Source organism: Lagenorhynchus albirostris, chromosome 5, assembly GCF_949774975.1.
Source record: "Lagenorhynchus albirostris chromosome 5, mLagAlb1.1, whole genome shotgun sequence".
NCBI lineage: Eukaryota > Metazoa > Chordata > Mammalia > Artiodactyla > Delphinidae > Lagenorhynchus > Lagenorhynchus albirostris.
This window is the reverse complement of record NC_083099.1, coordinates 91522322-91594410: the sequence shown is the minus strand read 5'-3', so window position 1 is coordinate 91594410 and position 72089 is coordinate 91522322. Positions and strand designations below refer to the sequence as shown.

General features: G+C 39.2%; 1 protein-coding gene and 1 long non-coding RNA gene across 2 annotated transcripts; one reads left to right on the top strand and one right to left on the bottom strand.

Annotated features, from left to right (window-relative positions):
- Positions 1 to 19823: 19823 nt before the first annotated feature.
- On the bottom strand, positions 19824 to 51451 carry LOC132520624 (uncharacterized). The gene is made up of 3 exons (XR_009540586.1): positions 51373 to 51451; positions 39241 to 39372; positions 19824 to 19883 (listed from the first exon to the last, which is right to left on the bottom strand). It is a non-coding gene; the product is annotated as an uncharacterized LOC132520624 (long non-coding RNA).
- A 5549-nt stretch (positions 51452 to 57000) lies between these two features.
- CCDC54 (coiled-coil domain containing 54) lies at positions 57001 to 57979 on the top strand (the record flags this gene model as incomplete). The annotated part of the gene is given in 2 exon segments (XM_060149052.1): positions 57001 to 57474; positions 57476 to 57979. Coding segments are annotated over 2 exon segments (978 nt in total), but the record flags the coding sequence as incomplete, so codon positions are not given.
- Between the last annotated feature and the right edge of the window lie 14110 nt (positions 57980 to 72089).

Below are 72089 nucleotides of genomic sequence, written 5' to 3'. Positions count from 1 at the left end.
GGACAGTTTTTGACCTTTGTTCTGGCCCCAGGAGGGCTCTTCTTAACTGTCTTTTGCTGGTTCTCTCTGCTGAACCAGATGGCTTCTGGTTTAGGTCTCTTACAGACATGCGAACGTCCTTTTAATTGCTTATCACCAAAATCTCCATTGTTCTTGAGCACATTGCTTTTGAGCCTTGAAATTCCCCATACTCTGTTTCAAATAAAATCAATTCCTCTGGGGAAAGCTTTGTAGATGTCTGTTCTTACAGACTGCCTATCCCCTGGGGAAAAAAATCTGAGTCAATACTCTGGGCACTGGACAGGAGTGGTAGCCTCTGGTCCTCTCAATTTGCCCCTCCTGGCATGGAATTTCCACCCCAGTAGTGAGTTGGAGTGAAAGTGATCAGGGCCCCTGGACACTCAGCCTGCCGTGCTTGGGTAGAGTCTCCTCCCTCTGAGTGGAGTCTGGGTGAAGGAATGGCACTCCTGACCTCTCAGCCACTCACCAGGAATTTAGCCTTTGCAGCTCAGAGTGGGAGGGTATGAGAAATACTGGCAGCCTGTTCCTCCATGTGAGGTACGGTATTCCTCGACTAAGAGTTTAGGAAAGAGGAAGTCCCATTTTCTTGCCCATACTCACTTGAAGCAGAGTTTCAATCAAGCTGTGCTGGGGGTGAGAATGAGGGAAAGGGTCATGGATCAAGTGCCGCAGAGTCTTACTGTTAATGAGCTTTAGTAGATTTTCTTTAATAACTGTTTCTTCATTTGCTGTATATCCTTAGCACAAGTTCCAAAGATTTTAAATTGTTTTAAAAATAATTATCACCACTTATGCTTCTTTTGTTGGGCAACAGGTCCACAGAACTCCTTGTTGCTGCTATTCTTGATATTTGCTCTTCATAATTAGGTGTTCATTTGTTTTCAATTGTAAACCTGAACCCACACATGGTAGTTGTCAAAATGGGGAAAAGTAAATGTTTTATTAATGTTGAGTTTTTGTGACATTTTGCATTAGAAATATTTAAAGAGTGGACAAGATGACATTTCAGTCTTACTTTTTTTCTCACTCCATATGGGACAGTGCCAAAATTTAATACAATATGGTTAGGAAAAAAGTTTCAGAAGATTCTATATGTTTATAGTATCATAAAAATGTTTGGAAAAATCTACGTTTAAAGTCAAAACAGACATCTGTTGGAAGGCAGTTGAAAGTGAATATTAAGGAGATCTAGGTGCAAAACCAAATTTGCCTTTGTGAGTCAATCCAACTACAAGAGCTGATCCAATTATAATCTCTCTCTCAATACTCTTTTAACACCAGTCAGTTCATTAAGAATCCACATCAGAGTAAAAGGTCATGGCTGAAAATGAGTATATTGCCCATGCCATTCATCAATGCATTTAATGCATTAAAAGTGGTTTCAATTTCAGAATACTAAAAAATCTCATGTTGGAGATTTGTACTGGAATGTGAGAGTAGAAATGTACTTTGGGATGCTTTCCTATTTAAATTTTCATTTATTTGTATCCCCTGTTATATGCCAAGTGATTGTCATTTTACAAAATGTGGCACCTATAAATATGCTTTAATTACTCATTTAGTTCAATCATTTAGTCAACAAATACTTATTGAGTAAATACTAAGCCAGGCTGTTCTAATTCTGGGTATACAGCAATTTATGAGACAGACAAGGTCCCTGTTCTCTTGCAGTTTATATTCTAATTATTGTCTTAAAATAAACCGATAAATGCAGGTATGTGTTACGTATTATACTAGAGTGCTGTTTGGATACCCTTATCAGGACCAAGGTGCTTATTTGTGAGTTGCTGGAAGTGTTAGCTGCTGATATCTCATAACCACATCTCTCCCCTCGAATTGCCCTCTATCAAATGGACCCACCTCATCCAAGGTTACAATCACTGCCCTAGGGCAGACTACATCAAATGCCTGGTTAATGCAAAGTATAAAAACCTGTTCCCCCTGCATCAATGTGTGGATAACTCTATAGATGTGTCTCAGGTCCAGAGATTCCCTGAAGGATCATCTGAAACTTCTGTTATAATTTCATCACCGTGGAATTTCTACCTCTATCGAGTTCTGCTTCCTGTACTTCCTTAAAGGTGTTGTTCCTGAGGGAACGCCCCACACAAATCTTCATCTCAGATATGCTTCCATGAAACTCACTCTAAGATGGTGGGTACCAAAAATAGTCCTAAGGAAGTAGACTCTTTGATCTGAATTACCTGCTAAAAGGTGGAAAAAAGCTAAGGTCAGTCTAATAACGTTGTAAGGGTAATGAAGCTTCAGAGATGGTTGAACTCCAACACCAGCAGCTCTGCTACACCAAATAGAAGGCTTTAATTAAAAAGAAGTAGGACTCTAGGACTAGGGATAGGGACATCTGGGGCAATACACTTTAGAACCTGGACACCAAAATCTAGATGAAACCTATGGGCCAGTAAATGTTTTTACCTCTTCATGTTAAAGGCTAACCTGCCCCCTTGTTTGCAGATGAGATCTATTTTCAAAAGATAGCACATTCTCTCTCAGGATCTATCCCTACCTACCTCTTAGCCACAAAACCCTAGTTAGGGTCAATCTCAGCATAACTCCCACCTGAGAAACTGTTGGGCCTGCTAAGAGAGGGAAAGGGACTATACACATTGAAAGAGTACAGGGCAACACAACATGAGCTCGTAGGATCCAGGAGAGCACACATGGGACAGAAAAGTGAGGCTGCTGGATTAAGGGACGTAAAATATAAAGATGGATAAGAGGGGGTTTATCAACAGGAGAGTACTCTCTTATAATACTGAATTTAACACCTTAGCAAAGACCAGAGCAGGTGTTACTAATATCTGCTAAGATAGCTCTTGGCAACTGTAAGGAACTTACGGCACACGCTACGTAAAGTATACATACTAGATCTGCTGGAGCAGACAGTGGAGGAAGAAGAAAAGCTCAGAAGACAAAGCATGCAAAAGTGAATATACTGTACTTTTCAAGGCCTAACAATCCATGAGCCAACTGTGTCCCATGGGAGGTCCTAAAGAGCATTCCATTTACCAAAGAACGAGAAATGTGCTGGTGAGAAGGGCACCAGCACCACTGAAAAGCTCAGTTGTGGCTGCTCTCTTTGGGCTGTGACTAACACCAGGAGATGTTATTACAGAACCAAGCCCTTAGTGCCAAAGAAGATGATAGGATCATGAAATAGCGGGGGCCAGATGGTAGCACCTTACTGACAAAAGCAAGGTGGGAAATTGCCATAACGATCAGCAATGTTGGAAGGGCAGTCAGGAGGACCAGACTTGTAGGGTTCTATGAAAATGGCTTATAAAATATTTTATTTACAGGTATAAGTGGGAAACCAACAAAAACTTTGCTAAATATATATAATCAAAAGTAATCAGAAGTGGATAAACAGAAGGATGGAGTCAATCATCCCAATGAAAATTCATAACCCTTTACCTAGTTTCTAAACCTGAGCCAATTCTCAGGCCTAAAAACCATTGATTGAAAGATGAGCTGGATCCCTATGAAGAAGAATCCTGCAACAGCACCACAAATGTTTATGACAGTGATCTTTCCACATCAGTGAAGATTTTAAGGGGCAAGTGGTCTGAGACCTAAATGAACATCCATTTGAAAGTAAAGGACAGATTACTGCCTCTTGATTCTCCCAGCAACAAAAAGGAAGCATAAAACTTGCTAGGCCTCTGAGTTAGAGAGACAGCATACTCCATACCTTAAGCTGAATTCTGTCAGATCCATCAAGTCATATGGTCAGGCAGCCCAGCTACAATCACTTGTAAGATGAAAGTCGAATCAGTTATGATCAGTTACAAGGAGGGCCAGAGGGCACTAAAAATATACCAACAGGTGGCCCAGAACTACACAATTTACCACAATAGTAAGGGCAACTCTTTCTCAGCTCATACCTATGTCACATTGTAGGTAGTGGGGGTCTTTTATGATCAACACTATAGGAGAAAAACAGCTGAGCTTGGTTGACGGATGGATGCAAGCTGAAAATGGACTGTAACCACACCACAGTGCCATTCAGGAGTGATCTGTGTATTAGTTTGCTAGGGCTGCCATAACAAAGTACCACAAACTGGGTAGCTTAAAACAACAGAAATATATTCTCTCACAGTTCTAGAAGCTAGAAGTCCAAAATCAATGTGTGCTCAGGGCCATCCACCCTCCTAAGAATATAGGAAAGAAACCTTCCTTGCCTCCTCTAGCTTCTGGTGGTTGCTGGCAATTCCAGGCATTCCTTAACTTGTGGCATCATAACTCCAGTCTCTGCCTGTGTCTTCACATGGCTTTCCTCCCTGTGTGTCTGCCTCCAAATCTCCCTCTCCTTGAAAGAACACTTGTCACTGGAATTGGGGTCTACCCTAGTCCAGTATGAGCTCATCTGAATTATTATATCTGCAAAGACCCTATTTCAAAATAAGGTCACATTCACAGGTACCAGGGGTTAGGACTTCAATATACCATTTGGTAGACACAACTCAATTCCACTCACAGAACCCTGAAAGATAGAAACAAGAATAAATCTTCCCATTGGGCATAGCTTCAGACAGTGCACTTCATCACGGTATTACTCAGGGTTCTCCAGAGAAACAGAACCAATAAGATATACATATAAGAAGAGATTTATTATTATAGGAATTGGCTCATATGGTTATGGAGCTGAGAAGTCCCACAATCTGCCATTTACAAGCTGAAGAACCAGAAAAACTGGTGGCATAATTCAGTCCAAGTCCTAAGGCCTGAGAATTTGCAAGGTGTGGGGGGGCAGGTGGTGTGATAGTGAAAGTCCCAGTCTAAGTCCAAAGGTCCATGAATCAGGAGTACCAAACATCCAAGGGTCAGTGGAGATGAATGTCTTAGCTAAAATCGAGAGGCAAATTGGCACTTCCTCCACCTCTTTGTTTTATTCAGGCCCTCAGTGGATTGGATGATGCCTTCCCACACTGGCGAGGGTGACCTTCTTTACTCAGTATACAGATTCAAATGCTAATCTCTTCCAGAAACACCCTCACAGACAAACTCGGAAACTGTGTTTTACCAGATATCTGGGCACCCCTTAGCCCAGTCAAGCTGACACATAAAATTAACCATGGCAATCATCTACTTAGGGTGCAGAGAGAGAAGCGGCTGAAACTAGGAATGTACATAGACTCATGTGGAGAGAGAAGTGGCCAAGACTAGGAATATATGTAGACTCATGTGCAGCAGTGAATTATTTGGCTGGCTGGACAGGTATATGGAAAAAGCAAAATTGGAAAATCAGGAACAAAAATGTGGGGAGGAAGGCATGGGAATGGACTGTGGTAGTGGCACAATAAAGGGCTACAAAGATTCAGCACTTTGTCTCAATTTGGCAATAATTTTAAATGGCCACCATGCTCCATATTACTGATAGAGAAATGGATTTGGAAAGAAGAGGACTGCTTTGCGATGTTTCTGGAGTAGAACATGTAGGATGTGCTAGCACTCAGCACCTGGATGAGTACCAGGCACAGGGTAAGTGCTCGATAAATGTTATAGTTGAGTAAATGACTCTAAGTTCTGGCTCTTCCAATTGAACTAAGGAACTTTTGTGAGGTGAAAAAGGAATTAGGACAGTTTTCTGCATTTTGAAGCCCTCTTTCTGAAGGTTTTCTCTGGTACCTCAAGAGCTATCTGAACTGTAAGCAGGTACAAACTAAAATATTAAACATACAACCCTCAATCAATGGGGAGTGTGAGACCCGGTGGATAAATGCCTTAGTTTTCCTGGCCCCTGGTGGAACAGTTCTGAAGCATGTTCCATACATTTTCTCAGAGAATCCCCAATGGACTGAGCTCCATTTGACTACAGTGGTAACAGGCTCATTAACATACTCCTTACTGGCTCTCCTCATTACCCTATCTCACTTTCGCCCACTTCCTCACTGTGCTTCGTGGAATCAAATCCAAAATAAGTGGTTGCCTCAGGCTTTGGTTTTAGAGGATACACAAACTAAGACAAATAATAATGATGGTAGTAGAATTTAAATTTACAGATCACCTTTGCCTAAAATTCTCTCCATCTTCTCTCCATCAATCAAAGTTCTTCATTCTTTAAAACCCAGTTCAAATTTCATCTCCATCAAAAAACTTTCTCTGATCACATCACCCAAAGGGATCATCCCTTCTCTGATATTTTCCTCTAGAAATGTTATTTGTTGAGCAATTTGGAGTTAATTTTCCACATTCTAATGTCATCATGGGCTCAGGACTTATCCTGCCCCCAGAATTCTTGCATTTTGCACCCCTAGGCCTCAAAACAAACACATCCTTTCTCTGGATTTATTTCCCTTAGGACTGGCACGTGTGGCTTTTTATTTCTTTGGAGTAATGAATCTGGAGATTTGGGTTTGAATGAATGTGGGGAAGGAGGCCATTTAGGCCTGTAATTTGTACAAGAAAGCTACATAGCTCAGCATACTTGAACTTTTCCAAAAGGAGCCAAAAACTACAAATGATGATGACATACTACATGGTGGCTTTTATCCTATGTATATATCTTCAAGGTTTTGAGGGCAGAAATATTTGTTTAATATTCCTCTTCTCCCTGTGAAGCCCTAAGGGACGTATACAGCAAGAGACAGAGCCAAACAAAAAAAGCACCCATTTCTCGTTAGATGGACCTGTTCCTAAAATCCCAGCGTAGAGAGTTCTGGGCTTGCCTCCCTGTGCCCTAACCTCCAAACCCAAATTTCATGATATAACTAACCACTGTCTTAAAAGCCACATGGAACACAGACTGAATGAAAAAGTGAAATCTATAAAGTGTATACAAAAGAAAAAGAAAGAGAGCTCAGGTGAACAGATCTTGTTGTGTAGGAGTCACCCTGTGGAAAAAGGAAGTTGATGCCAGTTGTGCGAGCAGGGCTCACCCCAATACAATAGTCCACTTACTACTTCTGAAGCAGGGGCAGAATAGGGAGAGTACATGTGTGGGACACATGCATGGGACCTTGTAATGCACACTGACCACAGTTTACCAATAAACATGACCCAATCAGAGTCCTCTAATCTATCTATCCAGATTAATAACTTCTCCATTTGGGAGAAATTAAGTAAGAGAGGTGGAAAAAAACAGAGAAATTGAGTATCTTCCCTCTCCCAGAGGACTACACATCTCACCTTATATCCACTGCCCCTATAAATGTAATCCAATCTATTACATCTTTTTCTTTTATTTTTGATTCAGGAAATAAATCTCCATACATTTGTCTTCTCTTCCCAAGCACATTACAAAAGTCTAAAGAGAAAGAACTGTCAATGCAAATCAAAACTACAATGAGGTATATCTCCTCACACTGGTTAGAATAGCCATCATTAAAACGCCTACAAATAATAAATGCTGGAGAGGGGTGGAGAAAGAGAACTCTCCTACACTGTTGGTGGGAATGTAAACTAGTGTAGCGGCTGTGGAAAACAGTATGGAAGTTCCTTAAAAAACTAAAAATAGAGTTACCATATGATCCAGCAATCCCACTCCTGAACATATATCCAGAAAAAATGAAAACTCTAATTCGAAAAGATACATGCCCCGAAGTGTTCATAGCAGCACTATTTACAACACATGAAAGCAACCTAAGTGTCCATCAACAGATGAATGGATAAAGAATAGGATATTACAATGGAATATTACTCAGCCATAAAAAACAATGAACTATTGACATTTGCAGCAACATGGATGGACCTAGAGATTATCATACTAAGTAAGTAATGCAGAGAAAGATAAATATTATATATCACTTACATGTGGAATCTAAAAAGTAATACACATTAGTTTATTTACAAAACAGAAACAGACTCACAGACATAAAAACAAACGTATGCTTACCATAAAGGAAAGGCTGAGGAATAAATTAGGAGTATGGGATTAACAGATACACACTACTATATATAAAATAGATAAACAACAAGGATTTACTATGTAGCACAGGAAACTATGTTCAATATCTTGTAATAACCTATAATGGAAAAGAACTATCTTCAGCTTCCCCTATGTTCTCCACAGTACTGGGGATGTGAAAGGAATAAATAAAATTCTTTAGATAATAATAATTTTAGCAATTATATTTATTGATGGTTTCAATATGCTAGCTATTGTTTTAAGTGCTTTACACACATTAACCAATTTAATCCTCACAACAATTCTATAAGGTATGTACTAGTAACATTCTCATTTTATAGATGAAGGAATTAAGTTCAAGTAACTTCCCTAAACTTGTACATCTAGAAAATGAAAGAGTCAGGATTTGAATATTTATCCTACACTGTAGGAAAAAGGTGAAATATTTACAGAGGAAGAGAAGATGATAGGGAGGGGCAACCTGCAACATGGGAAGTATATCAATCAGGGTCCAACCAGAGGAGTAAAACCAGTAGCAGATATATACATATATATTAAGAGTTTTTTTTTTTTTAAACAAGAAATTGACTCATGCAATTATGGAGGCTGGCTAAGCAAGTCTGAAGTCAGTAGAACAGACAGGCAGAAAAGGAAGAGCCCAAGCAGTTAGAGCTCATGGGCACAGTGTGAAGCTTGTTGTCTATAGGTAGAAACCAGAAAGGAAGATCCAGGAGAAAGGGAGGACAATTACAGACTTAGTAGTTGTTCCGGATCTCTCCCTCAGGGAAGACCTAGGCCCTCTTCTGAAGGCCTTCCAACTGATTAAGTCAGGTATACCTAGGATAATCTTCATTTTGATTAACTGAAAGTCAACTGATTAAAGACTTTAATCACATCTGCACAATCCCTTCACAGCAGAACCTAGATTAGTGTTTGAATGAATAACTGGGACAACGTGTGTAAGCTACAAAGTTGTACTCCTTCAACTCTCCTATGAGAATACTTCCTGTAGCCCATGCTAACCAGAAACATACTAGAAAGGGAATTCTGGATACTATTGTTCATCTTAGACAAGTTGACATATCCCAAAGCCACTAAGGGAGACAAGTGGATTCTACAAGTCACAGGGCAGGGATAGGAGAAGGGACAGCCAAGACAAGCCCAAGGGCAAGAACATAGAAGAGACAAAACACTCAAGGCTTCTTTTAAAAAGGTAATTAAGAAGAGAGTACAGTCATAAAACCCCTATGGGGACTCCAGTACTAGATGGCAGTGCAAATATTCAATGTTTATGGGAGAAGGAAGAAACCTACTGAGGTAGGAAGGTACCTACAAGACTGGGCACATAGGAAAGCTACAAGGATAAAGGACAGGGAGAAGGTGAGTGAGTCCCATGGGGAAAATGAGATAGACCAAGAGCTCAGTATTTCTGAAAATTTTAATATGATTAACTGAATGACCTAGCAGATACAACTCATTCTCATTGTTCTTGGTAGTTACGTGTTATAAAATCAAAATACAAAAGCACACTGCATTAGCAAATATTGAACCATTGCTCCTAGGAGAAATACAGTGTTAAGTTCCTGTAAGACTCTGGTCATAACATTTTCACCAACTGATCAATACTTAACGATGTTTTATGTGTGTTTCTGTTTAAAGCCACCTTATTTAACATTATTGATTCATTAGCATTGAATTCTTGGCCAACAGTGTTATAACTCATACCTAAACAAAGTTTATGCAACAGACGTATTTTCCCTATAAGGCACATACCAGCCTTCTGTATTTAGGAACACTACCATACTTGTGGGCCACATTAAATAGTGAAATCACCAACAAAAAGCACAAATATGCAAAAAACATGGCACTAAATAGACCAACGAAAGGTCTATTTAATTAATTCACAGTATGAGAGTTGAAAAAAGAAGGCAGTGTGTCACTCTGTTTGACCTCAGCTGGGAATGCGCATGTCAGAGGACTCAAATTTTTTACCATTCTGTGCATGTGTACAAATGATTGTGAAAACACCACAAGTATTAATTTGGGGGTCACAAATAAATTCTAGTGAGCAGGTAAATTCACAAATATGAAATCTGTGAATAATGAGGATTGACTACACATATGAAGATTCACTCTTGGATTAATGTTAATGGTTAGAAAGTCCCAGTACCTGACAATGACTCCATCCTAGACATATTTCTGATTAAGTCTACAATATGCCAAACAGGAGATAAAAAATGAGCAAGCAATCCATTATCCATGCTCTTCTGGATTCAGGGCATCCCCACATTGAAACTCCTTGGCTTAAAGTCAGCTGATCTAGTTTGTTTGCGGTTTTCAATCAACCACAGACACTGCTCTGCTACTGAGTATGGGGCTACGGTTCGCTGCTTCTTATGTTTATCTACCTCTATGTTTCCACTGTGCCTGGACATGTAAGAGCTGCTTAGTTGTCTTACTCTCATCAACCCTTACTATGTGAGCAATAAAAGATAATTATCTGTGACTCTACAGCTACACAGAGAAAGTAAGTGGTGAAAAACACTCTCAGGATGGCAGATCTCACTGTGTATCAATTCCAATCTCAAGTGGGCCCTCAGTGCTAACTAGCAATTCTAATTTCTCTAATCCATTCCTTTTGCCCTCTCCTATGCAACTATTTCATACATTTACCTCTGTCTTAGTTTTCTTGGACTGACATAACAAATACCATAGACTGGGTTGTTTAAACAACAGAAACTTATTTTTCACAGTTCTGGAGGCTGGGAAATCCAAGATCAGGGTGACAGCATGGTCAGGTTCTGGTGAGGGCTCTCTTCATGGCTTGCAGATGGCCACCTTCTCCCTGTGTCCTCACTTGGTGGAGAGAGTTAGAGAACAAGTTCTTTGGTGCATCTTCTTGTAAGGGCACTAATCCCATCATGAGGGCCCCACCCTCACTTCCTCATCTAAATCAAATTACCTCCCAAAATACTATACGTCAAATACTATGACATTGGGTGTTAGGGCTTCATTTGTTTTGTTTTTTAGGTTCTACATATCAGTGAGATCACATAGTATTTGTCTTTCTCTGACTTATTTCATTTAGCATAATACCCTCAAGGTCCATCCATGTTGTTGCAAATGTCAAGATTTCCTTTTTCTTATAGCTGAGTAGTGTGTTGTGTGTGTGTGTGTGTGTGTGTGTGTGTGTGTATAAAACAGAATACTACTATTATATATACTGTATAATATATATTTATATATCTGTATATTATATGTGTGTGTGTGTGTGTGTGTGTGTATATATATATATATATATATATATATATCTCACATCTTTATCCATTCATCCACCAATGGACACTTAGGTTGTTATCCTGTTTTACTTTATTTATTTATTTTATTAATTAATTTATTTTTATTTTTGGCTGTGTTGGGTCTTCATTGCTGCATGTGGGCTTTCTCTAGTTGCAGCAAGCGGGGGCTACTCTTAGTTGCAGTGCGCGGCCTTCTCATTGAGATGGCTTCTCTTGTTGCAGAGCACGGGCTCTAGGCAGACAGGCTTCAGTAGTTGTGGCACGTGGGCTCCGTAGTTGTGGCTCGCGGGCTCTAGAGTGCAGGCTGAGTAGTTGTGGCACATGAGCTTAGTTGCTCCGCAGCATGTGGGATCTTCCCAGACCAGGGCTCAAACCCGTGTCCCCTGCATTGGCAGGCAGATTCTTAACCACTGGGCCACCAGGGAAGCCCTATTTTATTTTTTACCATAGAACTTATCACAAACTGACATCCATGTTTACTTAATTATTAATAATATAGTCTGTCTGCTTCCCCGTGACAAAGACTTTCTTCTTGACCTAACTTTAATCAGACTCCTCTGAGCTTTCTGCTCAACTAGGTCCAAATTTGGACTTCCCTCTCAGTCCTTGGAGAATACAGTTTAAGCAATCAAATACAAGTTCATTTGGCTCACTAACTGTTCCAGAAGAGTGACCACATTCTTTTATTATTTTTTTGGGGACCACATTCTTTTGTATTACTACTATTCATTAATACCTATAGGAAACAATGGTCTTTAAATGGTGTTAAGCTTTTTCATTGGCTTCTTATATTCCTAACATTTTAAGGTCAAAGTCCTTTGCTCTGGGCTTATCCTATAATATTTGTAATGAGTGAAAAAGCACATAAGCAGGTCAAGGGGGAATGGGTTTAGAAAAATCACTCATGGTTCCAGGTAGCTTGTCTCTCAGGAAAAGAAAAATCACCAAACAAAACTATATGCTATAGAAATCATTCCTGAATTCCTACACAAATAAATTCTGACTCTTTTTTCTTAGAGACAAAAATAACAAGGATAACAATATTTTAAATGAAATATCATTTTAGCTTTGTGCATTCTATGTTGTCTTTTGTTTAAATATTAATTTGTCCAAACAACTTTTATCATTTCCTCTTAAAATTATTTAATTCTAGGTTCACCAATTAGGGAATACAATACTGTATTTTCATAATTGGGATCATAATTTTGTATAGTGTGATTCAAGTTTACCGATACATTTAGAGATTTTTGTACATATTCTTAGGGATAATGTGATAGGAAGGCTGAGCTACATGTCTTGATTCTATAATTTTAAAAAATTTGTTTGGCACGGCATAGTAATATTCACAGTAATGATACCTTAGTTCCGCAGTGCCTTTCATCTGAAAACCCAAAACATTCAACATTTAGAGTACATTATTAGGCTGTACTATATTTTAGAAATTTTTAATTTTTCCATTATTTGTCTTACTTCTTAGATTTGTTGGTGCCTTTGGAATTTTCAAAGAAAGTCTTGTTAACTCTTGATAGACAGCTCAAAGAATTTTTACAAACAATGTAATTTAGTTTCTACAGTAGCATAAAAAGAGTATAAAGGTTATTCGTAGCCCAGACGAATAAACTGATTAAAAGTATTTTTAATACTTTGAACATCTACTATGCATTAAGCCCTGTGCCAGTCACACTACATTTGATATCTTATTTAAACCTCACAAGAATTCTCCAAGACAGATATAATTATTTTTAACATACACGGAAGAAACCATATGTAGCATGGTTTAAACTACCTAAGAGTTCTCAGTTAAAAATCTGGATTGGAATCCAGATTTCTCCAGCTACATTTTTTAACACTCTGGTTGCTTCACAATTAGAATGATGTAGAGAAGAGAGTGGAAGATGTTTCTATTATCTAAATTTTTCTTTGCCTCTTTCATCTATTAACAATCTCAACTGTTCATTAAAAAGTTAGATTCAGAAGCAGGAATCAAAAATACTGACAGATATTCTTCATATGAGTTTATATCTTTGAATGGCACAGTGTGGATGGTCAGATGACTTAAAGTTAGTGGGTTTGTTTACGTGACTTGAGATCCTGATGTTACAGGATAAGGCAATGTTTCCCAAAGCATGCCACATATACCACCACTGACCCACAAGATAATATTGTTAACATTCGAATATTTTACTAGTTGTATATTTTTAACATCAGGAAAGAAATTAACTAGCAGAACAAACCCTTACTCTTATGGATGTTATTACTTACAACAAAGCCAAAATAGGTAGTCTACTTTGCATAGAGTTTGTTTACTCAAGCAGATCCATGAATGGGTCAAACCTTCAATAATTAAAACTTCTGCTTTGGATGTAAGGGTAGTATGAATGAACAGATAGCTGGTACAGATTCTTGTATATCAAATTTCCATTCCCATCATCATGTATTTCTTACTAATGTATCAATCTATCACATCAGGAAGTCAATCATAGTTTACTATCTGAGTATATACCGTTGTGAATTATAATCTGGGTTGAGTTCTTCGTGTTTTAATTGAAACTATCATAGGTTTAAAGAGATTTTTAGGCCTAATAAAAGAAATTTATAACAAATATGAACACTAATGGTGAAAACAATAAAGTCACAATAACGACTGAATCACTTGTTAGTGTTAAAAGACATACCAGCTTCAACAAAAAACAAAATATTGCACAAATATGACAAATACTGTTTGAAATTTGGAATTTGATTGCCAGCTGAGAGCTAACCTATTTTATTACATGTTGTGTTTGGAAACACTAGTGTCATTTTGACACATACAAAGAACACTATGAGAAACTTACCAAAATTACTGAAGCAAAACAGAAGGACATTCAAGCACCCTAGAAACTAACATGCTGTATAATAAGGATAAGAGTACAAAAGCTTTATGGTGGTGTGAGGTAACTGGTGAAACACATAGAATCCTCATAGCAAAAATGTCAAAGCAATGATTGGGGACAAAACAAGAAAAGTGATTGATAAGGTGCCTCTGTCAAATAACAGGGTTCATTTTAGAATTACAGTTATGAACAGAAAGTAAAGCATCAATTATTATTCAGAGAATGACAAAGTCAATACAATTTTCTGCAGACTGATGAATCCACTAACAATGTATAGTCAGAAAATCTTTGACTAAATCTGGAAAAATGCGAATAAAAGTAGTCTATAAAAACTTCTTCACTGTCAAATTGTACAACTGAAGAAGTGATTTAATATTTATTGATGAATTCAGATAATCAATTACAATGACAATAAGCGATACTGGGCTAAACACAGGTGTCAAAGACAATTCGTTCAACAAGAAGACTTGATTAACACAGCTGAGCTATTGCACATATACCTACAGTTGTATTCAAAGAGAAATCCTAGTCAATAGAGATACACATAAAGATTTAAGAAAAGTATTTATTAGAACTGTCAATCATACGCAGGCCTCTGAGTTCTCAAATTTTTCTCAGGCTCTGCAAAAATATAGCATAAGTTAAAAATCAGAAATTACTGTCATATGTCATTTGTTAGATTCCCTGCTGCTGACAGGAGCCCTTACATATTCATTCAAGTTGATATATCTACAAAATATTGCATAACCAGTCGTAATATGGTTGTATCACAGATTTAACCTTTCTTCCAGAATGATATGAAGTTCTACTGCAACATGAATAGCTAAAATAACTTTGAAAAAGAACAAAATTGGAGGTCTTACACCTACCTAATTTCAAAACTTACTATAAAGTTACAGTAATCAAGACAGTGTGGTATTAGCATAAATGGAGGCATACAGATAAATGCAACAGAACTGAGAATCCAAAAAGAACCCTTACTTTTATATTCAATCGTTTTTTTGACAAAGTGCCAGGACAGTTCAATGGGAAAAAAGGTATTCTCTTCAACAAATGGTGCTGGGACAATTGAATATATTTACAAATATGAACCTTTTACTAATGCCATTAATTGAGTCAATTAGCTAGCCTACATATAAAAACTCAATAATGGATCACAGACATAAAGAGCTAAAACCATAAATCTTCTAGGAAAAAATTTTCTGTGACACATTAGGCAAAAAGTTCTTAAATATGTTACAACAATCACAAATTACAACTGAAAAAAAAACTGATTAATTGATATTCAGTAAAAAATATTCAGTAAAACCTTTTGTGCTTAAAACACACCATTAAGAAAATGGGTTGCCCCACAGACCAAGAGAAAATATCTGCAAATAATATATCTGATAAAGGATTGTACCGAGAATATATTAAAAATTCTTACAATTCAATAAGAATATATACAACCAAATATAAAAATAAGCTTGAAGAGACATTTCATCAAAGAAAACATATAAATGGGTATAATCAAATAAAAAAAGCTCAAGATCCTTAGTTATTAGTGAAGTACAAATTAAAAACATAGTAAGATACCACTACACATTCACTAGAAGAGATATAATCAAAAATACAGGCAATACCAAGTACCGGTGAGGATGTAGGAAAATTCAAACCCTCATACACTGCTGGTGGGAATGTAAAATAGTACAGCCACTTTGGAAATAAGTTGGGTTATGTAATTAAAAATTTAAATATAATCTTATCATATGAACAAGCAATTCCAGTCCTAAGTACATACCCACAAGAAATGAAAATATGCCTCCAACAATAGATGAATGGGTAAAGAAGATGTGGTATATATATACAATGGAATACTACTCAGTCATAGAAAATAATGAAATTTTTCCATTTGCAACAACATTAATGGACTTGGAGGATATTATGCTAAGTGAATAAGTCAGACAGAAAAAGACAAACACTGTATGATATCACTTATATGTGGAATCTAAACAAAAAAAGAAACAGACTCACAGATATAGAGAACAAACGAGTGGTTACCAGTGGGGAGAGGGAAGAGGGGAGGGGCAAGATAGTGGCAGGAGATTAAGAGGTACAAACTACTATGTCTAAAATAAATAAGCTACATGGCTATATTGTACAGCAGAGGGAATATAGCCAATATTTTATAAAACTATAAATGGAGTATAACCGTTAAAAATTGTGAATCACTATGTTGTACACCTGAAACATATAATACTGTACATCAACTATACCTCAATAAAAAATGTAAAAACTAATCAACCTGAAAAAAAAAGAAATGAAAACATGTCCACACAAAGATTTGCTCATGAACATTCATAGTACTGTTATCCATAATATACGTCATTTGGTGATGGATAAACAAAATGTGGTATCCATACAATGGGATACTACTCAGCAATAAAAAGGAACAAATATTTATATATTCTACAAGCTGGACAAACCTCAAAAACATTATGCAAACTGAAAGAAGACAGGCACAAAAGAATACATATTGTATGATTCCACTTACATAAAATATCTAAAAAACACAAATTTATAGAGCTGAAGAGCAGATCAGAGGTTGTCTGGGACTAGAAGTGGGAGTGAGGATTGACTCAAATGATTGACTTTAAATGGATTCAAAGGAATATTGAAGGGTGATGGAAATGTTCTAAAACTGGATCACAGTAATGGTTACACAACTTGATAAATTTACTAAATAAATAAATCAAACAAACAAATAAATAGGGATGAGAATTAAGCTGACGTCAGTTGCACCAATGCAGTGGCACAAATCCTTGCCAGTTTCTAGAATTTAGCCAGTTCTTTGACTCATGACCCATCGACTAAAGGAATGACTAGGTCCCCATGAGAAAGTACTCTGAACACAGAGATAGTAATTGAGTCACTTGTTCCCTAAAGTAATCTGATTATTTATTTGGGTAAGTGTCCATGGTAGAAAGGGGAAACCTCAGCTCTTATAATGGCTCTTGAATAGAATACCTGAGGAACTGAAATGCTATAATGTCTACATCAGTGGTTTTCCACCTTTAGTGTACACTGAATCACCAAGAGAGCTTGTTAAAGCATAGATTCCTGAGCTCCTTGCCAACAGAGAGATTCTGTTTAGTGAGGTTCTGAGTTTCTAACAAGCTCCCAGGTTATGAAAAGGATGCAGGTCCACAGACCACACTTTCGGTGGCACTTGTTTACACGATACCATGATGAAAAACTTACATTTAAAACTTACATTTAATCCACCCATGGTCTGGGTCTGAGACAACTACTCTCTTAGGAAAGTTGCTTACAGGGCATGCACATGAATCACAAAATTATATAAACATGAAAATATAACTCAGTAATGACATTTACATCAATGTGCATGGAAATTACATCAGTACCTGCACTTCATCAAGAATAACTGTTTCACTCCTTAAATTTGACTCAATCTTTTAGTTCAATCGTTGGAACTCATTCTGTCTTGTAATTAAGAAATATGATCCATTGTTTCCAATGAAATATACGAGTAAACACAATGTATTAATATTTTATTAAAATACTATGCTCCATTGGTAAAAGCATATGTTATTACATGGAAGACAGCTTGTTAAAATGGAACTGAGCCCTGCAAAAGAAAACATACTACTATATATAAATTCAATTAATCACTGGCCTATTACAATGATGACTAAAAACAAAAATACTCAGGCAATGTTCTTCAAGTACTGAATTAAACTCTAATCTAAACAAATAACACAGAGCCAGATTTCACCTAAAAGGTACAAGAGAATATCTCCACACCTGGCCATTGCTATAAATGTTGTCAAACAATGATGTGCTGCCTTTGTTCCTTGCCCTCACTTTTATTGTATGAAACTTCATGTTGATATCATCAAATAAAATGAAACATTTCCTTCCAAGCATTGCTACCCGATAGAGTCAGGAACATGACACAAGAAGTTGGATCACATCATGGATAACTGCTAGATTGTTGCCTTTAAAATAACGTGTGTGTGTGTGTGTGTGTGTGTGTGTGTGTGTGTGTGTACTTTCAGCTGAAATATGTCAGCCCCTGTTGCGTTTAAAATAACGTGTGTGTGTGTGTGTGTGTGTGTGTGTGTACTTTGAGCTGAAATATGTCAGCCCCATTGCCAGAAGCTGATTATTATTACAGAAGTGTAACAGCTTTCAGAAGAATTTCTTAAAGCATTTTACTTTTATCACAGAAAAGACTTCAGAACATTCACGTGAATTCAAGAAAAAGCTATGCCTCTCAATGCCATGAAATTTCTCAATACACCATTCTTGCTCTTACATTTATACACTCAAATGACTAGGGGCACATATCTATTCCTCTGCCCTTTTTGTCCCTCTCTAATAAACAGGACATTACCTGCCTCCTCACTAAAGTATGGTGGGGCTACAGGAGCCACCACTGTTATGCAACTGCTTTAAATTTCTGTTCAGAAACCTTGTCAAATTTTCTGTTTAAAATTTTGTTCATAAATGTGCTAGAAAGAATAAAGCTTTGAGGAATACATCAGTGCTGTGGATTTCTGTGAAAGCACATTTTGGTACAATTCTAATTTGGCCAAGAGGGTAATGAGACACTCCTGGGTGGCTTCAGGACAGTGGTCTAGACCAGAAGTACTGCAGCCAAGAGAGAGCAGGCTACTCAGACCCTTCATCCCTCAGTACCTGACCTGACTTCCAAGAGGCCCTCATGGGAGGTGAAGACCCTAAGGAGAGGCCATAGAAAGATATTTTCTCTGATTTGAAAGCCTGCTGACACTCCATAAATTAATCTAGCAAGGATGAAACTTCCAAGTAATGTTGCTGTTCAACCACCATCCATGTCAGATATAAATGCATTACTTGTCTCTTAAAAAGTGCCTCCTTTACATATGGACGTCAAGGGCAGAAAGAGGAGGTGGGATGAATTGGGGTATTGGGACTGACATATATACACTACTATGTATAAAATAGATAACTAATGAGAACCTACTGTATAGCACAGGGAACTCTACTCAGTGCTCTATGGTGACCGAAATAGGAAGGAAATCCAAAAAGGAAGGGATGTATGTATACATCTAACTGATTCACTTTGCTGTACAGCAGAAACTAACACAACTTTGTAAAGTAACTATACTCCAATTAAAAAAAAAGTACCTCCTTTTGGCAGTCTTCTTTCCTTATTTTTGTCATTAAAAAAAAAGAGGAAGAATAGTTAGATAGCTAATTGTATTATCAGGAAAACACAACTCAAATATGTTTGCATGAAAAGAATATTTCTTGAAGATACTGGATTATGCCCCAGAATCAAAGGAAGAATGGCAGGAACATGGCCCCCTTGGGAACAGGGCCAGGACCAGGCCAGGGACTCGAATGTTGTCAGCCCTGTCCCTGCTTTCTTTGTCTGCCCTATTATATTCATCACTGCATGATGCTGTTTTTCTCTCTGATTTTTCACACAGCAGGTGACATGACCACATTTTCACAGCTTCTGAACACAGAGTAGAGATAGCTTTTCTCTCCCAACTTCTGTTTAGAACATCCTACAGGACCCTGGCTAACTTGGTCTAGACCCCTTGAAGCCTCCTTAGCCAGGTCCCTGCAACATCAAGGGCTGGCCCAGTTAGGCTGGTTGTCTACCCCTGTGACCAGGTACTGAGACTATAATGGTGTGATTGGCTGCCCCAGCAAAACTGCAGAGGTTCTTGCCCCAAAGGAGCAGGGTGCCAGGGCAGAGTGACACAACAGCACTCATTCCTGCTTCAAAACAGTTCCCCCAGCTCTCAGCTACAGGAAAGTTATTTTCTCCATCTATAAATGAGAAAGTAGAATAAGACAGATTAAGATGCACACACACAGAGGAACAGTGGACCTGGAATGGAGTCAAATCACATACATGATATTCAAACATCATTTCTGAGGATCTTAATAAACATACCTCTCATAGCAATCTACTATTGATATGGTTAGGTTTTCAGAAATCTGGTTTTAGGAAAAGCTGAGAATTTTAGACTTTCAAATTGATTAATCAAATAACCTGCTTTTGGAAAGGTCAGGGAAGACAGGAGAAAATTTCCAATATATTCTCCAACAGTCTGGAGACATGTTATTCAGAATATCTCTAGTGACCCAAAAACAGAAGTTAGATGGTGTTTTGAGTATTTTTTGTCTCTATTCTCAGATTCCCCTTTCTTCACCTTTCATCTCTGGAGAACAGGGAAAATTCTTTTGAGTTCAGCTCTCTGACAAATGATCAGTGGTTATTTAAAAGTACCTAATGGCCTAAAATCTAAAACTTTGGAATTATGTATGCTATTCAGTCAATTTTTTTTTGTTAACTAGGTGGCTTAATTAATGAATGGTACAGGTTCAAATTGAGACATCATTATAAGCCAGGAGAAATATTTTATTTGCGTGTAGTTCTTACAATATAAATGAAACTAACTTTTTTATGAGTGAAAGAATCCTAATAGGAACTGAAGGCAAAGCTTATTCAAAAACACTTCAGCCTTTAGAAAATTAAATCAAATTAAGTAATTATTAAACTTTATACAAAACTGTAAAAGCAAATATTAAATAACAGTGTCTCAATTGATTGGATATAACCCAGGTTGAAACAAAATTTTAAGGAGAGGTTTTGACCTGATGTAATTATAGACAATCACATAATCTAAGCATTAAAAATGCTTAATTCTATAAATTTACATACACTTGAAGTTTTTAATAAGAATAATGTTACTTGTCCAGCCCAGGGTTCACAGATATTTTTGTAACATAAATTAGAATAACTTGATGATATTTGGGTTTTACAAACAGTATAAAGACTAAACCATGGTACATAATTTAGTATTAAGTCACATAATCCAAAGGCATGTGTACCTGATTTTTCACAGGAAGAAATAAAACAACCTCTAAAGCAAGCTTAAAACTGTTATTTTGGAAGCATTAGGACATAATGGACATGTGTCATGGTCAGATAATATAAATGAGTTTTGAGATACTAAATTCTGTTCTTTTATTATAGAAAGGCCAGAACTAGATGCAATATGATATAGGGGAAATAACACTGGCCTAGGAGTCAGGATGTCTGGACTTCAGCACTTTCCATGACCAGACAGCCAGGTAACCTTGAACAAGCCACAAAACCTCTTTGGGGCTTAGTTGTTTTTGTAAAATAAGAGGATTTGATAAATGGTCTCAAAGTCCATACCAGCTCTGTAATTCCATGACTCTACCCATATATGTTAATGTGATAAGCACAGTGCTAAATAATTCAAAATATGTTACTACCGTTCCATTGTTTCCTCTTTTCTTTCCTTTTTCTCTCAATCCTTTTCATGACTCCAAGCACATTCTCAATACATATTTATTCCTGTATCTTCAATACCCAGCGTACAGACTGGCCAAAATTGTGGTCTATAAAAAGGGCTGTCTATCTTCAAGAAACTCAATCTAATACAGCAAACATATAAATAAATTGCATTACTGTGATTCAAGTCCAAAAATACATTAGTAATTTATATTCTTCACAAAGACAGTACAACAAAGGGACCAATGAACTGTTCTTGAAACTAACGCAGAGAAACTTAATTAAGCAGGGAACATCTCAATATCTGATACGGATTTTTTTTTAATGATAAGGAACTAGTCAGGCAATAGAGGGAACAGAATGTTCGTTGAAGCCATGACATAGTAGTGTGTTCTGCTTAGGTGCAGATACAATTCTAATTGTCATGAATTTCCTGCGCTTGAACATCAGATTTCTTAGGATATACCATCCTTTCTGAGTGCTTTTTTTTTTTTTTTTTTTTTTTGCGGTACGCGGGCCTCTCACTCTTGTGGCCTCTCCCGTTGCGGAGCACAGGCTCCGGACGCGCAGGCTCAGTGGCCATGGCTCACGGGCCCAGCCGCTCCGCGGCATGTGGGATCTTCCTGGATCCAGGCACGAACCCGCGGTCCCCTGCATCAGCAGGCGGACTCTCAACCACTGCACCACCAGAGAAGCCCCTGAGTGCTTTTTTTAAAAAAACTTTTATAGTTTAGAGCTGCAGCTGGAATATCTCTTTTACATTTGGTACTTCTTGAATATTACAGATATTATACATACAATATTAAAGATTATATTCTTATATATTATTTGGAGGCTCTCTATTCAGTTCCATTGATCAGTATGCCTATCCTTTAACAAATATTAAATATAATAACCACTACAGCATTGTAACATATCATGATATCCTCCCAGCTTATTTTTCTTAAGAATGTCTTGTCTTTGAGTTTTTGCTCTTTCATACAAAATTTTAGTATCAGCTTGTAAAGCTTCACTAAAGCAAAACTATTGAAATTTTCATTGGCATTTCATTAATTCTAAAGATTAATTTGGGGAAAACACAAATCTTTATGATATTAATCTTCCAATCCACGAAATATTATATAGGTCTACTTTATATAGGTCTACTTTAATATCATTCAACAAAGTTTTAAATTGTTTCCATATAGGTTCGCCTACCTTCTGTTAGGCTACTTACTCTGTACCTATTTTTGTTGCTGTTATAAATGGTATTTTAATGCTTTTTATTTCTTTTTCATGTATGACCATGTTATCTAGGATTTCCAGTACAATGTTAAATGGAAATGTTGATAACAATCTCCTGATTTTCAATGAAATGCTAATATATTTTACCAGTAAGAATGTTTGCTGTTCAATTCTGATAGACTCTTTATCAAAATTAAAAAATAGCCCTCTAATCCTATTTTTCTGAGTGTTTATCACGAATGTGTTTTGACATGTCAATGCTTTATTTGCATTAATTGAAATAAGATTATGTTTTTCTTCTTTAATTTATTAATGCAGTGAATTACATTAATGATATTTCTAATAGTAAACTCTCTTGCATGCTTGGAAAAAACCCAATTTGGTCATGGTATGTTATTTTTTTTATACTTCACTGGATTTGATTTGCAAATAGTTTCTTTAGGATTTTTGCATCTATGTTTATGCCTGATACGGAACTGCAAATGTGATCCCTAATACAATCTTTTCCAGTTATTTACTGCTGCAAAACAAGGTTCTCCCAAATATAGAGGCTTAAAACAATAACACCACTTATATTATGTCTCCTGATTTTATGGGTTGAAAATTTGGGCAGGGTTTCACTGAGAAATTTTTCAACTCCTTGTGGCCACTTATTGAGATCACTCAGTGATATTCAGCTAGTGACTGGACTGCACTGAAGTTCATGACAAATTCAATCAAATGTCTGGTGCCTTAACTGGGAAGGTTGGAATGCTAAGCTCAGCTGGGTTCCTATATATAATCTCAGGGCCTCTCCACACGGTCTATGTAACAGGGTGGTCACACTTCTTACATAATGGCTCAGGGCTCCAAGAGACCAAGGCAGTACCCGCCAGTCCTCTTAAAAGCTAGGGCCACAACTGGCATAGCACCATTTCTGCCATCTGCCATCACTTATTGTTAAGACAGTCTCAAGCAGTGAATATCATAGAGGGGAAATAAACCCCACCTCTTGATGGAGTTTATCAAACCCCATCTTGAGTATCAAAGAGTGTGCATACACTTTTTTTTTTAACTACCACAATACCTGTTTATAATTTTGTTACAAGGCCAAACTATTCTAATAACATGAGTTTGGAATATCTCCTCTTTTTCTATTGGCAAAAAAACATTTAGTAAGATTGTAATCATCTGCTCCCTAAATGCTTGGTAGAAGTTTCCTTTAAAACCACCTGTCCCTGTTTTCTTTTTTGTGAAGATAATGATCCTAAGAATGTTGAGGCTTTCTATTTCTTCTTGAATTAGTTTTGGTAAGTCATTTATATGAAATTCATTTTGTCTCAGTTTTCAATATACTGGCACAAAATTATTCACTGTATTCTCTGTTTGTTCTGTACAGAATCCAGTTATATCAATTTCATTAATAATATTATATGTAATTACTTTATCAATGTAGCCAAAATTTGACTTTATTAATATTCCAGAAACTGAAATATTAATATTTCAGAAACTAACATGGTCATTTCTATTGAATGTTTGATTCTTTCTCCTTATTTAATGTGCTAATTTTTACTAATTCTTTGTTTATATTGTTTTTTTAACATCTCTTATTCTCATCCATATCTAAGAATTTTATATCTTATATCTAAGAATTCTTTATACATTCTGAATATAAGCTTTTTGTTGATTATAAGCGTTATGAATATGTTCTTCCACTTTGTGGCCTGCCTTCTCACTCCTTGGATGAATGCAAGTTCTTAACTTTAAGGTACTCACTCTGGTGTATCAATCTTTTATGACTAATGTTTTATGTGCACTGCTTAAGAAATCTATCACTATCCTCAAGGTCATGAAAATGTTCTATATTATTTCCAAAAAGATCTAACATCCACCTGGAATTCATATTTGCATGTGATATCAGGTATCACTTTTGCCTATGGTGATATCTGGTTGACCCAGAACCATTTATCAAAAAGATCTTCCTCTTCCTTCTGTTCTGTAGTTCCTTCTTTAACAGAAATCAAGTAGACATATATGTGTGTGTTTGTTTCTGGGCACTAATCTGTTATCTTTGGCTATTTATCCATCCTTGTGCCAGTACCACATTGAAATTACTATAACTTCCTAATAAGCTTTATATCAGAGAGAGCAAGTTCTCTAATCTTTTTCTTCTTCAAGATAATTGATTATTCTTGACTCTTGGCTCTTTGCATTAATTTTAGAATCTACTTGTTGATTTCCACATAAAAATAAGTCAGAATTTTCATTGGGATTGCACTGAATTCAGTGGCTCATACTGGGGAGAATGGACATCTTTAAAATATTGACTCAAGCCATGAATATGGCATATTTTTCTACTAACTTAGGCCTTAAATTTTTTTTTCTCTTTATTTTTTACTGTTTTTTTGCATAGTGGTCTTGTACAACTTTTGTCATATTTATTCCTAGGTATTTGTTGTTTTTTTTGTTTTTTTGTGTGTTTTTTTTTTTACTATGTTGGGTCTTCGTTGCTGCGCACGGGCTTTCTCTAGCTGTGGCGAGCGGGGGGCTGCTCTTCGTTGTGGTGCACGGGCTTCTCATTGCAGTGGCTTCTCTTGGGGAACACAGGCTCTAGGCATGCAGGCTTCAGTAATTGTGGCACGTGGGCTCAGTAGTTGTGGCTCACGGGCTCTAGAGCACAGGCTCAGTAGTTGTGGCACATGGGCTTAGTTGCTCTGAGGCATGTGGGGTCTTCCCGGACCAGGGCTCAAACCTGTGTCCCCTGTATTGGCAGGCAGATTCTTAACCACTACACCACCAGGGACGTCCCTGTTGTGTTCTTTTTAAAGCTCCTGCAATTGTTATTTTCTTTTATTTTCTAACTCATTGCTGATACATAAAAATATAAGTGATGTTTTCATATTGACCTTGCATGCAGCAAATCTTCTAAAATCATTTATTAATTCTAATAATTTATCAGTGATTCTTTTGGATATTCTAAGTACAAAATTATATTGTATATGAATAATGATGTTTTCTTTCCTTTCCAATTATAATATTTTTATTCCTTTTCCTGATTTACTGCACTGGCTAGGACCTATAGCAAAATGTTGACTTAAGTGATGACAACTAGTATCCTTCCTATCTCAGAGAGAAACATTATACCATTGAATATGATGCTTGCTGTAGTTTGTTTTGTTTGATTTGTTTGTTTTGGAATATGCTGTATATATTCTGTATCAAACTAGGTCAATATTTTACACTTTTTATATATTGCTTGATTCAATTTCCTAATTGAACGTTTAGGACTTTCACAATTGAGTCAGTTCGGCCTATAGTTTTCATTTTGCAAATCCTTTTAAAAATTTTATTATGAAAATTATACTTCCCTCATAAAGTAAGCTGGGAAGTGTTTCCTCCTGTTTTATTCTCCAGAAAAAATTATAGAATTTGCACTTTTTTCCTAAGTATTTAAAAAAATTCACTGGCAAATACCTTTATTCAAGAATGTTCAAATTTTCTATTTTTTCTTATGTCAGTTTTAATATTATGTTTTTCTAGGACTTTGTTAATTTCATGTAAATTTTCAAATTTATTGGCATGAAGCTGGATACACAGGATCCGTGGAAACACCACCTTTTCATTTCTAGTGTTAAGTATCTCTGCTTTCTCGCTCTCTTTGCATTTTTATTCCTTGATCAGTCTCATAATGGGTTTGTCAATTTTATTATTCTTCCCAAAGTATCACTTCTTGGTTTTGTTGATCTTTATCATTTTTTTTAAATCTACCACTGATTTCTTTTCTTCTCTTTAAGATTTCTATCCTCCCTGTACTCTCTTCAGAATTCATTTGCTATTTTTTTGTAACTTCTTGAGATAGATGCTTAACTCATTTAACCTTTCTTCTCTTCTAATATATGTATTTAAAACTAAAAATTTGTCTTTCAGTATGGCTACATGCCATGAGCTTGACAGGTAGTATTTTTTTTTAACATGTAAAAATGTTTCCTAATTTCCATTGCAATTTCTTCTTTGACTCACAGATTACTTAGAGGCATACTGTTTGTTTACCAAACATTTTAGGGAATTTTCTACTTACTTTATTGACTTTTATCTTAATTCCACTATGGTCAGTGAGCATACTCTATGTTATTTTAATCCCTTTAAATGTGTTGAGACATGCTTTCTGGTGTAGCACATATTAACTTTTAGTAAATTTTCTCTCATCACAGAGAAGCTAAAAATGTCACTATTTGGTGTTGATTTTTCTTACTTTCTTTGAATAATTGACTATTTGAGTTATACCCTCTTTACTGTTCTTTTTTTATTGGGATAGGGGTTATCCTGAGAGATTAAAACACAGATTCTTGATTTAACAGAGTCTAACATAATTTAGTACTTTTACTTCTTCCAAGACAATACAGGACCTCATATCTACCGCTCCAGATTTTTATGACACTGTTATCACGTTTTAACTCTACATATTTTAAAATCCAAAGATAATAATATTGTTATTATTATTATTTTAACAGTAACCATTTCTTTAGGTTTACCTACATATTTACTCTTTCTGGTGCTCTTTACTTTTTCTTGCATTTCCAATCATCTGTCTGGAATCATTCCCCCTTTCCTACTGAAGGACATGCTTTAGTATTTCTTTTAGCGTGAAGCTGCTAATGATGAATATTCTCAGTTTTGGGTTGTATGGAAAATGCTTTTACTTCACTTTCATTCATAAAGAAAATTTTCACTGGAAATAGGATTCTAGATTAGCAGTCATTTTCTTTCAGCAGTTACTTCACTGTCCTCTAGCGTCCATGCTTCTATTTAACTCATTAATCTTTCTTCTTTTCTAGTATATGTATCTATAGCCAAAAATTTCTCTCAACATGGCTTTAGCTACATACCACGAGTTTAGAGAGTTAATCCTATTTTTATTCCTTTGGGGGTTACAAAAAGCTTTTTTCTGGCTGCTTTTAAGTATTTCTCTGTCTTTGTAGTTCACCAGTTTTACTATGATGTGCCTATGCGTGATTTTGCTTTTATTTACCCTACCTGGGTTTCATAAAGTACCTTGAATCTGTGGCTTGATGTATTTAATCATTTTTGAAAAATTAAAAGTCCATTATCACTTCAAACATACTTCTGCTTTATTTTCTTTCTCCTGTCCTCCAGGAACTCTAATTATCCATATGTTAAATATTTCTCAGACTATCCCCTCAGCATCCCCAAATATTTTATCTATTTCTATCTTTAAAAAAATATTTTCGGGCTTCCCTGGTGGTGCAGTGGTTGAGAGTCTGCCTGCCAATGCTGGGGACATGGGTTCGTGCCCTGGTCCGGGAGGATCCCACATGCCGCAGAGTGGCTGGGCCCTTGAGCCATGGCTGCTGAGCCTGCGCGTCCGGAGCCTGTGCTCCGCCAACGGGAGAGGCCACAAGAGTGAGAGGCCCGCGTACCGGAAAAAAAAAAAAAAAAAATTTTCTTCAAACTATCTTCTGATTCATTAATTCTCTCTTCTGCTGGATTTAATCTGATGTCCAGAGTAAGTTTAATACTCCTTATTGAATTATTTTCAGGGATTTTTAAAAAATGTGTTTAGTTCTAGAGTTTCCATTTCATTCTCTGTTAAAATTCTCTTGAACATAGTCAGCACAGTTACTTTAAAATCTGTATCTGGTATCTCCATTTTCTGGATCCATTGTGGATCTATTCCATTATTTATTGTTTCTCTTAAATTTTGATCATAGTCTCTTATAAACTTATGTGCCCTTTAATTAGTTATTTTCTTGAGTGCCAGATATTATATATAAAAATTTTTAGAATTAAATTTAGGCCTATATTATCTTCCCAAAGAGAGATTTGATATGTCTTTTGGCAAGTGGTTAAGAGCTTTAACAATCTGGGGTCACTTTAATGCAATTTTAGAAACTGAAATTATTTCAAGCTAGGTTTCAGTCCCTGCAAGGGTTTGCTTCATTTCCCACTCACTACTACTTCTAGAGTGTAGCTATGGTACTATAAAAAAAGAAGAAAAGAAGGTAAGAAAGAGAAAAGGGAACACTAAATCAAAAGGGTCTCAACTCAGAGCAGGAGGATTCTACCACTTCTCACCTTTCTTAATAGGCCCTGCTCTCCAATATTTTGGAAAAACACAGGAGCCTAAATTGAATATACTATCATCCAGAAAAGAATTAAATTTGTTTCTTCTGAGACCCAGTTAGCACTACTGACTTGAGAACACTCTAGCCCGTTCCAAGATCCACAGCTTAATCTGGGAGTCTTGGTATCATCCACTCAACTTTGTTACATACCTAAGTCTTAGTCTCCTTATCTTAGCTCTCACATTACAACCAGTGTAACCCTGCTTTTTCACAGATGCTTACTCATTCCTCCAATTTTACGTCATAGATTATTTTTTCTGCTTTCTTCTTCATGTGTTTGTATGTTTGGGGCTCTTGGAGATTTTCCTTTCTTCCCACAAGCTCAGTGATACAAGAAAATTTTCTTAACAAGGTTTATGCAGAATCTTCTTATCATATGGTGGAAAGTCCAGAGCAAAAGCCTCTGCCTTCTTTCTTCCAAGTTATCATTTTGTGAGCTTTTTGACAACAATAACATTCTCAGAAAACTAATAGTGAATAAAAGTACACACTTTTGATAATGACAAATACATGTTTTTGAAATACTTTATAGCATAAACAAAATAATTCTTCCCCTTCTTCATTATGTTCTAGTTGTTTTATAGATGACTAATAAGACACAGATGAGTCAAAGATATACTTTCTCTCACAGGGGGATCAGTAGGTAATCAAGACAGCCATTTATTTAAACCTCAAATTCTGGCTTTAAAAGAAAGATTTATACCATGGTAGTCATCCCAATTTTCTTATTCATAAGCTTTAGAATTATCTCTGCACCTTATTAGCTGACTCAGCATGAATGGGAGTTCTCAGTAGGTGTTGAGTGAACGTGAAAACAGGAGAACTAGACTCAAGTCTGTAGAACAAATTATAGCTTTTATAAAGTTACAGTGAAACATTTTTGTTTCTTTTTAAGATTAAACATACTCGAGAGTTGGAGTGTGTATGAAGAAAAGTGGGAGGTATTTCAATGTCCTGGTAGTTTGAGCAGTCCAAAATGGCCTACTGTTGCTTATTCATTCATATTTTAACTATAAGGATAATACTACAGATCTTCCTCGACTTACTATGGGGTTACACCCCTATAAACCCATGATAAGCTGAAAATATTGTAAGTCAAAAAAATTGTAAGTTGAAAATGCATTAATACACCTACCCTGCTAAACATTACAGCTGAGCCTAGCCTACCTTAAACATGCTCAGAACACTTACATTAGCTTACAGTTGGGCAAAATCATCCAATACAAAGCCTATTTGATAATAAAGTGTTGAATATCTCAATCAATACTCTACTCAATACAATGAATACTCTACTGAAAGTGAAAAACAGAATCGTTGTAATATAATGGTTGTCTATCCTCGTGATGGCGTGGCTGACTGGGAGCGGCAAAGGCGTCATGAGAGTATCTGGCTGCATATTACTAGCCCAGAAGAAGATCAAAATTCATCTGCCCAGCATCATGACAGTATCCGGCTGCATATTACTAGCCCAGGAGAAGATCAAAATTCAGATTTCTACTGAATGCGTTATCACCTTTGCATCATTGTAAAATCAAAAAATTGTAAGTCCAAGCACAACATTGTAAGTTGGGGACCATCTGTACCATGTCAAAAGTTATGGGTAAAAGATGGCATAGGGCCAGGACTTGCCCAGTGGTCCAGTGGTTAAGACTCTGCCTTCCAATGCAGGGGCCGTGGGTTCGATTCCTGGTCACAGAACTAAGGTCCCACATGCCACAGGGTGCAGCCAAAAATTAAAAGAAAAAGGTGGCAAAGAGTAGTGTTAAGACTTGGATAAGAGTGACCTTTAGGCTTAAATCCCAGTGCAACTAGTTACTAGCCATTTAACTTTGGCTAAATTTCTTAACTTCCCTAGGCTTCCGCTTCCTCAGCAAAATAATGTTAGTACTTGCCTCATAAGATTGCTATGAGGTTTACAGATATAACAAGTTCCTAAATCACAGTAAAGATCCAGGAGGTTTATCAAGTTATTTCTTCCTAGCTATGTTTTTCTTGTCCAGGAAGAATAACAGTGTTGTGAGGAACAGTCCTCCAGCCGAGCTCCAAAATAGACCTCATGGCTTATGAGGGAAGATGAAAAAACTTAAGTGGTGCTCAATCCATGCTTTGTCTAAGTTGAGTAAAGCCTAAATAGCCAACAGAAGTAATGAGAAACAAATGGGATGTTTAAGAATCTTTGTTACAATCATCTGTGATATTTTTCTAACACAATTGGGGAATTGTCTTAAAATACGTAATTCTAAACCTGACAGTATTAAACTTGAAAGAATTATTGGTACTGTTGAAGGAAATAATGAATTTTAAATAGAAAAAAGAGAAAAATGGCTATTTATATATGCAATTAATTGCTTGGGAGTTGGAAAACAGAAGCAACTCTAAAAGTAGGCTCCAAGAAATTTATACTGAAATAGTTAATATCTAAAATAACAGAGGCTTTAAGAAAGTATGCCTATAAGAAAATATACAAAGCAGCAATTCAGCTATCTAGCCAGCTAACATATCTTGTCATACTTAAAAGAACCAGTTACCTCTTAATTCACAATCATATTTGGAAGTTATTTATTTTTAATGTTGGATATATTTTTGAAACATTTCAATGTAATGTTTAATAATCATTTATTGAGCGTATAACTAGTAGGAAGTACTGTGCTGGCTCAGCAAGTGATACAAAAAAGTGTAGGATATGGTTTTTGCCCTGAAGTAAAATCATACATTACAAGCTGACTTTAATTTATTGTAGAAATTTGACTGATCATACTGCTATACAAGACATAGCATATAAGAAGAGTGTAAAAATTGAGAAAAAAGAGACATCTGAAAACATCAAGGAAAAAAGACTTATACTACATTGCTATTCAAAAGTTCAAAGAGCTTTCTGTGGTTTTTTTTAATCTACCCTAGCAAGATAGATTACTTGTATTTATTTCTGCCCACTACATGCAACAGACACTGTGAAAATTCTTTAAATATCTTATTTAATGTTCACAATAACCCTACAAGGTAGGCATTCTTTTTATTCCATTTTCTAGATAGGCACTGGAGATTAACTTGAGGTTAATCTAGCAAGCTAGCAAGTAGCAGAGCTAGTTCTTAAGCTTAGGCAGTCGAACCAGGAAAACGCACTTCACCACTGCTATACTGCTTCATAAGCATCCAAGTAAACTGCTAGTTCGGTCCGGATGGGATGCCCCTCTCAGATACCCAGTTCCAGGGGAGCCAAACTCACTGTCAGGTTCTTCTCTGTATTCTTACCTCATTCTCTTCTGCTGCAACATGAGCCCACTACCTTTATTTAAAAGTTGGCTCAACATTATGCTGAGTGAAATAAGTCAGACAGAAGAAGACAAATACCATACGATCTTACTTACATATGGAATCTAAAAACACCAACCACACAGAAATAGAGAGTAGAATGGTAGTTGCCAAGGGCAGAAAAGTGGGGAAAACGGGGAGATGCTGGACAATGGGTACAAACTTTCAGTTTTAAGATAAGTAAGTTTCAGGGATCTAAGGTACTGCGTGGTGACCACAGTTAACAACACTGGATCATATACCTGAAAGTTGACACGAGAGTACAGCTTTAATGCTCTCACCACAGCTACAGCAGTAACAACAAAATGGAAATTAAGTGAGGTGAAGGATGTTTTAATTAACCTTATTATGATAAATATTTCACAATATATGTGTATCAAATCACCACATTTTACACCTTAAACTTACACAGTGTTATATGTCAATTATATCTCAATAAGATTGGAAAAAAATTAAAATAAATAAAAAATTTTAATTGCCTCAAAAACTTCAAGGCTCCTTTATTTCAAGAACTGATTTATCTTAGCATCTTCACCTGCCTTAGCACACAATTCTAACCTGCAATACATTTTAATTCAGTTCTAACAACATGCTAAGCCCTGGAAATACACCAGTGAATTGGTGAAGTATCTATAACCATCGTTATTACCATGGTGAACTTATTTAAGACATCAAAAAGATACATGTTGAACTCTAACTATGTACATGGCATTGATTTAAGTCTGTGACGTATTCAAGAATTTTAGGACATAACCTCTGTTCTCAACAGGTTTATAGTTCAGCCGCAGTGAGAAACAAACACACAAAAAAGTAAATAATTCAAGAATTATATTTCTACACAAGAGAATTAAAAAAACTTATCACAGAGTGTTATATAATGACTAGTTTGTTAGGATATTATGGAGTAAAAAATTTTTTTGAAGATTCTAGATTACATATTTCAAGCAGCTTTCTTTAATGCTCAATTTCTTTTAGTCTTTGTTATGGCAATGGTCATTGTGAATTCTCAAGAGTTTCATACTTTGCAACATTTTCAAAACTTGTTTGGAAAAAGAAAACTTGTTTCATGACATTTCATTGCTCTGTGTAAATAAATAACCGAAACCAAACTGTCTTCTGTGGAAAAGCTTTGAAAAAACTAGTTGGGCGAGTGTCATTAAATATATACCATGCATCTGCAACCCCTCTGTGCCAAAGTCATGAACCACGTTGCTCGCGGCTGCCTTTCCCAGGAGTTGGGACATGATCTCACAGTTCTCAACAAAGTACTCCTGCTACTCACTCCCAGTTGAGTGATTAAGTATATGTGATGAAACAGTTTTGCCATTCCTACAATTAGTTATATGAGTTGAAGGAGGAAGAGACCACAGTGATCTGGAATAAACCAGCTTCAAGGAAGAGATAAATATCAAAAATATTTCAATATTGAAATACTGACAAATATTGAAATTGAGCTTTGAAAATGAATGAGAACTTCCTTCATTAATTCTAAATCTTTATTTTTTTTTTAACCCAGATGAAATTATTTGCTTATTCAGTCTTTCCTTAGGCATTCTGGAGAAAGGAGGGTTAAGGACCAAAAATGGAAACAGACACACTGCCAACTATAATTAGGCTGAAAAGAGTTACTAAATATAGTCATTCATATATCAAAGAGCTCATGAGAACTACTGAATAAGCATGACTGGTATGACCTGACTTTCTTTAAGCAAGTCTCCCCAGCATTTGGGTACTAGCAGGATAATAGTAATGATCACATCTCAGATTTCTGTCTCTTATTCTCACCTGCAGAGGCAACAGAAATCAGTCTCATGAAAGTCAGCCCTTGTAACCCTGCCCAACTATCTCTAAAGGTCCTGAAAGAGTATCTCCACAATTTTCACAGTCTTATTGTTTTCAGGCTGTGGCCTGACTCACTACAGGCAAACACTGAGAGAGGAAGTCAGTGAGAGAGCTGATATTCATGTCGATAATGCTGCTTCTCAGTGCTCCTCTAACTGCAAACCCTCCAGGTGCCTACATGGCATGGCCTCCCCTATAATTCTCTTTGAGCTGAAGTTGCTTTTGTTGCAAGAAGTAGGAAGAATGTCCTTCTCCCTACTATGTGCCAACACATCACTTTAGAACCAGGCAGAGTTGTCTCTACTTTGTGCCCCTTATCTTCCAGAGTCACTTATGAAAATACTCCCTTAAGCTTCTGCTTGGAGTACCTTTTTGGAGACAATTCCCCTTGGGTCTCTCACATTTCTGCACATCTTGTGAGCAGAGACAGTGGCTGCCTTTGTTCTGGATTAGCTTTTTAAGGATGTTTGCATAGCCAAAAGCTGTGGAAGATAGAGTGTCTGCCTCTGGAGCAAAGGGCAAATTTGTTTACTGTTCTCTGGGGCAAAGGCAAAAATCAGGCAGGCTCTGTGCAATTATAACAGACTCAGATTCCCTAGGCTTGAGGTCTCCCTCTGTAACACATCCCACTGCATGCACAGACATCATTTAGCCCTCTTTGCATCACCCTGTGGAAACATGCAACCATGATATCTACTGTGCCACGAGTAATAATGTCCTCTGTCTCTAACCAAGGAGTCTCATGTCTTCTGTCAGTGTCCATGACACTGTGCCAGGCTAAGTTGTTCGTTTGCAAGTAGGGTAAAATCTCAGACCCTACATAGTTGTAGACACAACTCTCACTACAGGATTCAGACATGAGTCCTTGGATCAGAACTGCTACCTAAGATAGACACTGTGCTATCCTGGGCAGTTCTCAGATTTCCCCATCAAGAAAGATCTTATATTTTACCTGCAAGGAGTGCAGCTTGCTGAGTCTCCAGCTGTAGCATGTTCAGAATCCACCTCAGCTTTCAAGCAGAGACTATGCTCTATTTGGGCAGCCCTAACCAGGACATTCTGCTCAGTAGGGGACACAATCTAATAGATAATCTTTGCTCCAGAGCTCCCTGGTGGGTTGGCCAAGACTTTGTCAGATCTGAAGGCTTTCCCTGCTCAATACAATTCTTCTTACTTTTATCTTTCATGGATGCTTCTCCAATAAACTGTACTTCCAACTCCTTCTCAGTGCTGCTTCCTAGAGAACCCAACTGATACACCTGTGTCCAGTTGCAGACACCAAAACAGAACTTTCTTCTTCCTTTGAAAGCACCCATACGAATCGATTCATATATGTCAACATCTCATATGCAGGCTCAGGTTCACTCAACATGCCCGGACATGTTAAATCCCAGCTTAGGTTCAAGTTGGAACTTTCACTGAATGAAAAATGCTCAATATAGCTCTGTGTATTTAAAATGATCATGTTAGGATATATTAGTTTCATGAAATTTGGATTTATGCTTAAGGATTAATATGTGTAATGCATTTATATAAGACGAGAAAGCTAGTCTTAAATTTTGGTATTGATTTGGTAAATTAATATTTACTGTATTTCAATAAAACTAGGATGTCATTAACTGCAAGTATTATTAAGAAAAGAAAAGCATCACCAATTAATCTATGATACAATGCTAAGATGCCATCTATTGTAAGATGAATTCCAATTTCAGTGATATTAAAATATGAGGCAAAAAATTTGTATCTTTGATCCAATAAAATGCAGTTTAAATGACCTTGAAATTTTCCTGGTCTTAGAATACTTTTATGTTTCTAATACCTGAAGCAGACATTAATAAAGGAAGAATCTCCAACTCTTAAATTTTTTGCATGACATGTGACTATTCTCAATTAAATAGGTAAATATTTAAGTTGTTAATAACCAACTATTGGATAATAAGTGATTTTTTAAAAAGTTTCAACCTTAATAAGCATATAAAAGCGGGTTTACCTTATGAACATGGTATATAATAGAGTATTTAACATTTAATACAACAGGGAGTATTTTTTTTAATTCAGAAATCTGAAAGTTAATTAAATCCCCCTTCTGACACATAAGGTATACTTTTTCTAATATTGAAATTGGAATGGAATTAAGATATCATGGAGTCTAGGGGGCTTCCCTGGTGGCACAGTGGTGAAGAATCCACCTGCCAATGCAGGGGACAGGGGTTCGAGCCCTGGTCCCGGAAGATCCCACATGCCACGGAGCGACTAAGCCTGTTCGCCAGAACTACTGAGTCTGAGCTCTAGAGCCCTCGAGCCACAACTACCAAAGCCCGCACACCTAGAGCCCGTGCTCCGCAACAAGAGAAGCCACCACGACGAAAAGCTTGCACATGGCAACGGAACAGTAGCTCCGCTCGTGGCAACTAGAGAAAGCCCGCGCACAGCAATGAAGACCCAACACAGACAAAAATAAAATAAAAATAAATAAAAAATAAATAAGTTTATTATAAAAAAAAGATATCATTGAGTTTAGTCCCTTCAGTTAAGCCCAGGGGCTCTCTTACAGATGGTTAACGACAGAGCAAAACCAGAGCCTTCTGCCCAGGGCTCCCTCCATCACCTCACCAAGCCAAACCCCAGACTGTCTTACTTGTGTTGGACAAGCCTTCCTAAGGCCACACAGAGAGAGAGAAAATTTCTTTTTTTTAGAATCGTCCTCCTTTTGCACAGAGAAGAGAGGTCTCTTAACCAATGTAAAAGCATACAAATCCAGTAGGCCCAGATCTTTAAAAATGAGAAAGAATTCCTTCTCCTTTTTTCTTTTTCTTCTTAAACCATGACCCTTGTAGGAGATTACTGGGATCTACCAGTTCTGGGAGGGAGACAGGCCTGTGAGAGATGGTAAATTTGTGGATTGACTTTATGTGGTAGCCTTCCCTCTTCTTCAGCACATTCCCGGGAAGAACCAACTTGACAGAGCCATTGTGAAGCAGGAAGGATGATAAAGAGTCAGGGAACCAACTCCAACTCCCGTGCTCCCGGCTCATGAGCACTTACAAACAGAAATTCTGGTTGCCCCACAGGAATATCAAAAAATTAAACAAGTTTGGTGAAACTTGTTTTACCTTCCAGACAGATAGGAAAGAAAATTTTGAGGTTGTCTTGAAACATTGCTACCTCTCATTTTGTGCCTCAAACTCAGTTTAGACTAGTCTGGCAACATGAGGCAAGCCAACCTCCAGCCTTCCCACCCTGTCCCCCCTGCCCTGGGGTCAGTCTGGATGCCACCAAGAGACCTACTTGGCAGCAGACTTCTGGATTTCTCTCTTTCTTAAGGCAATATGAACAATTTTTAAAGGAAAGTCCATTGATTAGAAACATCGAGAAAGAGATTTTACAGGATCAAAATGGCATTGGTTGAATTAAAAATAAAAAGATACATTTAGGGAATAGACAGAAGGGAAAAATATGAGGTCGCCAGTAACAGACTGATTTCTCATTCCCTCTTTTTAAATGGTTCTATCTTGGACAGCAAAATGGTGGGTCATTGAGTTCACTGATTCATAAAGAACAGTTTTTTATGACACAGCACCTACCACAGCATAGGTGTTTATTAAATATTTATCGAATGCCTATGATGGACCACGTACTGCCTATGATGGGCCAGGTTTCTCATATACATTTTTTTCATTTAATTTAATCCTCTCTACAATTTTGTGAATTACTATTATTCCTATATCACAGATAAGGAAACAGGGGCAGAGAAAATTTTAAGAAACGGATTGAAGTACCTATACCTGGTAATTTCAGGTTACTACTCACAATGCTCTCTTAAAAAATCAGGTCAGTATGGTTTTTCTCATATTTGTGGTAGCAAGAAAAAACAAAGAGGTTCAGTCATATCTAAATTATAAACCTTGCACCTAAAATCAGAATTTCAAATTCACAGGCTTCTCACCAAATACAGTCCACTTTCAACAGGTTTTACTCTGAGCTTCTCCAAAACAAGTGGCTGAGTAATGTCATCCAAATCTCTAATCACTAAAAATGAGCCTATTTTGTTGGGTGTCTGAGAAGGTGAGCAAATTATGCTGTTTTTCCTCTCCCAGTTTCTATAGCTGAAATAGGCAGAAGAGTACAGCTATTCAGAGAAAAAAAAAAAAATCACCCTTATGATGGATGTGGCATGGACATATGGCGACCACAGTCTTCCTAATACTCAACCTCAGAATTGGACTGTCCCTCAGAGCTGGGCAGGGAGAGGGGAGGGGAGCAGAGTCAGCCCCTGTCCAGCTGGTGACATGGAGGGCAGAATGAAGAGTTCTCAGCTGGCAAGCAAATCCCAAGACAAAGGAAAGGAGGAAAGAGATGAGGTATTCATTCCCAGCTCCTTACCCCAAACTCAGCATTAAGCAAAGGCAATCCTCCTCTGAGGAGGTGGAGGCAGGGGAGGAGCAACATGCTGATTCTTGTCCCTCTTTGTGGAACCACGAAGTCTGAGAAAGGAGGTATCACCATCACCACACTCACATGTTCGGGCATGCACGCATGTGCACATACACGTGCGCGCGCACACACACACAGAGATACATGCCATGTGGCTGGACTGTGTTACAGTCCACTCTCTTCATTATGGACATGTTGGACCTCAAGCACTTCAGTTCATGATCATTTTCTTCATAACAGGAAGGAAGAAGTGAAAAGACATAGTGCTGTTGTGGGTAAAGTCAAGGATTTAAAACGGGGAAATTTCACTGGCACTTGTGTTGTATGTGTAAGACAGACTAATGTGAAATAAAATTCATAGTTCACAGCAAGACAAGAAAAATTTAAACATAACAAACTTTTTCTTCCCTTTGGCCTCCTCTCTTCCTCCTACTGTGCATTGTGTGCCTGCATTCTGCATCAGCTGAACCTCCGCCGTGGGCAGAAATGCCTGCCAAACCATAAGGAGCGACATCCTCCGAGCATCAACAAGACAACTCCTTAAAAGACAACTCCCTTCCTGATCTGGTAAGGGGCCACAATGACACTTAGATCTGGATTGTGTAAACTGTCAATGTCATTTATTGTACAGCCCTCTGTCTCAAAAAACTTACATAACTCTGCCTTGACTTCTAATGGGCGGAACAGTTCTGGGAGCATTCTGAGATGCTGTTTCCAGGTTATAGTCCTCAATTTGACTCAGAGAACGTTTTCCATTTCTTTCTTAGATATACTGATTAATTTTTTCGACATTAATATATGTATAGATATGGAAATTATACAGAAAGGAAAACAAAAATGCCCACTGGTGACTCAGGATTCAATTAAATAATAGCTAGTGCTTAATTTACATTTTGGAATAAAGGAAAGCCACAAACGGACTCACCGCCATGCCGCGATGACTCAGCAGGTAGAGAGCCCACATGAGTACAGGTGGGAAGAGGAGGCCAGAAAAGGGGTGCGGTTGTGAACGAAGCAGGTTCTGTGTTTGATGATAACACCTCCTTTTAAAACGGTACTGAAAGAAGAGGGAAAGTCAAAATGAAAAATGACTCAGTTGTCCCACAAAGCCTTTCCTTCTTTCCTCCTCACTCTGGGAAATTAGGTGCAGTGCTCAGGTGAAAACTGTACACTAGAGGAGGTACGATAAATACAGACGCTCCTCCACTGCTATGGGGGATTTAGGTCTAGCAGTTAGTTTTCAGATTTGGAATCACCACTACAAGTTCTAGTCCTAAGGACTATCAAAATTTATTTATCATAAAATACTGGATACATCACATCTGCTGATTCTTCGTTCCTTAGCAATAAAATTAAGACATTTAATTTTGCAGCTCTGACCTCCCAAGAACTGTTATAAAACACTTCCATACTTCCAACTCATCACCAGAGATATCTAGACCAGCCACCAACATTTATCTCAGTCACTTTGTATCACAGGCACAGGCAGAACTTTCCCAGGGAATAAAAATAGAATCTGGGTAATAAACTCTAACCATTCTTTTTCCTTTGCGCTTAGTCTAGTTTCACCTGTTCATAGGGTGCCACATTCAGAGGCCTTGCACCCAGCACTTCAGACCAGAATTCCTAGCGCGAAATGGCTGCACCCAACACTCCAGCTTAGTGGGCCATGTGCAGAGATGCTGCATGCACCCAGCGCTGCTATGTGGAGAGCAGGGAGCGGCACCGCTGCAACTGACCTGCAAGAACTCCACCTCCCCTCCCCACTGACAAGAATCCTATAAAGCAGCCCCACCTACGGCCTTTCAGGGAAAGGGTAGGCTCCAGAACATAAGCTCACACCTCTCCATCTTTTGTGTGTGTGTGTGTGGTACGCGGGCCTCGCACTGCTGTGGCCTCTCCCGTCGCGGAGCACAGGCTCCGGACGCACAGGCTCAGTGGCCGTGGCTCACGGGCCCAGCCGCTCCGCGGCATGTGGGATCCTCCCGGACCGGGGCACGAACCCGTGTCCCCTGCATCGGCAGGCGGACTCTCAATCACTGCGCCACCAGGGAAGCCCCTCCATCTTTTGATCAAAGAATAAAGCTTTCCTTTGCTTCTGAACCAAAGTCGGTCTTGTTCTACTGGCTCAAATGACACTGGGCAGGAGGACCTTTGTTGGCACCCAACTCGAAAGGGTGGTAACAAAATTTTGTCTGCCACAAAGAGACAGACGGTGGCCTTTTTGCTTGTACCTATTCACTAGTCTCTGGGCTCATCCTGGCTTCAGTGGGAGGACAGCGGGGGCTTTGGGAGTTTTGTGTGAGAATGATTGACTCTGATTTTTGAGTAACTCTGACAGGGCAGAAAGGCAGCAGCCTTCAGCCAAATTCAGAGCAACTCTGCCCAGCAACCCAATACCCAGGTATGGTGTCCACATAGCCTGGCCCCCAGAGATATCTGGACTGTGCCCCCTTGAGTGAATCATACTGTGGCACTGTTGGGGATCAAAGACTGAAACTCACTGTCCATTGCCTCTGGATGGCCTTCCTGCGGTACCGGATGCCTGGGAACAGTGGGGACCTGTGGACAAGAGGGAGGGACGGCAGACTTGCCCTCTGGCTCACCAGTAGTGCTATCCTCTTGACCCCTCTACAAGGCAGTAGTAGCAGCTGCACCAGGGCTTTATGCTCTCCTCGCCAACCTCCAGGGGTCAACAGTAGCATTCTTGATAGTCACTTTAGGTTTGGTAAAAGAAAGTGGCCAGCCCCAAGGGCCTATAGGCAAGATTGGGTAAAGGGCCAGGTAATAAGGACTACATGACAAAACGGAGGAAGGACACTTGATCCAAGTTCAGGGGAAAGCACCAGGGACGCCTGACTGTGAAAGGGTCCAAAGGTAGGTATGCAGCTGGTTGACCTCTTCCAGTCAGCTCTAGCTTCTCTGAAGTGCAGGGCAGCTCTGTGAGCTGCTCACAAGACCAGGAACCCCATTATCAGGAAGCCCTGTGAGCTGCTGGCAAGTACAGGAAACACCCACTGCTTGTGAGATGAACCTTGGGTGATTCTTTATCAACTGGGGTTCCACAGGCTCTCCTCCCCAGCAATCTGGGGAGTATCCCATGGAAATCCCTCATGTTTTAACTCTCACCTGGCGAGAAGTTTGAAAACTCCTCCTCTTCGGCCGAAAGGAGGAAAGAGAAGACCCCCTCCTCAGACAGCTGTGCCACTCCCTAATGGACCAAGCTGGTCAGGAACTAATGTGGCTAAGTTGCTCTGGCCCAGAGGCAGTCCCATCTAACCTGCCGTGGGATATTCCGACTGAGGAGGGACTCACTATCCCAAGCACAGGCCCTTACAAGTTCAAGGGAGACCCCCAGTTACAGCAGAGTCCATGCTATTTGGATGCCTCCTATTTTGGTCTTTTATGAAATCCATTAACATTTTGGTGCTGGTTCCAAATTTCCTGAACCAAAAATCTTATTAGGGTCAAATCTTGTGGCATTTGCATGCCAACAAATCACTCCAACTACCCTCATCGGTAGTTGGACAGCCTGGCCCCAATCTGGCTGAGAGATGGGGGAAGTTGGCCCATTGATGGGTCTCTAAATTACAACACCATTTTAAAATTGGACCTGCTATGCCAGAGACAAAATAAATTGGATAAAATTCCCTATGTCCAGTTTTTTATAGCTTTCTATCAGAACAAAGGCCTTCAAAAGGGATGTGGCTCGGGCTTCCCTGGTGGCGCAGTGGTTGAAAGTCCGCCTGCCGATGCAGGGGACGCGGGTTCGTGCCCTGGTCCAGGAAGATCCCACATGCCGCAGAGCGGCTAGGCCCGTGAGCCATGGCCGCTGAGCCTGCGCGTCCGGAGCCTGTGCTCCGCAATGGGAGAGGCCACAGCAGTGAGAGGCCCGCCTACCGCAAAAAAAAAAAAAAAAAAAAAGAGGGATGTAGCTCTCCTCCACTGAGATAATATACCCTGATTTGGGCCACAGGCCCGAAGAGCCGTCTACACTAAGCAGGACTAATTATCAGCCACAGTCCAACAGCCTATCAGGAAAAGTACTCCCTTTGAGGCAGGAGAAGGAGAAGGAGTGTTCAGCCAGGTATACAACAATTTACCACTTCTAACCTGTATAACAACCATAGTAAGGGGTTGAGGGAAGATCCAGAGGAGTTCCTGAACCTGATTAGGAGAATCTTTCAGACCCATGAACCTACCTGGGCTCACGCCCAGGGCCTCCTCAATGTACTCCTAACAGGGGAAGAAAAGACCAGACAAAGAGAACAGAAACAATGCAGGTCATGCTATTTTCAGACCAGGGAAAGTGATCCCAGATAACAAACCCAACTGGGACCACCCAGACAATGGAGAAGGAGGTGAAGACACAGGCTGACCCATTATAAAAATAAAATCCTAAAGGGAATCCAGGCAGCAGTAAAGAAACCTGTCAGTTGGAATAAGATAAAGGAAATCAATCAGGAGCCAACGGAAGACCCTCCACGATTCCTAGAGCACCTCAGGGAATGCCTCTAAATCTACTACCACAGCTCCTGAGTCACTGGAAGGGAATGCAATCCTGAGGTTACATCTCATTTGCCAAAGTGCCCCCGACATTAGGTGTAAACTTCAGAAACTGGATATAGAACCAGATACACCCCTACCTCTCGCCTGGTCAAGGTTGCCTACTGGGTGTTTAATAACCAAGATACAGAGGAGGAAAAGTCAGAGGACAAATAAGCCCAGAGGCAAGCCCACCTACTGGCTGTTGCCCTCCAGTGTCAACCAGTCAGCATGGGACTCTGAACTAACCACTCTAATAATGAGTGAGCCCCAGCCCCCTCAGGAAGGCTGAGGAAGCCAAGGAAAGTGGGACCCAATCATTGCACCATATGTAAACCAGAGGGACGCTGAAAAGGAAAATGCCCTCGCCGCCCCCAAAGGGGGATGGAAATGGAAGATCCTGGCCACTACCCTCAAAGGCAGATGGTCCAAATAAATGAAGAATGATGGGGCCACGGGGTTCTAAGCTGGCGCTTCAAATGACCCCCAAGAGCCCCGGCTGACATTGGACATGAGGGAAAGCCTGTCGAATTCTCAGTTGACACCAGTGCCACTTATTTGGTTCTGAACACCAGATCCAGGCAAACTCTGTCACAAGGGTTGTAAAATTATGGGGGTATCAGGGAAGGTTCAAGAACAGGCATTCACAGAGCCATTAGAATGCAAGTTGGATGAACATACTTTTACCTATTCCTTCCTGTATGTTCCCGAATGCCCTACACCCCTGCGAGGAAGAGATACTTACATAAATTGGGGGTGACCTAATGGGAGACAAACTGGAGACTGGCATCCCCTTAGACAAGGGCACAAGATGATAATGTTAATGGCTGAGCAAAAACCTCCTGGGACAGAGCAAGTCCACCTCCTGGGAGTAAATCCTTAAGTCTGGGCCCAGGGTTGGGTGGGAATAGCTGCAGGAGCCAGTCCCATGGTAGTACAAATATGGACCAATAGAAAATAGTGTCCTCTCTATCAGGAGGCCTTATTGGGCATTGCCCCCATTATACAGGGCCTAATCGACCCAGGCCTTATTAGACCATGCCAATAAGCCTGTAATACCCCTTTCTCCCTGTAAAGAAACCCAGTGGGGAATGCCGGATGGTACAGGACCTCAGGGCAGTCAGTGAAGCCACCTGGGATATACAACTAGTCGTCCCTAATCTTACACTCTGCTGGCTACTCTACTATCCACTAGGACCTGGTATTCTGTATTAGATTTAAAACATGTTTTCTCCTGTATTCCATTAGCCCCAGAGTCACAAGAAATGTTTGCTTTTGAGTGGCAGGACCCAAACACACAACGAAAACAATTCTGCTGGACAGGCCTGCCCCAAGTGTTCAAAAATTTCGCCGTCCTCTCTGGGGAAAATTTAGCTAAAGACCTAAAAGATCTACACCTGGAGAAGGAAACCCTTCTCCAGTATGTAGATGCCATTCATCTTTCTCTGACCTGAAGCTTTCTCTTCTGAAAAACAACGAAAGTGTGACCAGGGATATATCTGAGCCACGGCAGTGAGCCTCAAAATCAGGGTACACTTTTGCCTACAGGCGAAAGACGTAGACACTTGCATTTTTTTTTTTTCGTTTGCTGTACGCGGGCCTCTCACTGTTGTGGCCTCTCCCGTTGCGGAGCACAGGCTCCGGACGCGCAGGCTCAGCGGCCATGGCTCACGGGCCCAGCCGCTCCGCGGCACGTGGCATCTTCCCGGACCGGGGCACGAACCCACGTCCCCTGCATCGGCAAGTGGACTCTCAATCACTGCGCCACCAGGGAAGCCCGACACTTGCATTTTTATGACAAATTTGATATATGACCATTATTCTCTTGCTAATATTTGGGCCATGTATCTTAAATTGTCTGCTGTCCTTTGTCTCCAAAAGGTTAGACAAATGGTGGTGCTCGGGGATATGAACAGCTGGGCTAAAGCCTGGAGACAGCCAAACATATCTAAAGGCAGCTGGGAGAAAGAAGTTCTATTCCTCTACCCAGGGTTATGACGACCGACACCCAAAATCAGATGGACCTTCACCCCTCAGCTCCCCTCAAGAATAAGAAGCAGGACAAAAGACGGAAGAGAGATTTGTCACCAGCAAAGCTCATTAACAATTCCTGGGGAATAAAAATACAATCTGGGTAGTAAAATAAAGTCTAACCTTTTTCTTTTCCTTTGTGCTTTGTCTAGTTTCACTTGCTCACAGGGTGCTGCACGCAGAGGCCCTGCACCCTGAGCTTCCGGATCAAAGTTCCTCAGGCAAAATGGCTGCGCCAGACGCCTCAGCTCAGCGGACCGTGTGCAGAAGCACTGCACAGGACACTGCGATTCAAGATGGCGGAGGTGGGCCGTGCGCAGAGACGCTGCGCGGGCCCTGCGTGAGATCTGCAGCGGGAGCGTCACAGCCCGAGAGAGAATTCGGTTCCCTCCCCCGCTCCTGCTGACAAGATCCCTAGAAAGCAGCCCCGCCCCCGGCCTTTCCGTGGTTGGGGGAAGAGGGGGCGTGTACTCTAGAGCACTAGCTCACACTTCCCCATTCTTTTTTTTTTTTTTTTCCGGGTACGCGGGCCTCTCACCGTTGTGGCCTCTCCCGTTGCGGAGCAGCGCAGGCTCAGTGGCCATGGCTTACGGGCCCAGCCGCTCCGCGGCATGTGGGATCTTCTCGGACTGGGGCATGAACCCGTGTCCCCTGCATCGGCAGGTGGACTCTCAACCACTGCGCCACCAAAGAAGCCCTCCATTCTTTGATGAAAGAATAAAGCTTTCTTTTGCTTCTTTTGCTTTTGAACCAAACTTGGTCTCATTCTATTGGCTCAAATGATAGCTGGCAGGAGGATCCTTTTTGGGGACTGTCTAAGGAGGGTCGGTTACAGAACTCCACCCCTGAGTTAATGCCATTTCTCTTGACTCACGCTCTTCAGTAGAATTGAGTCACAAAGCACTATGTAAATATTTATTGAAAGCCTAGGGGCATATAGGAGGCACCATGCTAGGCATAGTGAAGAACAAACCAGACATAGACCCTGATTTCATGGTTCACACAACCTGGAAGACCCTTCTAGCTTTCATCTACCCAGATCTCGCTCATTCTTAAAGGTTCATCCTGAAACCTCCCATGTCACTGCATTCCACTGGCCTCTCCCTCCTTTGATCCCTAATAATTAATGGCCTTCACTCTCAGCACTTCACATAGTCTAAGGTCTGGAACCAAACTACCTCGAAGCTCCCAGACCACTTAGAAGCAAAACACCCACAAACAGGTATTGGAGCCAGAATAATCCTTCTCTTACAGTCAGGAATTTTAACCTGAGGTACTATTTATGGTACTATTTATGTCCATAAATGCCTGAGGGGGCAGGGGAAAGGACAGAGGTCTGTGAATCACCTAAAATTATATGCAAAATTGTATGTATATGCTGTTTCCTAAGGAAGCATGCAAAGCTTTCATAGGATTATTAAAGGAATACAAAAAAAAGTTAAGATCTTTTGTTTTACTAGGTTTTAAGCAGTTATATCACTTTCTCAATCATAACAGTGAGCCTGGGCATCCATTTGATTCCAGCTCTACTTTCTAACAACAAAGAATGTGATTTCCAGAAACATCTCTTTTCTTTTGAAGTGCCATTGAAAAACTTACATGTGAAGCCCAGTGGAGGTTATGATAAAGATTTTTTACCTATTCTAATATGTAAATTGCCCAGGAGCTTCAACCAGCTTGCTATCATTTTATACTACATCATGGAGGAGAAACTTGGGGACATAAATAGAATGAATGGTAATTAATTCTTACAAGTTACAGTGAGAATCATAGCCATTAGTGCCAAAGACTGAAGCTGAAAATTATTGAAATATGTGTCTAATAGAACTGCTTTATCACTCTCAGCTTCTGTCATTTGATACTTACATTACATTCAGACCACCAGAAAGAGACCTCAAATTTCCTGAAAGAAATGGCCCAGAAAAACAAATTTTCAATCTTATAGTTAAGCATTCCTATATACCTTTTATACTCTAGTTGGCTTTTGTCATACAGAAGCAGTTGCAGCAGCAATACACATTTCTTGGTGGGGAGGGGTGGCAGGTGGAGGGAACCTTCAATAAATATTTAAAACAATGACTAAATACTTTTTCCCTTAGATCATAGTTGTCAAAGCCTAGGTAAAGAAGGAGGAGAAAAAAACCTTCAGTTCTATGATTGCCTTCCAGCATTTTCCATTTTGTGTGTAATCAGAGTGTGTAAGGAGAAATAATACATTTGGAAAGTTAAATAAGATCTTTGTAATCCAAACCCATACAGGAGGAAGAAGGAAGGTAGCTTTAAACAGAGAGAGGAAATGATTCTAAAAATCAAACTCCTGAAGGAAAAACACTACAGAAATAGTGCGTAATAATAATAGTTACAGTTCTTAAATAAGAGATATTATATAAAGTTAAAAATTAGATGTAATAAAATTTTTCATGTTAACCCTTATGACACTCCTTTAGTAACAGCACGTGGCATTATGCTGTTCTTATTGTTTCATTCTTATGAAACAGAATAGGAAGTAATAGGCCCAAGATAGGCAGAGAACAGACTAATAACAGAAGGAAAACTAAAGCCAAGGGATAAATACACATTTACTTCACAGAGACATTGTCGCAAATTCCCTCAGAAACATAAAATGCCATAAAAAACAGATGTCTTTCAAGGTGAGTACTATGAAGGAAAGCCAGTGCAATCTTTCACATTATAATCTTTAAAACTTTAAAGAAGATAGCTCCTTGGATATTGTAATCCAAAGTACTATAAAGCATCATTACAAGTGAAAAGCCAAACACTAGAACAGAAGTTTTCTTAAATAAGGCTCTACTAATACACTAACAGACCCAAATAAGACAAGACTACAAACTGTACAGTATTCATAATTAGAAGTGAGAAAATTAACATTCTCCAGTTTTTACACTTTATGATTTCTGTATTTGTTTACATTTTAAATCCCTGTTTCCTATGTGATCACTATGTATTCCCTTTTAATTTTTGGGGTTCCCTAAATGAAGTACAAAGCAATTCAGGAACAAGACAGAAAGTTAACACTGGGCAGCACTCATCATATAATGATTTTCAGAAAGTTCTGCTAAATGATATAAATTCAGTAAAACAGAGGTGCTTAAAAACTAACTCACTGGATTTATTCACTGGTTCCATTAAAGGAAGGTGAATGGTTAAGCAAAAACACTTCTCTTTCGCTTTCTCTTCCTTTTTCGAGCCATTTATTTTAATGGCTACATCAATTGTGCACATCAGGGCTTATAAAGCACTGTAAAAAGAGTGTCAATCATCAGCTAAAGGGAGCAGAAGTTTAAAGGTAATATCTGAGAAGGGAAACCAAGAGGTGAACTTAAGAATTACAGAAACCAAGCAACCTAATATGATACATTACCAGGGAGAGCCAAGCATAACAGAAAGAACTGGAGAAAGATGACGGGGTGGAGACATTACATAAAATACTAATGTGTCCCCAGGGTTCTGGAACTAAATGGTGAAGAGTACGTCTAGATAAGCTGGAGAGAGTTCATTGTAAATCTGGAGTTCAGAATATAAGATGACATGAATAAAGAGATAAGTGCCTGTGTACCCAAGTTCATGACAAATGCATTCGCAGGCATTTCCACAGAGACCTGGAGAATATGCTGATTACCTGCAGTTCCCTGGAGGCCTAAAAAACTTCATATGTTGCAGAGGGGCAGTATGCTGGGTACCTTAGTCACCTGTAGGATCAGTGCCATTAACACCACTGCTGTTACCACCATTTACCAGGCTCTCTCTTATCCACCACTTAGCTGTTTCCAGGTTCATAATTACCTCCATCTGCCTGATCTCAGTTTACCTCTCATGCTACTTAACTGTTTCAGGTCTTCAGGGAAGAAATTATTAAATCCCTATCCCAAAATGCTAAATGATCCCTCAGGAACTAAAAAAAGTTATCATAGATTACCTTTATGAAGCAAGCAATATGTTCCCTAGCCACCCATAGAAATAGGCGCAGGAGGGACCCATTGGATACCTTGACAATCATTCACAAGTGCATGAATGCATGCATTCATTCATTCATTGAATAAAGATATACTGAGCACCAACTATATGTTAGGCTTTGTGACACTGGAGACACAGAGTTGAAAAGCAAGTGTCTCCCCTCAAGGAGCTCCCAATCTAGAGAGGACATAGGCACACCAACAATAATGATACACTATGCTGAGTGCTACTGGGTAGGGACACAGAACAGGTCGGTAGCACTGGTAAGATCACAGGGAGAATCAGAACAGGACAGGACAAGGAAAGTATTATCAGGATGTCTCCTAAAAGATGGGTAGAAGTTTGACTGCAGAATAAACATATGGAGGGTCCCGTGAGCCACAACTACTGAAGCCCAAGCACCTAGAGCCCGTGCTCTGCAACAAGAGAAGCCAGCGCAATGAGAAGCCTGCACACCGCAACGAAGACTAGCCCCCGCTCGCCGCAACTAGAGAAAGCCGCACAGCAACGATGACCCAATGCAGCCAAAAGTAAATTAATTAATTAATTAAAAAAAACAAAGGGGGCTTCCCTGGTGGCGCAGTGGTTAAGAGTCCGCCTGCCAATGCATGGGACACGGGTTTGAGCCCTGGTCCGGGAAGATACCACATGCCACAGAGCAACTAAGCCCATGTGCCACAACTACTGAGCCCGCGTGCCATAACTACCGAAGCCCGCACGCCTAGAGCCTGCGCTCCGCAACAAGATAAGCCACCACAATGAGAAACCCACGCACCACAACAAAGAGTAGCCCCTGCTCGCTGCAACTAGAGAAAGCCGTGCAGCAACGAAGACCCAATGCAGCCAAAATTAAATAAATAAAATATTATATATATATATATATATATATATATATGGAGGGCATTCCAGAAACAGACCACACAATTTTAGTTACAGTGAAACGTTAAATTATCATTACCAATTATCAAAATTATCATTCCATCATTTCCTTAGAGGTGTTCATCATATTCTCTTTTGTTGTTGTTATTCATTTTTCAGTGAGTTTTTATTTTTTTTAACATCTTTATTGGAGTATGATTGCTTTACAATGGTGTGTTAGTTTTTGCTTTATAACAAAGTGAATCAGCTATACATATACATATATCCCCATATCTCCTCCCTCTTGGGTCTCCCTCCCACCCTCCCTATCCCACCCCTCTAGGTGGTCACAAAGCACCGAGCTGATCTCCCTGTGCTGTGCGGCTGCTTCCCACTAGCTATCTATTTTACATTTGGTAGTATATATAAGTCCATACCACTCTCTCACTTCCTCCCAGCTTACCCTTCCCCCTCCCCATGTCCTCAAGTCCATTCTCTACATCTGCATCTTTATTCCTGTCCTGTCCCTAGGTTCTTCAGAGCCATTTTATTTTTTTTTAGATTCCATATATATGTGTTAGCATACGGTATTTGTTTTTCTCTTTCTGACTTACTTCACTCTGTATGACAGACTCTAGGTCCAACCACCTCACTACAAATAACTCAATTTCATTTCTTTTTATGGCTGAGTAATATTCCATTGTATATATGTGCCACATCTTCTTTATCCATTCATCTGTCTATGGACATTTAGGTTGCTTCCATGTCCTGGCTATTGTAAATAGAGCTACAGTGAACATTGTGGTACACGAATCTTTTTGAATTATGGCTTTCTCAGGGTATATGCCCATAGTGGGATTGTTGGGTTGTATGGTAGTTCTAATTTTAGTTTTTTGAGGAACCTCCATACTGTTTTCCATAGTGGCTGTATCAATTTACATTCCCACCAATAGTGCAAGAGGGTTCCCTTTTCTCCACCTTATCCAGCATTTATTGTTTATAGATTTTTTTGATGATGGCCATTCTGACTGGTGTGAGGTGATACCTCATTGTAGTTTTGATTTGCATTTCTCTAATGACATCATATTCTTTTGGCATTGGTTTCATATGACTTTTTAAAAATAAATTTATTTATTTATTTATTTTTGGCTGCGTTGGGTCTTCGTCGCCGTGCGTGGACTTTCTCTAGGTGCAGTGAGCGTGGGTTACTCTTCATTGTGGTGCATGGGCTTCTCATTGCAGTGGCTTCTCTTGTTGCAGACCACAGGCTCTAGGAGTGAGGGCTTCAGTAGTTGTGGCACACCAGCTCATTAGTTGTGGCTTGCAGGCTCTAGAGCACAGGCTCAGTAGTTGTGGCACATGGGCTTAGTTGCTCCGCGGCATGTGGGATCTTCCCGGACCAGGGCTCAAACCCATGTCCCCTGCATTGGCAGGCAGATTCTTAACCACTGTGCCACCAGGGAAGTCCTCATATGATTTTAAAGTGTTATCATAAACATTTATTGACACCACAGAATGGAAGTGGCCCCGTCACCTCATGTGTTACTCTAACCAGTTTGCTTTATCAATGTCACTCAGTTTTACCCTTCATGAAGTTGACAGTGTTGCATCACTGCGTCAGGCTCTGCCTATCTCATAAACACCATACCTTTGTTTTCTGCTCCATCCCTGTCGTGATCTAGCACAACAGCTCTGATTTCACTCTCATTCTCTTCTACTCCTCATGGCTAGAAGGAAAGAAAGGAAGAAGAAAACAGCTTTGTTACTTTGTGTAACATTGGGTTAGAGCTCTGTCATTAATACATTCTTATCCCCATGGGTCAGACACCCTGGTCAAATCAGAAAGACCTTCATGGTTCCTGTTTTCTCAGTCTTTTATCTCATTCTGCATGTAACAAGTAATATTCAGGTGGGGGGGCCCAAGTTCTGGTAAACTTGGTCCTCAAATTTTGTGGGGGAAGAAAAAGACTTGCAATAATTTTTCATGGTCACAAGCACTAAGGGTACACGAGTAATAGTAGATGACTGTAGGTGTAACATAAAGGGTACAAATAATGCCCAAATGCTAGCAGGATAACTATAATTCTACTCCATTCTCTTCCAACTTGAAAAAGCATATTAAAAAAGATGTAGGGCTTCCCTGGTGGCGCAGTGGTTGAGAGTCCGCCTGCCGATGCAGGGGACGCGGGTTCGTGCCCTGGTCCAGGAAGATCCCACATGCCGCGGAGCGGCTGGGCCCGTGAGCCATGTTCGCTGAGCCTGCGCGTCCGGAGCCTGTGCTCTGCAACGGGAGAGGCCACAGCAGTGAGAGGCCCGCGTACCGCAAAAAAAAAAAAAAAAAAAAGATGTAAATTGGGGTGATTTTATATAGATAATCAAGACTCTACCAGAGAGACTTCCCTGGTGGCACAGTGGTTAAAGTCTGCCTATCAATGCAGAGGACACGGGTTTGAGCCCTGGTCTGGGAAGATAGCACATGCTACGGAGCAACTAAGCCCGTGTGTCACAACTACTGAGCCTGCACTCTAGAACCCACGAGCCACAACTACTGAGCCCATGTGCCATAACTACTGAAGCCAGTGTGCCTGGAGCCCGTGCTCCACACAAGAGAAGCCACCACAATGAGAAGCTCACGCACTGCAACGAAGAGTAGCGTCCTCTCGCCGCAACTAGAGAAAGCCTGCACACAGCAACGAAGACCCAACGCAGCCAAAAGTTAATTAATTAATTAATTTAATTTAATAAAGACTCTACCATAGGGCCTTCCCTCGTGGTCCAGAGGTAAAGAATCCACCTTCCAATGCAGGGGATGTGGATTCAATCCCTGGTCAGGGAACTAAGATCCCACGTGTCACGGGGCAACTAAGCTCGTGTGCCACAACTACTGAGCTCACGTGCCTCACCTAGAGAGCCTGCGTGCCACAACTAGAGAAGAGAAAACTCGCACGCCACAACTAGAGAGAAGTCTGCACATCACAACGAAAGATCCCACATGCCTCAACTAAGATCCCGCGTGCTGCGACTAAGACCCGATGCAGCCAATAAATAAATAATAAATCTTAAAAAAAAAGACTCTACCGTAATTAATTTATAGTTAACTTACTCAAACACCAGCATTTTAAACATTAATAAGATTATCTATTATTAGAGCCATCTCTCCATTGGTTATTACGTGCCAGGCTGTCTGACACCATAGCTGGTTTTGCTAGCTATAATAGCTGTACTAGGAGACAGAATGACAGTTTGTTTGGCCTTGTTTGCTGCATTCTGGTGTCCTAATCCAAATGCTTTATCTGCATTTGTAGATTTTGAACAGTGAGCAACACATGCTTTATGTCTTGGTCATATGATGGTACAGTGGCCTCTTTATTGAAGGAGAGGAATAAAAGGCAGACTGAGAGATGGGGAGAGCAGAGCTAAAGTTTAAAACTCTTCACCATTTCCTCTTTCATTTGAAAGGAGAGTAAGAAGAAGATGGTCAGAGAGGAGCAGGAAAAGAGTTTACAAAGATTGAGCACTGTTAATCCTCAAAACTACTCTATGGAATAGGTATTGTCATTATCCCAGTTTACAGTCTTGTGAGAAGTTAGTAACTTGACTAAGAGCACAGAGTTAATAAATGGGAGGGCCTTGAACTCTAAGTTTTCTGGCTCCAAATACCATTCCTTTAAAAGCCTGCCTCCTGAAGGACATTTTTCCTTGGTAAGAGTCAGTAACTAGGCTCCAGTCTGCCATGTTATTTTACTCCTAAATGGCTCCACATCTCTGGCAGGAACATGAAGAGAGGGGGTCAGCTCATTTCCCGTTATTCATTCACGTGTTGACTACTCTCACAACTTGACCCTGATCAACAGGCTTGTATTCTCCCACTACAGCTTTTCACTGCCCAACAAGCCCCAAATAGGCTGAGGCTCCTTTCGTTAACATTAATAGGTAAGTAATTAGAAACCAGACAGGTTTATGTTTGCATCAAATCTACTAGATTAATTTTTGTTTTATAAAAATAATCAGTATACATAAATATTTTTAGTTGAAACTTTTTACGTCTTTTTTTTATTACAGTTGTTATACTTTTACTACAATAAGGCAAGAATAGCCTCTAAATGTTCATGTTTACTTACTCGAATTAGAGATAGTTTAACTTCTGAAGTCTTTACAAAGTTCTGCTTCAAATAGCTTTGATAAATAAGCAAAAAATTAGTTTTTTCATATTTCTAAAAATTTAATCAAAGTGAGTTTTTTAAAATAAATATATAGTGTATTTTTTCTAAAAAGTGAAATGTCTATCTTTCTCTTGAGTTGACAAATATATATTTTTATCGTATTTGTTTGTGTGGCAGTAGGAGGAAAAACACATGGACCCTGGAGCTAGAATGTAAGGATTTGAAATTTGACTCTGCCCGTTTTTTAGCAGAAAGGAAAATTATTTGACTTCTATGAATTAGAGTTAAATAAGCTAATATTTAGAACAATGTCTGGTATGCAGCCAATAAGACTTAGCTGTTAGTAACCCGAAGGGAGTATTTGCTACAAGCAATCCCTCTAATTTAACTGGAAATTCCTGTAAAGCAAGAATACCTAATCTACAAATTGCCTCCAAATGTAATGAAATTTTAATACTAATTTAACAATTAATGAAGATGATATAACTGTACACTTTGGAGATATTTAATTAAACATTTATTGTTTCAATCTTGCAGATTTTAGTATTCTGAGCCCAATTTTTTTTTTTTCCCTTTCTGGCTCTAAAATATTTATTTTTATTGGTTCCTTGAAATTTCATAGGTCCTAAGCACCGTGTCTGTAGTGCTTGATGGATAAAATGGCCTTGGCCAAGGTAAACGGGACAGCTTTGAACACTACCTTTTCTGGCTCCAAATATCTTTCTGTGATAGGAACATTTTTTCTCAGCAAGAGTTTGGAAAGGTTTCTAGAAGTTTTGGAAAAGTTACTAAAGAACGATTCAAAGATAGGACAGTAAAGCAAAATCCCAAATATCACTGATGACCCAAAATTCTTAAATTACTTTTGCCTAAATTCAGAGTTTATATACCAAAACCTAGGCTGAAGCTGGCCCTGAATTTAAGCATAAATATGAGAAAGAGTGATTTAGAAGAGGGTTGGAACTGGCACTGATCCAAGAAGGAATATCTTCTTTAATAAAGTGGGACTACACCTTGACAGACATGGTTATCATGTCATTTTAATTTTCCAAATTGCCTTGCAAAAGCAAGGGTGGGTAAAACTGATACCTTAGCACAAGCCTAGGCAATGGCACTAAGCTACCAATAGTGATCGTATTGTTCACCTCCACTCAGAGAGAGAAAAAAAAAAAAGAATGCATACAAGAAAAAGCCAGTTTAGCTCTAGAATGTCCTTGATGAAGCAGTAAAAATTTTACATTTTATTAAATCTCAACCTTCAGTATGTCTTTTTAATATTAAATGTGATGTAATGAGAAGTACACATGAAGCACTTCTGCTGCTTACAGAAATATAATGGTTGTCTCCAGGAAAAGTATTTATTTGAGTTACAAACTGAAGTAGCTGCTTTTTTCATGGGACATCATTTTGAAAGAAAAACTGGCAGTAAACTATGGTATTCATATTTGGGTATTTGACAAGCATTTTTGAAAAAAAAAAAGGATATAGAGAGCCTGTCACTTCAAAAGAAACAACTAACACGCTTAATAAATTTCAAGCTTTTCAAGCTAAAATTAGAATTTCAGAAAATTTTATCTGCCACCATGAGCTTGGCTTCTTGCCAATACTCAAAGACTTTTCTGGTGAGACTGGTGGTGATATTAATGAATGTGATATTTTGATATTATATAATAAAATGAGTTACCATTTGAAAGATCTGCATAATTCAGTGAATCATTATTTTCCAAATGACCAATGCATGATATTACACATCTATTAAAAATGGAAGATAGACCAATGAATTTTAGTGTAACAGTATTATTCTGTTGTAAGATTACACATTACACTTACCTTCTAATCAATTATCATTTGTCAAATTTTGGTGGAGTAGCAAAGAATAAAGACCTCAATGATCTGAAAAGGCCATTAAAATACCCTCTCCATTTATATATCTCTGTGAGGCCATAATATCTTCATATACTTCAACCAAAACAACATATCACAACAGATATAATGTAGAAGCAGATATGAGAATAGAGGTGTCTTCTATTAATCCAGGTATTCCAGGTATTTAAAATATTTGCAAATATGTAAACAATGCCATCCTTTTCACTATTTTTTTCTTTTGGAAGATATAATTAGTTTTTCATAAAAATATGTCATTTACGTTAACATGTTATGGGTTTATTTTTTAAATAAATTAATATCTTAAGATTTTCTTAGTTTTAATCTCTAGTATGGAATATCGATTGGTATAACTCACATAAACAACAGTTCTGCGGTGTTCAATTTTTATGAGTGAAAAAGAGTCCTGGACCAAAAATTTTGAGAATTACTGCCCTAAGGTTAAATATATTCTAAGCCAGCAGCCATTGTGGCATCAGCATCAGGTCAGCCTATGAGGGATTCCATGCAATTGCCCATTATTTCACAGAGCTCTCCAGTTGGACCGCCCTGTAAGAAGCTAATCATCGAAGGGTGCCTACTATTGCCCTTGATGTTCTCCATAGGGCGTTCTAGGATGCCACCGGAAAAATAGTAAGAGAAAGACCGTTTCATTCTGACATTGCTTCTTTCTTTAATTTTGGTCAGGTTTCCCAACACCTTGTCTCTTGTTTCATTATGAAAGATGTACAAACTTCACACCAAAAGGGTAAATGCTGGGGCTTCCCTGGTGGCACAGTGGTTGAGAGTCCGCCTGCCGATGCAGGGGACACGGGTTCGTGCCCCGGTCTGGGAAGATTCCACATGCCATGGAGCGGCTGGGCCCGTGAGCCATGGCCACTGAGCCTGGGCATCCGTAGCCTGTGCTCTGCAACGGGAGAGGCCACAACAGTGGGAGGCCCGCGTACCGAACAAACAAACAAAAAAGGGTAAATGCTGCTGCTTGGCAGATGTGGAATTCAAATTTCTCCAAGATCAGACAATGTCTTAAAAATGCTTACCAGAACAGGGAGATCATCTGGGTGCTTTGTGACCACCTAGAGGGGTGGGATAGGGAGGGTGGGAGGGAGACGCAAGAGGGAGGAGATATGGGGATATATGTATACATATAGCTGATTCACTTTGTTATAAAGCAGAAACTAACACACCATTGTAAAGCAATCATACTCCAATAACGACGTGAAAAAAAAAATGCTTACCATACATGTAAGAACCAGCACCCAAATTCAACTAGATATCCAACTATGATTTCCTATGATTGTGATCAAGATGACGTAAACGCTGATGAAGAAATGAATGTTATAGTAATGCTCCGAGATATTAAAACCGCCCAGATTGAAATCCTCAGGCAAGTGACTGACATTGTGGGTCCAGTACCAAAAATCCAGGAAAGGACTGACTTTTATCAGAAGCAAATGGAGGTACTGGAAACCAGAATGAATGTTAGTGAAGACAAACAGTGCACAATAACTAAAGATATCTTCTCTCTGAAGGAAGACATTGATGCTTTAAAGAAAAAGGTGACAGAATTGGAAAACCAGAATTCTTGCTCCAATGTACATTGTTTAGAGGTTCTGGATAGAGAAAAGGATAGAGAGATCATAGAACTTCTTCACAAACTCATACAACCAGAAACTTTGAAGAACACATTGGCTTCTACAGACTCTTGAAATCTCAGCAGAACCAGAGAAAGTGCCCAGTTACCCCAAGCCCACTGATCATCTTGAGGAAAAAACAATTTCTCCTCAAATTAAAGCTCTGAAGAAAAGTAATCATTAAAATGCCTTAAGAAGCTTTCAAAAAGCAACGTCAAATATTTGTATTTACCCAGACTTTAATACATGGATCAAGCTAACTTTTGTCCGTGGAGGAAAGTGGAGCTTTTTCCTCAGTGCAACCAAGTTAGAGAAATTCATCCAGTGGCTTCTTTGTAGGTCAGCCATTCCTCCTGAGGAACCACTAGTCATAACCCAGAGATATTGTCCCCTCACTGGGCCTATTGTAAGCTTGACCACAATCTGTCTCTCTGTTTTCAACTATATTTACTGTCTTTTTGGTTCCTCAAAAGAGGAAGTAACTCGACTACAGAGTAATTTTCTGCTTTGCTTGGTACAAAATAAATGTAACCTGGCCATTCCAAGCATTCACACATCTTTGTGGTTGCTGTGAACTCCTTGGTAGTTAGCTCACTATGGGTTGGCTGTCTGCAAAGTTTCTTTACGTCTACAGTAAGTTGAGGCATATCATCCCATTGGACAATCGTGATGCATTTTCTGTCAAGTTTCTTGTTTTCTCAAAGGCAATTCATGAGGACTCATCCAGCGCCCATTTCATAGATAATTGGAGGCAAAGAATAAAGCAGCCAAAGGAATGAGAAACACATTTAGTAGCCCTCACGTCAGTTTTCTATGCATTCTTATCTTAGTGGCCTTTGCAGATAAGATTCGTGATACTAGAGACAGACTCTACTAACAAAATTTTAAACAGGATAGAGTGAAAAAGATACCCACTGTCAAGGTTACTAAAGTTAGAGCTATAAAAAATGAAAGGCACTGAAAGGACAAGTTATTGCCAGGAAAATATTTATTCCAAAAATGGGAGTTTTCTTTCAACTTCAACTTCGTCTCTATCAAACAATTAGAAAAGGGGGAAAAAGGTGACTATGGTATTGCGGTTTTATTTTTACATTTTCATGAAATGAGACAAATACCATATCCTGCAGGTTTGAGACAGAGGAAAGGGAAAATCTGAGGCTGGATTTGTGAACTAAGTTAAATCTCAATCTCAACACTATACCACCATAGATTCTTATGTGACAGCCTTTGTTTGCATGAACCATATACTACATATCCAGGGTGTGTGCTTCATTTTTGGACATAATAGGTGGTTGCCACTGTAATGTAATTTTTCTAAATATCATGTAAATTAACTGCAAAAAAAATGTTTTCCTCACCACTAAGTTAGTAAATGAAATCTACCAATAGTCAGTCATATGCTGTTAAACTACAAATATCCTTGGAAAATGTACTATTTTAAACTATTCTCAGCTAATCATTTGAAATGAGGGCTTTGGCAGTTAGCTAAGAACAACCCAGTTTCAAATGAGGAAAAAGGAACTACAGTGAGTATAGAGGAAACAAAGGGAAGTAGGATAAGAAGACATAACATCATCTGGTGCCAGTCTGGTAATAATTATACATTACAACTTTTTCATTACAAAAATGCATTTTATTGGATCCTTATTTACAAATTTACAGATAAGATGTGCACATAACTTTTAAAATATGTCAATATGTGATAGGGGCAGCATGGATGACCCTATCATATACCTGCTTAAAGCAAGGCTATCTATTAAATGGGTTTGTTTTCAATGGGTTAACAGTGCCAACAAAGTAAAGTATCGTTTTGGTAAAGGCACCAGCAAACTCTATGTCTATATTGACCATCAGTGATATCCGTAAAGAACAGCTGAGCTCTAGCTGGGCACATTGGTTGTGACCCTTGCATCAGAGTAACTAGGGAAGGTCGGCCATGACACAGGCAAATGACATTACAAGTGGCTACTGGGAGAGTAAAAAGTGACTCAACTGGTATTTGCCTGGGTCACCTGAGCCTCTATATTAATGCACATTTTCACTTTTTCTGCACTATGTTCCCCCTTTGCACTTGCTTAATGTTACTAGAGAGGCAAAGAGTTTAGGAAAAGAGCCTGGAATCAGAAGACCTTCGCTCTGAACAGTCTTAAATTCTACACTTGCAAGCTTTATTATTTCGTCTCAAGTACCTTTGTTTTGTCATCTATAAAAAAGGAATCATTATACTCACTTAATAAATATTTCTTCAGGGTTTGCTAATAGCAAGGGATAGTGGAGGGTAAAAGACAAAGTAGAAGACATTCCCTGTACTGTAGACACATAACATCAAATGGCACAAACAAAACACGTACACACAACTCTAAGGCACGATAGATGGGGATGGGCAGCAAAGAACAATATAAAAAGTGCTCCTGGTATCAGAGGAGAAAGAGGGTTGATGAGCCTTGTAGTAAGGAGGGAAGGTGAGGAGGAGATGGAGAGGGCAGTGTACAGAAAAACAAGAGCACAGGAGTGGAGCCAGTAGGGAACGTGGGAAATAAAAGCCACCAAGCATTTTATTAATGTAAAGTACTGACAGGCTATCATTTTTTTTTTTTTTTTTTGCGGTACGCGGGCCTCTCACTGTTGTGGCCTCTCCCGTTGCGGAGCACAGGCTCCGGACGCGCAGGCTCAGCGGCCATGGCTCACTGGCCCAGCCACTCCGCGGCATGTGGGATCTTCCCGGACCGGGGCACGAACCCATGTCCCCTGCATCGGCAGGTGGACTCCCAACCACTGTGCCACCAGGGAAGCCCTGGGCTATCATTTTAACTCTTCTATGGATCTCATTTTTCTCTTCAGGGATCCCCACCATGTTCATTTTAACCTGTTTTTCACCTACATAAGAATGTTAGAGAAGGAGAAAGTGAGAGGTACACTACATGATTTTCTCAGGATCTCAAACTTTCCCAGAAGATGACTGTTTTACCCTGTTAATTCACATTGGTTTCCTGTGAGGAAAGAGAATTTTGCTCTTGAGTCAAATACTTATTATCATCACTTAGATGAGATCTCACATGACTCATTAAAATTGTAACTCAACTTGAAACTACATGTGAGCAAATAGTTTTTCCCCAGTCCTTGCTTTCAAATCCACCTGCCTCTCAGCCTACTCACCTCCATCCCACCTGGCTCAGAGGAAGTGATGCCTCTCTTGTCCACCTTCCTCCTCCAGTGGCTCATAGGGTCTTCATCAGCTAGTCCTGTTCTTTCCTCCCTGTTAATCACCACTTCCCAGTTCCTTGTGCTCAGCTTTCACAAGTGTATGTTTGCCTTGTCCCTGTGTCCCCTCTTCTCTTGCTGATCTCTCGTCATCCTCTCTGAATGAGAGGCCCACCCTCCTGTCCCTACCTCCTCCTCTGTCACTCTTTCCACAGCTCTTAGAATCATGTCTTCCATGCTCTCTCTTCTGGTCCTCTTCCCATCACTCTGGCAGATCTTCCTCAGTCTCTTAGATGATTCCTCTGCCACTAGTCATTCCCTTAAAATACTGATGCTTCACTTTACTTTACTTCACTTTACTCACTCCCAAATCAAAGGACTCCTAACCCAGCCTCTCCTGAGACATCTCAAGCTTTAGTTCCAAGTCATCTTCTCTACTTGGATGAGTGTCAAACTCTTTATTTTCTAAAACTAACATTAATAGCTCTTCCTTCTTCTGACTCAAACCCATTTCTCTTCCAGTATCCTTTTTGTTAATGGCATGACAGTGCAAGCTAACCACAACACCAGACTGGAAATTACTCTCATCTTCTCCCTTACTTGATGTATTAATCGTCAAATCTTTCCCTGTTTTATCTTCCAACAGTTCATGGAATCCATCCTCTATCTCTGTCCCCACTTCTGTTTTGGTTCAAGCCATAATATCTCTATATGAATGAAAAGTTTTCCTGCTTGGTTTCCCAGCCTCCACAATGTCCACAGTCCAATCCTAACAGGGTAATTTTTTATGAAACAAAGATAATTTTTAAATTTATTTCTTATTGAGGTAACATTGGTTTATAACATTACATAAGCTTCACGTGTAAAACATTATATTTCTACTTCTGTATACCCTACAGCGTGCTCACCACCAAAACTTTAGTTTCCATCCATCACCATACAGTTGAGGCCCTTTACCCATTTTGCCCACTCCCCTCCCCAGTCCCTTCTGGTAACTACTGCTCTGTTCTCTGTATCTGTGTTTGTTTGTTTTTGAATTTAATTTTATTTATTTATTTTTTATACAGCAGGTTCTTATTAGTTATCTCTTTTATACATATTAGTGTATACATGTCAACCCCAATCTCCCAATTCATCACAACAACAACACCCGCCCCCCGCCGCTTCCCCCCTTGGTGTCCATACGCTTGTTCTCTACATCTGTGTCTCTATTTCTGCCTTGCAAACCGGTTCATCTGTACCATCTGTGTGTTTGTTTTTGTTTGGTTTGGTTTGTTCATTTATTTTGTTTGTTTGTGATTCCACAGGCTGGAAAAAGCCAACTAGAAAGCTTTATTTTTTTCCTTCCAGTTTTATTGATATACAGCATTGTTTAAGGTGTATAACATAATGATTTGACACACACACACATCATGAAATGATTACAATAAGTTTAACGAACATCCATCATCTCATACAAATACAAAATTAAAGAAAAAGAAAAAATATTTTTTCGTTGTGATGAGAACAACTTTCATATATAACATACAGCAGTGTTAATTATATTAATCATGTTATACACCACATCCCTAGTACTTTTTTATCTTATATAACTGGAAGTTTATATCTTTGACCACCTTTATCCAATTCCACCTCTTCCCACCCCCTGCCTCTGGTAACCACAAATCTTTTTCTATAAGTTTGTTTGTTTTTTGAAGTACAATTGACCTACAACGCTATGTTAGTTCCCGGTATAAAACATGGTGATTCGATATTTCTATACATTACAAAATGATCACCATGATAAGTCCAGTTGCCACCTGTTCATAAAAAGATATTACATTATTATTGACTATATATTGACTATACTCCCCATTCTGTACATTTCACTCCCATGACTCATTTATTTTGTAACTGAAAGTTTGTACCTCTTAATTTCCCTCATAGTTTGTACCTATTTCACTCATCCCCCATACCCCTCCCCTCTGGCAGCTACCTGCTTATTCTCTGTATCTGTGACTTTGTTTCTGTTTAGTTATGTTTGTCCATTTGTTGTGTTTTTTAGATTCCACATATAAGTGAAATTCTCTGACTTATTTGACTTAGCATAATGGACCTTCTAGGTCCATCTATGTTGTCGCAAATGGCAAGGTTTCATCTTTTTATGGCTGAGTAGTATTCCACTGTGTATATATATACCATATCATCTTTATCCATTCATCCACTCATGGGCACTTTGGTCCCTTCCACATATTGGCTATTGTAAATAATGCTTCAGTGAACATAAGGTTTGCGTATATCTTTTCAAATTAATGTTTTCATATTCTTTGGATAAATACACAGAAATGGGATAGCTGGATCATATGGTAGGTCTATTCTTAATTTTTTGAGGAATCGCCACACTGTTTTCCATAGTGGCCACCAATTTATGTTCCCATCAACGGTGTATGAGGGCTCCCTTTTCTCCACATCTTTGCTAACACTTGTTATTTCTTGCGTTTATAATAGGCCTGAAGCAATATCTCATTGTAGTTTTGATTAGCATTTCCCTATTAACTGGTGATGCTGAACATATTTTTGTATGACTGTTGGCCATCTGTGTGTCTCCATTGGAAAAAATGTTTATTCAGGTTCTCTGCCCATTTTTGAATCAGGTTGTTTGTGCAGGTTTTTTTTTGTTGTTGTTATTGAGTTGTATGACTTCTTTATATATTTTGGATATTAACCCCTTAACAGATATATGATTTACAAATATCTTTTCCCATTCAGCACGTTGTCTTTTCATTTTATTGATGGTTTCCTTTGCTGTGAAGAAGCTTTCTAGTTTGATGTAGTCCCATTTGTTTATATTTGCTTTTCCCTTGCCTAAGGACACACATCCAGAAATACATTGCCAAGACGACTGTCAAAGAGAGGGTGGGGTTTTTTAAACAAACAGTTCTAAAATATTTTTATTGTTTCTCAGAGTGAAGAGAATAAAATCCAAATTTCTTAGCAGAGCCTATGCTCTGTCCATCCTGAATTTTTCCCTTTGGAAGGCAGTGTTCCATAGTGGTAAAGCACAATGGCTATGGTGTCAGACTCGCCTGATTCAAGAGCCGGCTCTGTCACTCACTAGCTGTGTGACTTTGGAGTTAAGTCAAAGTGTAAATTCCCAAAGCTTTAATATCCTTATTCCAAAATAAGAATAATAATCATAGATTGTTGCCAGGAATAATGATGATTATTATATGAAGCTCTTAGCAATCTAATTGACATACAGTCAGTAAAAAATAAATGGTATTTATTAATAAATTACTTCTTCATCCTCATCCTTCCATGATAATTCTACATGCAAACCACCATCCAACCACATGAAATGTCTTGCAGAATTTTTCAAATCTTGTATCCTTGTACTTGTTGCCCCTACTGCCTTGGATGCCTTTCTTTTATCTAGCTGATAAGCAATAATTCGTCATTTGAGTCTCAATTCAAATATTTTTTCTCTAAGACACCTCCCTGACTCTTATTCTCTACCTCAGTCTCTCTGTAGCAGAAACTGGGGACTCCCAAAAAACCCCTGCCAGTGTTGCCATTGATTTTATATACATATAATATATATTGTCATTTTGTGCTCACATGTCTCCCTCATAAAAAATGGAGCTTTTTATTTTTTTAATTAATTAATTAATTAATTAAATTTACTTTTGGCTGCGTTGGGTCTTCGTTGCTGCACAGGCTTTCTCTAGTTGCAGCGAGCGGGGCTACTCTTCGTTGCGGTGCGCAGGCTTTTCATCGTAGTGGCTTCTCTTGTTGTGGAGCACAGACTCTAGGTGCGCTGCGGGCTTCAGTAGTTGTGACTCGCCGGCTCTAGAACTCAGACTCAGTAGTTGCGGCAAACGGTCTCTAACATATCAATAGACTATGCTTCAAACTTCATTTGTAAATCCGCTGAATGCAATTCAAAATGCATAGTCGCTCCATGGCATGTGGGATCTTCCTGGACCAGGGCTCAAACCCACGTCCCCTGCATTGGCAGGCGGATTCTTAACCACTGTGCCACCAGAGAAGTCCCAACTTTGAGCTGTTTATGTTAGAGACAGAAACTTACCTGTTTATCTTAAACAGCATAATCAGTTTTACTGATAGGTAAATATTTTTGAATTAAGAAAAAGAAAAGAAAGCACCATTTTTCTCTACAAAGAGTAGGTATAACAAGATAAATGGTTATAATGTATATGTCAAACATGAAAAACATTGCACATTCACCAAAATGTCTCAAACCATTCTTGTGGCTATCATATTAAGCACAATTATTGGATAGGCAGTGCTTGACAGTGAAAAGAGCAAAAACATTCAAAGCAGAACAGTCTTTATTTACTGAACATTTATTATGTATCAGGCACTGTGCTAGGAGCTGAGTATACAATGGTGAACTTCATAACTATGTGATTTTGGCAAATTCCTTAAGCCTGTATTGTTCAGTTTTCTCAACTCTAAATTTGTATCATAAGACTGTTGTATTAATTAAATGAGACTATATGTATAAACTGCCGAGAACAGTGCCTGAATTAGTAGATACTTAACAAATGGTAGTCATTTCCTTCCTTCTCTAAGCTAGATGTTTAAAAAGGGCATGAAGGGGCTTCCCTGGTGGCGCAGTGGTTGAGAGTCCGCCTGCCGATGCAGGAGACACGGGTTCGTGCCGCGGTCTGGGAAGATCCCACATGCCGCGGAGCGGCTGGGCCCGTGAGCCATGGCCGCTGAGCCTGCGCGTCCGGAGCCTGTGCTCCGCAACGGGAGAGGCCACAACAGTGAGAGGCCCGTGTAACGCAAAAAAAAAAAAAAAAAAAAAAAAAAGGGCATGAAGGTGAACAGGGATGGACCCTGTCTCGATGAGCTCCCATTAGAACTCTGCCTACTTTCATCAACCATAAAGGACTCCAGACAAATAATGAACCAAGTGACAGGCTGAATACAAAAGCTCCAAACCAACTCTTGACTCCCTCAACCAAAGATAGTGTCATAAGAATAAGATAGGGTGTGACGGCTCTCCTCCTGGTCTGGGCCTTCAACAAATATGCCATCATTTGTAACAGCCATTCACCAACCTTTAATCGCACACTATAAAAATAAACATCAGAGAAAAGTATTGGGGCGGGGGGTGGGAGTGGGGAAGAGACTCAGTTTAAGATAAATAATTTGGTTCAGTTAGGAATACTTGCTAGCATAGACACAGACATTAGAGCAACCTATTTATTCAAAACTGCATTCACCAACATTTACTGAAATGTGACTCTATGCCAGGAACTAGCTGAGCTAGATATGAAGCAAAAGAGATGAAAATTACATATACTTTCTTTTCCTTTCCTGAAAAAGGAACATACTTTTCAATAGTGCTCTCTCCAGTTGCCAATTATTTTGGTCCATTGCTTCGATTTGGAGTAGAAAACCACATACTTCATTTAAAACTTAATTTTGTTTTGTCACAGGACACAACTCAAGTCTCGTTAGGAAAAGACATTGCTATTCCTAAAAGTAATGTTTTAAGGTTAATTCTTCAAGTCACAAAAATGCAACCTTTTCTATATGCATCCAAAATGTAGACAGTCCCTAACGTATCAATAGATTATGCTTCAAAACTTCATTTGTAAATCCGCTGAATACAATTCAAAATGCATATTACAAAGAAACAGTACTAGAGTTGGATTTGGGGCCAACCTGTAAAAGCCGACTGAACTACAATACACCTGAGATATTGGTACTCATTAAACTATAGAGCCAAGCTTGTGTGTGTTCTCGTGCCAAAGTGTATTCAGGAAAGTAACAAGAGCAGTATCCTGACAGCTGGATCAGGGTCCCCACTTCTGATAGTAGAGTGAAGATTTCACAGATTGATGGTATTAGCAGGACACCTTGGGGAACTAGGAGACAAAGGGCAGGATGCAAATGGGGACCAATGCAGGAACTCTAAGGATGAAAAGCTGAGATGGGGAGTTCTTGGGCAGGGGAGACAAGTGCTCCATGTGGCTCCTGAAAATCTAGTCCAGGGAATAAGGGCTGAAGGGGGGCCAGGGTCATCTTCTACAGTGATGGATTGAAAGCTGAGATAGAAGGGAGAGGGTTTTTACATGTAAAGCACTTGGCATAATTCTTGGTACATGGTGGTGTTCAATAAATGGTGATGGAGATATTGGAGATGGTGAGGTAGAAGCAAAACCTGTAGGCTTTTCTCTCTCATTTGTCTTTTAGAATACAATCTACTTAGAAAACAACTGTATTGGTGAGAAACATGGAACTCCAAGCCTTTCTGAACTATGAAATATTAGTGGTCAGTGGAGTTAGTGGAGCAGGGCAGTGGCTGGACCAATGAAGGTAGGAATGTTGCTCTTGTAAGGCTCTTGTGACAAAGATAGGATAAGTTTGCATAGCCCCTCATCCTTCCCCTTCCGCAGCCCACTCTTTTCACCTAAAGCTTGAGGTGGAAGAGTGTACTGCATGGGGACATGCACCCCAGACAGAGGCAGAATCAAGAAAGAGGGGAAGGACAAGGAAAAGAAAAAAGAAAACTCCCAATAGGAGTGAAAAACACTCCTGAGGTTCTGGTGCAGCCCTTCATACAATAAGGATCTTCCCACCAGGCAGAAGTAAGGCACTACACCATGTGTTCTGAAAATACTTCAAAAAAAAAACAAAAACAGGCAGTGCCTCCAAGGCAGTTAAATCAAATATGCTGGTCATCCTTTTTCTACTTTGGGTTACATTTTAGTTCTAAAGAATTTGCAAAGCTTCCAGGAACAGCTCTCCACAGGACTTTTCCAATCTTTTCCTTTAGTCAAGGATCCCACCTATTTTTAGCCATTTCTCCTCTCCCCGGCTCTTATCGAAGCTAGGAAATGAAATGCATGAAAACGTGCCCAGGTGGTAGTGTGATTCTGATGATGTATTCTTTCTACCAGTCCTTTCAGAAGGGGTGCTCTCATGAGACAATACCCCGATGGAAGGTGTGACACATCTTTTGGATATCAGAAAATTGAAATATGGGTGCCACTCTTATTTATAGTGACCCTCAGTCAACTTATCTTTGCCAACTATAAAGATACTAATTGCTTGATGTACAGGTTGTAATTGGATCACAGCCATCAGTGACATGGTTATTTGTTGTTATAGAAATATTAACAAAATTATGCCTAAGGCAGTCTAATTAGAAGAACACCATCAGTGACCCAACTGGCATTTCAATATGTTATCTAAGAGGTATGATCAGAAGACAAGTCAGAGCTAACTTAATGACGTTTCTGATCAGAGGCTGCTCTGAGGGCAGTGAGTTATTGAAGGAGACAAAGAGGAATTGATGAGTGGCAGATTCATGCAGGCTATTTGAGGACAACAAAAAGCAATGGAATTTACTAGATTCAATCTTGTTGCAAGGCATGACAAAAGTTTCCTTCCTTCTCAGCAGCAGAATCCCAAAGTCATCAAAGGTATCTATGAAAAGAAGCCTAAAGATTATCTAGTTCAGTGATATTCAAGTGGGCTTTTAAAAATCTCCTGGGAGACCAATATCATGACATATCTGTGAGTCAGGGGGCATAAACTTATCGCTACCCCATTTGAGAATCATGACTATATAATGCAGCAGTATAATATAGGGAACTAAGAACAAACACCTACATATCAGATAGGCCTGAATTAAGAAGGGATATGTTATTCACTAGTTGTGTAACCTTGCTGAGTTTTTAAAATTTTCTAAGCCAATTTCCTTGTCTCTAAATTGGGGATAATAATAATGCAAAATCATGTGCTGAGAATGAAACGAGGAAAAGTGCTTCACTCGGCATCTGACACATAGTAAATACTCAATAAATATAACTTGTGATGGTTAATTTTGTGTGTCAACTTGACTAGGTTAAGGGATGTCCAGATAGCTCGTAAAACATTTCTGCATGTGTCTGTGAAGATATTTCCAGAAGAGATTAGCATTTGAATCTGTAGTCTAGGTAAAAATGATTTCCCTCCCCAATGCAGTGGGCATCAACCAATCTGTTGACAGCCTGAATAAAACAAAACGGTGGAAGAAGGGTGCATTTCCTCTCTGCTGGAGCTAGACCATTCATCTTTTCCTGATCTTAGACATCAGCACTCCTGGCTTTTGCGCCTTTGGCCTTGGACCAGGACTTACACCCTCAGCCCTCCAGTTCTTGGGCCTTAGGACTCAGACTGGGACTTATACCACTGGCTCCCCTGGGTTCTCAAGCCTTCAGGTTTGGACTGGAGCTATACCATCAGCTTTCCTGGGCCTCCAGCTTGAAGGTGGCAGATCATGGGACTTCTCAGCCACCATAATTGCCTTAGCCAATCCCTCACAATAAATCTCTTCCTATGTATCTATCCTACTCATTCTGATTCTCTGCAGAACCCAAATACATACTCTACTACTATTACTATTGAATTTGCTGGGCAGCAACTATCCAGCATGTTGAGGCAGAAAAAGACTGAGGACCAAAATGTTAGTCCAACTCACTCAAGAGGAACCTGAGATCCAGAGGTAGAAGTGACTTGCCTAAAATTACCCAGATTAGAAGAGTCTGGACCAGATTTCAGATGGTGGGTCTGGTGCCCTTTAGGCCACAGTGAATTCTTGCATTCTGACAGATAAAAGAATACCAAGAGGCACTTCCCTGGTGATCCAGCAGTTAAGACTCCACGCTCCCAGTGCAGGGGGCCCAGGTTCAATCCCTGGTCAGGGAACTAGATCCCGCACGCCACAACTAAAGATCCCGCGTGCCGCAACTAAGACCCAGCAAAGCCAAATAAATAAATATCAAAAAAAAAAAAGAAGAAGAATAGCAAGATGTAGGGGGGGCTTCCCTGGTGGCGCAGTGGTTGAGAGTCCGCCTGCCGATGCAGGGGACACGGGTTCGTGCCCCGGTCCGGGAAGATCCCACATGCCGCGGAGTGGCTAGGCCCGTGAGCCATGGCTGCTGAGACTGTGCGTCCGGAGCCTGTGCTCCGCAACGGGAGAGGCTGCAACAGGAGAGGCCACAACAGTGAGAGGCCCGCGTACCGCCAAAAACACACACACACACACACACACACACACACACACACACACACACACAAAGATGCAGGGGGAAATGCATTGGGTTAGTGGTCAAAGACACATTTAACTATGTCTTTCACCATCTCTGTGAGCTTCCTAATGTTCTCTAAGTAGGGCGGTGCATTGATCAAGGATAAGAAATCTACCATTACTGCCACCCAACCTCTTTCCCCAGCTCATTCATTCCTTTTTCCATTATCTTTGAAACTTGGACCTTTCTCGCACTAGAATTTGCCATGCGGGTCTTCTATTATCTGAGCATTTCATCAGAGATCAGGCACAAATATTATATGGCAATGTGTTTGTGTATACATACATGCATATATTTGGTATCAAATATATATGTATACATATATATCTATATCAAATATATATGTGTAGATAAAACTTTTGGTTAATTTCTTTGTCTTTTGTCAGTGATATTTTTCTGGTTATAATAGTTTGTTTAAAAGTAATAATAATAAATACACACAGACTTCTGGTAGAAGCCTCAGATCGTACTTCTAAATGTTAAAGTATTTTTAAAAAGTTGAAGAGCTGTGAACAGTGTTTAAGTAGCTTATATGAGTTTTAAAGGACAGTGATAACCTGTCCTGATAAGGACAGCCTGTCATTCAAGGGAACAACAGAGTTTAGCAGGAAATATGTATTAATATACGACATAAAACCTAGTGAACCACACTCTTAGCCTGTCTTCCTTCTCATCGTCTTTAAAACGTAGAGTATTTCTCTTTCCCTCTTTTCCTGTGTTTTTGATAATGTGTTACTATTTCCACCCATGGGCTTTTCCCTCCCCTTTACCTCTCTCTCTCTCCATGTCTCTGTGTCCCTCCCTCTTTCCTCTCTCTATCTCAGTTTTTCTCAGACATACATTCACTTGCCAACCAAGGTCATGTGCACTTACTTGTCTTTCCTCTTTTCCCCTGCTCAGTTTCAGCCCATGAACCTTAGTGTTGACCTTTTCCTAGTCTTCCTGATTCTACTTCCAGGCATCCCTGGTATATTAGTCAGGATTCTCCAGAAACAGAATGAATGAATGAATGAGTGAATGAATGAATGAAAACATACATACCTACATAAAATTTAAAATATACAAAAATATATAAAGAGATTTATTATAAAGTGTTGGCTCATGTGATAATGGAGACTGAGAAGCCTCATGATCTGCCACCTGCAGGCAGAGGTCCAGGAGAGCCCATGGTGTAGTTCAAAAGCCTGAGAGCCAGAAAATCAATAGTGTAGATCCCAGTCCAAGTCTGAAGTCTTGACAAGCAGGAGCACCAAGTGCAGGTGACAATCGATGTCCCAGCTCATCAGTGAGGAAGAGAGTGAATTCAACATTCTTCCACCTTTTTGTGCTATTGAGGCCCTCAGATTACATGATGCTTGTGCACGTTGCAGGAGACCATCTGCTTTACTCAGGTCACCCACTCAAATGTTAATCTCTTCCAGAAACACTATCACAAACACACCCAGAAATAATATCTAACCAGTTATCTGGGCATGTGGCCATGTATACCTATTCCACAGACTTTCTTCCCCAGGTCCTGATTTCTGTATCCAGTTCATGCCAGCAACTACACTTCACCCTCTGATTATCCCCTTTGGATGCTGCTTCAATTTACATAACTGAATCTGGACTGTATCTCCACTCTAATTATAGTTTTAGGGTGACCTCCTAAGACAGTTTCCCAAAAACACTACTTCCTCCATTTTTGGTCAGTCTTCCTTTGCTGCTCTCCTCATATGCCTTTCTTTTTCATTCCAACTTTCATGTTCCCCCCAACAAAATTAATCATGATATAGAATAAAAGTTTACTATAGATTTTATTATATATAATGAAGACAATTGAATGTCCCTTATTCTGAATTTCAAACACAGGTGAGTGGAGTAAGTTATAATTTAACTAGGGAAATAACATTAATTGTAGTTGTTTTTACTTATTATTTTCTTATAGTCTCTCAGTTGAGAAAAGAACTCTCTATGCTGAGAAAATATATAAAGAAGGGTCTTAATCTAATTTTCTTCTCTTTATTTGCTCTATTATTGTGGTCCCTTTATAGCTTCCAACAAATTAATTTATTTTTAATTTCTAAGGAGGGGTAGGAGGTATTTTGGTTGGGTTTTTTTTTCAGTTCACTGAAAATGGCTTTCAGAATAAGCATGTTTTGCAGAACTCTGATCATAACTGTCATCTACAACAAAGAAAAGAAAGTCAAGAAGAACACGGACACAATAATTATACATAAATTTCAGATTTTTGGAAATTACTTGAATCTGAGACGAGATAGCTTGCATAGCTCCCTCGTTTTCTCTGTTTTTAAAAAAATTCACAAGTTTTGAACTTTCACAATTGTAAAATCAATTACAATGTACTTATAACTTTGGGAATACTATTGTATATGACTGAGCAGCCTAAAG